At 39.7% G+C, this 66729-nt stretch overlaps 2 protein-coding genes across 3 annotated transcripts; one reads left to right on the forward strand and one right to left on the reverse strand.

Moving 5' to 3' along the window:
* The first annotated feature begins 5489 nt into the window (after positions 1-5489).
* wscd2 (WSC domain containing 2) lies at positions 5490-58667 on the forward strand. Its single transcript, XM_008418658.2, has 9 exons — positions 5490-5904; positions 37663-38627; positions 42843-42957; positions 44769-44953; positions 47952-48073; positions 48186-48360; positions 51985-52149; positions 52236-52436; positions 56787-58667. The coding sequence occupies exons 2-9, from the start codon at positions 38237-38239 to the stop codon at positions 57137-57139; spliced, it is 1707 nt and encodes a 568-aa protein (XP_008416880.1). The 5' UTR covers positions 5490-5904; positions 37663-38236; the 3' UTR covers positions 57140-58667.
* Positions 58668-63082: 4415 nt separating this feature from the next.
* Positions 63083-65742, reverse strand: LOC103470307 (chemokine-like receptor 1). 2 transcript variants are annotated; one of them, XM_008418660.1, is made up of 2 exons: positions 65645-65742; positions 63083-64892 (listed from the first exon to the last, which is right to left on the reverse strand). In XM_008418660.1, the coding sequence occupies exon 2, from the start codon at positions 64885-64887 to the stop codon at positions 63838-63840; it is 1050 nt and encodes a 349-aa protein (XP_008416882.1). In that variant the 5' UTR covers positions 64888-64892; positions 65645-65742; the 3' UTR covers positions 63083-63837. The 2 variants fall into 2 exon arrangements, with proteins under 2 accessions (XP_008416882.1, XP_008416883.1); XM_008418661.2 differs by lacking the exon at positions 65645-65742 and adding an exon at positions 65028-65112.
* Between the last annotated feature and the right edge of the window lie 987 nt (positions 65743-66729).

Here is a 66729-nt window from a genome sequence, read left to right on the forward strand (position 1 = left end):
GATTCCTTTCAGGTTTTACCCAGTAAAGTTTCACTTCATCAGATTTCTGGAGGTGTGTTATTTAGGTCAGAGCTTAGCCACGTCTTGATTCTGTTTTTCTGCACAAGGGAAAACATTCAAGAGGCAGCTGCTTCACATTATTATCAACAAAAAAAAGTCCCCTTCTGCATTTTGGTCTCTCAGATATGCTCTTTCTGAATTATGTTTGGATTCAAGAGTTTTGCTCAAACATAATATTTTTACTGTAAAAAATAAACAACAAAGAAAAAAAAACAATCTCACAAGATATTCAGTTCTTTTGACAGAAATGTTCTCATATGGAGGTCTGAACATGTTTTATTCATCTGTGGAAAGTGGTTGAATTAAATCTAAACAACAACAATTAGCCTTATTTTACAAATTTAGCAGAAATGAACAGAAATAACAAAAATGTGTTTTAGTACTGAGGAATAAATTACATCAACATAACCCTTCAGCATGAGTTTCATCCTCATTGGTTGAAATTAGTTCAGTGAGACGCCTGTTTTTTTCCATTTGCATAATAACGGATCACTCTCAGCTGTGAGTTGTTTGAGAGGTTTATTGCCTGTTTTAAGTCACTTTCTTCCATTTTATTATTGTCAGCCAGTCCTTGGTGAATTTAGTGGTATGCTTTGGATCACTCTTGTGTTGCACGGTCCAGGGTTATCAGTGGTTTGTAGTTTTTCTACAGATTTGGACACATTTTCTTCAAGCACTCTGATATATGGTATGATTCTTTTGTTCCCATTCGCTACACGTTAACCTGATGTGACACACCTGTATAAATTTTTAGATCATTTATAGTGGGAATAAGTGTATGGGGTTTCCTCATTTGTTCTCCAAAAAAATGTTTTTCAATTACATTTTACAAAAATCATTATTGTTGTTAGTTAATTTTCCTTGCATTTTTCAGTACTAATAAAAGTTATACCTCTCCATATCTGTTAGACAAATACCCAAAATGTGAGGGTTACATTAAATGTGATTACATATTATTCATGTCTAGCTACAGTCTTAACAGTTCACTGATTCCAGGATGCTGGAGATCGCACTGACGCTCAGTTTTAGTCACTCGAAACCCCCTTTGAAGCCAACACAGTGGTCGGTCTGACTTTGTCACTTGGTTTCCCTTATTGAAGCGTTTATGAATAATCCTGAAACCGAAAGCCTTTTCAGAGACGACGAGGTTGACTTTTGAAATCAGTATGAGGTCTCTGTTTGCCAACCCGACTGCTCTTCTGTGTCTCGAGTTAGAAAGCTTTGTGAGAAATGTTTTTAGATCCTTATTACAGATGAAAATGACCGATTTTCAAAACTGTAGCTGCGTTATGTTTCTCACGATGCTCTTTGTTTTGGCACAGGGAGCGAGACGGGTCTCATGGGAGAAACTTTCACAAGAATAATTTCACATTGAGAGTCTAAGCCCACATAAATATTTGAAAAAGCAATTACTTCCTTGAGATGTGTGCTGTTGTTTTGCATTAATAAATATTTGACTTCATCACGAAGGAATCAAAGACATTAATATCACTGCATACTTGTTTACTTCTTGCTCTCTGGGCTCAGATCTAGTTGAAGGATGTAGAAATAAGAAAATATGGTCAGAATGTGTTCTTTTTTTTTTTCATGCTCCCCCCCATTTCAGTTCACCGCCAACGTATCCCCACGAGAGAGAAGAGATTTTACACAACGAGCCCATTATCCTCCATTTAGTTCTGTGCTCTGCGTTTGAGGGCGAGATAAACCAGCGTGCTCCATGAAAGCCAAACTCACAGAGCATGCTTGGTGCATGCTCTGCATGATTTGCGACCTCTTGTATGTTCGTCTGTCATTTAATAGCGCATGAAAAAAAAATAGAAGAGGGATCGTGAATCCTTTTGTAACATCCGGTTGAGTTGTTTACCAAATCGATGCAGCAGAAATCCATTTTACCCTGCTCGAATTTCGGAGTGGGTTCCTCGGAGTGTTTTTGGCCACTGTCCCGTTCTCTCTCTCTCTCTCTGCCTGATTCAGCATGAGTAATATCACTGCTGCTTGCTGGTGATTTTAAAAGTAGAAGTGTGCAGCTGAGTCACCATGCAGAGGAGATAATTGTATATGACAGCGCTGCTGGCGACAGCAGCCCGTGAATTGATGCTGCTGAAGTATGAGGAGTCATCGATGTTGAGTCAGCGTGTTATCCCTCAAGGACAAGCCAGCGAAAAACTTTTAATAACTGAGTGGCTCGTCCAAATAACTGGTGGTAATCAAAGAGAAAATCACTGCCCTGGAAAAACAGTATTTATTTTTTTACCACTTGAAGTTTTTGGCATTATTACCACAAACTTTAACAGGTCCTGTTGAGATTTCATGTGATTAGATCGACTCAGTGTGGCACATAAATGTGAAGTGGAACAACAAGGAAGAAATGTGCTCACTTGTTTTTTTTTTTTTTTTTTTTTTTTTTTTTTACAAATAATTTTAAAAGTGTGGTGTGCATAGTTGTTTCAACCGCCTTTATCCTAATGCCCCTAAATAACATCCACTACTGGAGTCCATCCATGTATAATTTAATCTCAATATAAATCCAGCTGTTCTGTGAAGGCCTTGGATCATGGCATAACTTTTAACCCAACAAGCTGCGGCAGCCAAACTAACCTGACAAGCCATGAAGTCGATGTATCAGGGAAACATCTCAGAGCCCAATTTTAACTCTGGAGTTCAGCAGAAAATCTGCTGATAGGTGAACTATCAGTGGAGGCACTCCACACATCCTGCCTTTTCAGGAAGAAAAGTCACGAAAGCCACTGTTGACAAAAAGACATAAATGGTCCTGTTTACAGTTCATTGCAGGCTGAGTAGGGGTCCCATAGCAAACAACCCCGATCATCAGCTTGAGCACATTATCCCTGCAGTGAAAAATATTGGCAGCATCATACTGTGGGGATAGTTCTCATCAGCAGTGACAGGAAAATTGATCAGAGGTTGGCAAGAATGATGGATAGAGAAAAGCCTCAGTATAAAACATACTGCAAAAGACTTCAGTCTAACGTGTAGGTACCACTGCCATAAGGACAACAACCCCTTAAAGCAAGATCTACAATGAAATTACTTAACATCAAAGCAGATCCATGCAGAATGGCCCAGTCAAAGTACAGGGCTAAATCCAGGTGAGTATCGATAGCAAGACTTTGAACAAACGTATGTTTAGGCAGCAGAGCTGGTAAGGAACAATGCAATAAAACTGACTCCACACGGTTTATACACTAAACACTGCTGTTAAACAGAGCAGATGATCATGCTGGTTTAAGCAGAAATCCTGTGTACAACAGAGCCACACATGGCTAAACATCTGGAGGTGGGTTTGAGAGGAGCGATGCATAAAGGATTAAAATCAGAGAGCGAAGCAGGAAAAATTGAAAACCAACTGAGCGAATCTCGTCGTGACAGAAAGGGTGAGCTTGAATATGATTAGTTTGTACTTCTGCCTCGTATCGTGGAGGTTTTTGACATTTACATCATTTCATTTCTGCATGTAGCCTCAGATTGGTGAACTGCCAATGCCTTTTCAAATAACTTCTTTTTCTTCTTTATATTTCAGATTTTATTTTAATGCTTAAATATACATGCACATGTTATATTTTCTTTTATTCTTCAAATTATCCAACTCAGTTAAACAATTATTTCATTTGAGCATGCTATTTTTAATGCTGTACAGTATAATTTTTCTTATGTTGTTAATTTGCCTTTATATCTTATGTTGTAACTTTAGTGTTTTGCTCTTTTTGCTTTTATATATTTTTTATCTTTGTATGGATCTGCATGCTTCCGTTTGCCGGTAGGAGATGCAAAGAAGAGAGCAAAACTATTACAATGTTAGCACTTCAAAGCTTTATTTTGATTGGGAAATCCCTGCTGGATAATATATGAATTGACAGACCAGGATTATAGAATTAGGTCCAAGAAGAAAAGAGACGAGCAGCGCTAAAGACGGCAAAGGAGGTAGGAAGTTAGCAATAGATATAAATGACATAAGAAAAACATAGGGAGACTTCAACGTTAAGAGAAGAACATGTAGTGAAAAATGTGTCTGAAAGGATCAAATCTTTAGACACACATGGTTCTGTGTTCAGTTGCTTGTGAAACATTAGACTCATTTATTAAACATCCATCCATTTCCCTCCATTTTCTTTTACACCCTTGTCCCTCAGTGGGGTCGGGAGGGTTGCTGGTGCCCATCTCCAGCTAATGTTCCGGGCGAGAGGCGGGGTACACCCTGGACAGGTCGCCAGTCTGTCGCAGGGCAACACAGAAACACACAAACAACCATGCACACACACACTCACACCTAGGGGCAATTTAGACAGACCAATTAACCTGACAGTCATGTTTTTGGACTGTGGGATGAAACCGGAGTACCCGGACAAAACTCACGCATGCACAGGGAGAACATGCAAACTCCAAGCAGAAAGACCGGGGCCGGGAATCGAACCCAGAACCTTCTTGCTGTAAGGCAACAGCTCTACCAACTGCGCCACTGTGCAGCCCATATTAAACATTAATGCATGAAAATAAGAAATTCATGAAGAAACACAAATTAAAATATTGCTTATCAACAAACAATCAATAATTGCTCAATTAGACTAAAATAGCAAGAAGTCCTGTGAGAATTTGAATTCTCACAGGACTAAAGAATGAAATGGATCCATACAAAACCTAAACTCTCTATAATATAATAAAAAAAAGATATTCTGTTAATTACAGCTAGCTTCTGAATTTGGAAACATTTATTTCTTAAATGCATGTTGTTTATGTGTCTATTTTATGTTATGTTGAATCTCTATCTGTTACCAAATCTTTACTATTCTTTAGTTAGAGAAAAACACATTGGAATTCTATTCTATTCTATTCTATTCTATTCTATTCTATTCTATATTATGATCGGTAAGTGTTAGCCTTTTTTGTTTGAACTTGCCTCATTAAGTTTTGTTAACAGCTTCACCGCATGTGAAGGTCAAAACTACCACACCCTCACACAATTTTTTTTAACTCACTGCTCAGTTACTGAATGAGCGTTAATCACATCCACAGCCTGATTTTAAGCATTTGTGTTTGTTTATTGTCTTTAAAAGTGCATTAGAGTTGATAGACAAGACAAGTGATTGAACATTTCTAATTTAAAATTTATGTGGTATAGTCAATTATTGAGAGCAATCTTTAAATCACACTTCCAATCACACTGCTTATCCAAAAATAAAATAATCTCACTCAGCCCCCAAACGTAATTCTGCAGGGCCTTATAAACCTTCGGGCCGGCCCTGACCTGGCTTTACCTGCTTGGCCCAGAAAGAAGAGGTATCTGCTGTGTCGCTTTAAGTACAGCAGGCAGTGCTGTTGGCCCATGTGGGAGCGCAGGGCGCACGGTGCGGCGCTGCCTCCCTGCAGCATGAAGCTGTCTGCTCATCGGACAGCCTACAAAAAAGAAAAAGAAAAAAAAAAAAAAAAAAAAAAAGACAGGTCGACCCACCGCTTAAATCGCATTCAAGCTTCGACTTAAACAGATTACAGCAGTGGTTGTAAGAGGACGGAGTCGGAGCCAGCGCTGGGAGCCATTAACACTTCTCCTTGCCTCTCCGAGCGACACACAGAAGCGTGCAGCGGGTTATTCGCGGTACACAGCAGACTGACTGAAGCTCATTGCAGAAGCAGCGCAGAGCTAACGGGATCCACACCAACTAACCTCTGCAGTCTGCGGACGGAAGCACGGCAGACACTGGAGTTGTTTATTGTGGAGGTGAAGCATCATGACTGAGCCTGACAGATGACCATCCTCAGCTGAGGTCCTTCCTTCCTGCGTGAACATCCACACCATCTGCTGAGGCTTCACCCAGTCTCGAGGCTGAGGTAAGAAGAGCAGCACTCGTGTTATCTCTTAATTTGATTAAAACCCGAGTCACAGATATCTGCTGCAGCAGCGGATCACACAGTATTGAAGTGAAAACTGTGCGGTGGCAGCACTGGTTGGATCTGTGCTGCAGGAGTCCTGCTGGTTCCTGATTGAACTAGAACACTTCTGGAATAAACAAGTGGCGGAAAACGTCAAAACCCACATATTAGTTTGCAGCACTAATGCTGCCCTAGTGTAATGGGAAAGAAATCAACTGCTTGTTTTGTTCCGACTAATTAGATTCCAGATCATGTTTGCAAGTAGTCACACATTAGCTGACTGATATCAATAAAAGAGATTTCTGTTAGTTTGTGATAGCTATTTCTACGTCTTTGCTTTGTCTTGTTTGCTGGCCTGTGAAGAGGCTTAAGTCAAACCAAATGCATGCTTGGTGGCCCACAGACTGTACCCCTTTGTCACCCGGGGCCCCCAAGTGTGAAGATACTGGAATTTCATTAGAGACCTCCTGCTAATTTTTAACCACAGCTGCAATTCACATTGACTTGAGTTCAAGCTGCGCTGAGCCTGTTTTCAGAACCTTTCAGCTGCTGACCCAAAAAGCCAACAGCTGCAAACACTTGCAACTCCAGTTATTTACAACTGAAGAGTACAGATGTAGCTAATTAAACAAAACAGAAAAAGAAAAAAAAAAAAAAAAGGGTGCAACTGCTCCATCCAGGTCCTCGCTGAGCCTCTGCTCCAAAAGTAGAAGTGTAAATTCCTCCATGTCTTGTTCATGATTGATGGTGGGTGGACAGAGGTGGTCACTAAATTTTCCCAATGGGCCACATGGGTAGATTGTTGGGAAAGGGCTACGTCAGGTAGCTCCATTACTCCAAAACCGTATTTGAAAATAAACCTTCTTTTTTTTTTTTTTTTTGCTGCATGATAAAATGTAACATGTCATGCTGACCCCTGAAATCGTATGCTATATTTTACAAAATGAAATGCGAAAAAAAAAAAGAACATGTAGAAAATGCGTATGTATTTTTGTCCAGTCGGCAACAGTTGGATATACTGGAACTGGTTGCTAGTAGACACACAGGACAGACCATCGCGGCCTCTTATGCTTACATTTAAGGGTGATGTGGAGTGGATGATTAACCCAACATGAATGTCTTTGGACTGTGAGAGGAAGCTGGTTTTCCCCAGGGTGAACCCCAAAAAACAAGGAGAAAATGTACAAACTATATACACAAAAATAAGCTGGGATTTGCACCCGATTCTTCTTGCTGAAAAGCAGCAGCACTAACAAATGCACCACCTCTACATCATTAATTAATTCACACACAAACAGGTTCACCTCAGAAAACTAGAATACTGCATAAAAGTGCAATATTTCTTGCCAGTCATCTCACAAAGGGATACAGTCATTTCATACAGATTTACATTTTTTAGATTTTCTTTTTTTGTGTATGTGCAAATTTAATGATTATGGCTTGTAGGTAAAGAAAGCCCAAACTTCAGTGTCTCAAAAAATTATAATATCACATAAAACTCAGATTTATCTAAGTTTGGTGAGTATGTATAAAATGAGTTTTACTCTCTGAGGTGACTGGCAAGAAAAATCACACTTTTACACAGTATTCTGTTTTTTTTTCCCTTTTTTTTTTTAAAGATGTTACTGTATGTTGACAATAATAATATTTTTGTTGCACTGCAAACTGTAAGTGCAAACTGTACAGACAGGACATGCCATATCTGCCTCTTATTTTAAAATGACCTGAAGTAGACACACACAGGAAGGTGTGTCTACTATATTAGCTATATGTGTAGCTAATATAGCTACACAAAAGTAGAATAGACAGCTGTCACCTTCTGTTTTTTTTGGAACGAAATCAGCGTCGTGGGGATTGTTTGCAGAACTGAGACTTTATGCGTGTTTATTTTCAGATTTTCACCTCAAGACTCACTGCATGCTGTTTCATGCAGCGAGTCTTTCATTTGTTGTGGAGCCAACCTCAGCAGAATGCAACAAGCATTTGAGCATTTGTCAGAAAAAACTTCGCAAAGAACAAAATCATTCCATGACGATTCAGTTGTAACCATTCCGAGAAAGCATCTCCGCTGTCCCAACCTCGTTTTTCGGTGACCTTGTTGTATTTTACATCACTGAACTGAGCCACCTCTCACTGGAAAGCGCTGAAGAGGAGGAAGAAGAGGAGCCTTGCGGTTCTTTAGATTGATCACAGTGTGGTTAAATCAATTCATGAATGACACTAATTGCTCACGCTGCTGCTATTTCAGCACTTGTCGTGACAGTAAATAAAAAACACGGAGCCTGACAGACCTCTTGTTGTGGCAGAGGGAACGCGGCCACGGCCGGTTCACAGATCCCGAATCCAGAACGAGCTGAACTGATCAACGCCATGAACTTTGCTAAACCCATTCTTAATCCCTTAAAGACGTAATGAGCATTTATGCCATGTTTTAGTATGAATATGGTTTCAGCTATTCAAGAGAAGCGCGTGAAGGCTCTGTCATAAAAAATACATCACATGGATTTTCTTATTACCAACAGCTGCTGTAATGTCCTGAAAGCTTTCTCTTCCCTGCGGCAGCAAAGAACAGACATCGGGGGAAAAAGCCAACAGCTGAAACTCATGTTTGTTCACTCGTTTCAATGCATGCTGCTGTTCCCACTGCTGTTGTTGATGCAGAGAATAATCAGAGTCAAGGTAGCTGCTTTTTTAACCCCAGAACCCCTCTGGCATTAAAAAGGAATCTTAAATGCTCTACAAAGAGTAGATTCTTCGAGGGAAAAAGCTTTTTTTTGCACCTTGTAATGTATTTTTGAGATTAGCTTTTGCTGCAGAGGAGAACCTGAGAGTGGCTCTGATATGGAACCCGTTGTGTATTGGCGTAGTGCAGAGCGGGAAGGCTTTGAAATCCTCCGCCGCTTAGTTCTGCATCCCTCTCGGCCGTTCTCTCAGGGACGTGCGGTGAATCATGTCCAGTGACCCGCCGATCTGTTGACGATCACCCAGGGGGAACTGACAGAAATTACAGTGTGCATAACTTTTGCTGGTCATTACAGTAAAAATGATGGCCATGCAGGAGAAACTGTGTGGGTTGGATGGGTGGACTGATTCTTGATATACCACTGCGAAGAAAGAATGTCAAGATCCTTATTAGAGCTCTTACTAAAATAGCTTAGCATTAAAAACCCTGATGCCTTTGCCAAAGTCGTCTTGAAAGTTTCTGGCTCTTTACAGAACACCGGCCTTGTTTGTTGCTGTTTGCTTTCCAGGTCTGGATGAGGAAGAAAAAGGTTCATTTGAGTTTGGAAAACTCAAATGAAGTTATGATTTTTCACACATCTTGGTCGTTTATTTTGACATATTTTTATTGAGCAGTTTATTGAAGTGCTGGGCTAACATTAGCATATTTCCACTCTAGATACTACAGACAGGCAGGAATCTGCAGCAACCAGTATAGTCTCTATCAATGTGAATGTCACTGTGAAAAACTCAGTGATTGCTAGAGAATGTTTGGATTGGTCCGATCAACAAAACCGTATCCACGGAATAAATGCAGTTTTCCAGCTTTGCATGCAGTTTGAGTTTTACTAATTCAGCTTATACACCGTTTGTCTTAATAGTTTCCTCTGAACAGCATGTCTGTTTGAAGGCTAGGATTACCTCTTTGTCTTTGGCTGATCCACAGAAAAGACTGGGAAACTCCATCTTCCACATGAGCAAACAAAAATTAGGGTAATTAAGTAAGAGGAATGAGGACTTGTCTCCAGAGTCTGGCTGTAGAAACGCTATCCCTAAATTAATGTGTTTTACTTTTTAAATTATAAATAGATGCATAAGACAGAAAAGCATTAAACTGTTGCACAGATTTGAGTAGTTTGTCACCCTCTTTGCTGCATTCATGCACCTCCCAGACAGATTTTCATCTTATAATAGGATTATTCCCCAACACCAGACTTTTTCCGTAAGACCTTTTCGGATAATGCCTGCCTAAACAGGTGGCAAGGAAATACCAGAGGACACAAACCAGATAAGAACTGGAAACCCCGAAACCTAATCCCTTACTTTAATCTGGGGCTTGCTGATAGAAATAATTTTAGTATTTTGTTGTTACTTTGGTAAAAATAGGAAATACCTGCAGTGATTAAAAAATGTTGACTTGTTGCATAGTTTTTATCTTATTTTCACCAAGAAGGCATTCATTTATTTGTTATAGGATTTAATTTGAAGGCTTATTAAATTTTTACAGCAAAATCTGTAATTCTGGCTTTTCTCTGAGACAGATCCTGCTGAGAATATCTTTAACAATCCTATTGTTGGACTTATAAACTATTAGTTTCCATTTTGTGTTTCTTTTTGGCAGTCACAGAAACCTTTTGCTAGAGTTAAAGGGATTCATCGTAATTATTTAAAGTAATGTTTATTTGACAGGATTCGAGTCTTTAATATGTTACCAGCAGTAAATAACTCTGATGCCTTTGCTTTGTAAAAATCTAGATTAGCTGCTCTCAAAGCTTGTCTGAGAGGGACCAAGACCAAACCGGACATATCCTTTCTGAAAACATCTCCAGTCTACACAGATTTACAGATGGCTACTTTGATTGTTCTGTTTTCAGTGCATCCTTGGTGAAGCACCTTGACCTACCTCCATTTCCTGGTTAAATAATTGTTGTTTTCTGTTTAAAATAAGTTGCACCAATGTAAGCTTATTTTACACAAAATTAGCTGTGTAATATAAGCTTGTTTCTTATTTTACACAACTATAGGATTGACTTCTCAACCATAGGATTAGAGCAGCCAGTCCTATAATTGCCTCCTCTAGGATTAGTTGTAGGACTTCAGATTTTTTGTATTTGTACCTACTGAGCTGAATATGTTTTTTAAAACAAACAAATTATTCAGATTTTTATAGAAGTATTTTTAAAGCATTAAGAAAGCCACACAATTTCTGAAATTGAGCTCATTTCTATATGAAAGAAATAATATAGATCTCTTTCCATCAACACTACCCTCCTGTGGGTAAATTTGTGTCATTTTTGACTTGTGTTTGTTGACCACACAAAATTATTCAGTGTCACAGATGGCCCCTGGGCCGCATCTTGGACACCTCTGCTGCATACTATGTGTTAAGTAGATTTTTCCGTCTGATTTAAAAAGCCTTATTTTTGATGCTAAAGTGATAAATGTTACAATATATTTTCACAAAAACAATATCTCTCCTATAGAAGGAGTTTTAGAACATTTATTGTTTGTGAACCAATCAGATCAGAGCCGACTCTCCTTCATCTGACCTGAACTATTTACCCTCTAAAGCTTCAAAGTGACTCTCTGCTCTCTAAATGTCGTGCTTAAATCTCTCTGGAGAGTGTATGAAAGCTTTGGGAAATGAAAAATCAGAAGGGGGGGTGGACGAGTGAATACAAAAGACTCATTTTCTGGGGTCTGTAGTCGACCTTGAGACAGTGCCAGTCAGCAGGATTAACACATCGCCTCTGTAATTGCTCACCTGGAGTAGCAGACCTCCTTGTTCTCTGTTCAACCTGATCCCTGCATCACAAAAAGGTCTTTGTGGATGTTAAACTGATGGGCTCTGTTTTCCTTACCTGCTGTATCAACAGAGCTCCAATCTGCACACAGAAAAGCCTTGAACAGGAAAAATTTGGATGCATAGCTCTGCCTCTTTGTAAGACAAAAAGGTCTGTGTAGCTGTGTAGCTGTGAGCGTTATGTTTTTCACCTTAAAGTTGCACTAGGTAACTTTTATAAAAAAATATACTGTATATATATATTTTACATTTTTGTTAAAGCTGTCACTATGTCCTGACAAGATTATGAGACAGAGAAATTGTGAAAAAATGAAGCTCATGGAGTGAATGGGTCCTGCTCCCGTTTGCGAAAATGCACCAGTTCCAGTCAGAAACAACCAGAGTCTGGAGGAAGGTCTCAACACTGTCAGTCAAACTCATGATTGTGGGTTTGCTGCAGCTTTGCTAATGGCAGAGAAACAACATAGCGTAACGTTAGAGGAAAACTGTTTCCTTCAGGTACCTACTGCAGCTTTAACCAGAAACTTCACTTGTAACCACATTAAAGTTATTTATTGCAAAATGAAGGCGACAAACTCATGAAGACCTAATTAATTTCTACTTGAATATAAGAATGGCGAAGGCTTAATTTAATGAGAGTCAAACATATAAGGATTCCTTTTATAGCCTTGTTAGTGAAGCAGCGTCAATATTAGAGCGGCATCAGCAATCGGCACTGGGATGCTGTGTCAGCTGCACCTCAAACAGTGTTCGTCAATCTGTGAAAGCACATCAATGCAGCCTGCGCTGTGCAGAATCAGACAGGGCTTAGCTTTAAAGAGGATGCCAGGAGATTCTGATAAGCAGCATACCAACAATACTGCTGCACAGAAGCAGGAGCACCCCCCCGCCCACCCCACTCCTGTGATAAATAACGGGAGTCCCCTCTGGTTCTGTCAGCCTGCAAAGTCAGCGTCAACAGTGGCGTCTGATCTCCTCTCAGTGTGTTGGGCCCTAATTGGGTTTTTACACTTGCTAGAGAAATTTGTCAGGTTGCTGTGAAGTGAAGCACCATGCCCAAATCAAGTTGTGCATCATTACGTCTCCATCTACTGCTGGAATTATGGGATGCTAAAGGTTTTTGAGGGGATAAACTACTTTTACCTACCTCCTGCCGGGAATATGCTGTTAAAAGGTAGTAGTTGCACTTCCTAATGATCGTTTTTTTTTGTTTTTTTTTTGGCTCGGTAATTACATCCATTGGGATTTCACGTGAAAGATGTGTAGCGGTAAACCAGGCAGGGGTTATTCACTAGCACCTAAAAAAGGGGATTATGATTCCTACGTTCACAGTCTTACATGTGGTTCAATTAATTTTCCAGCAGCAGCCAGGATGAGCGCCTAAGTCTATCCCCTTATCAGCTACTTTCCTGGCAGAAAGCAGAGCGCTAACCCGAGCTCCTCCTTGCCGCTTATGTTCTCCATCTGTCGGTAGAATGACTCAGGTCGGCCCTGATGTTAGGAACTATCATGTGCTGTAGATGTAACACGCCTGGTCAACCACAAACCAGTCATCATGATCTGTCAACCCGTATCATCGCCTCTTGATGTCTCTGCGTCTTTGCCGATTTCACATCCAGGTTGCCGAGGGGCAGAATGACTCGGCGTCTCACTGACTTAGACTTCAGACCTCTCCTCAGTCGACCAGCGACATAAACACGGTCCTGTTGTTCAGTCAGACTCAGTTTCAGTGTTTAATATTGTCTTATCTAAGAGCTTCCAGCATCCTTCAGTATCCATGTGGTTGTTTGATAAAATTTTACAATTAATGAAAACAGAAACAGTGTGCATTGTTTGTTTTTTTCCCTTTTTTCATAATATGGTTTATATACACAGCTGTATAAAATTATAATGTACCGCTCTACAATTACCAGAAGTACCCAATTATCTTTAAAGAAAACTACTGTAATCAGTCTCACAGCCTTATTTTGTCTCTGTTAATACAGTCGTACTTATAAATCCTCCAGTTCATTGATCAGATGGATGTAAAAGAATGTTTTATGAGACTTCTCTTTTTGCAGCTTTTAGAGACGTTTTCTCACACAAATTTCTGCTCAGTCCTGTTAAGGTTTGACCATAGCTACTCAGTAATGCCGGGATCTGGACTTTGACTGGGTCATTGCAACAGTTTGCTTGAATTGTCACCTGTACAGCTGGTCACTGTAGATCAGGGGTGTCAAACTCCGGTCCTGGAGGGCCACTGCCCTGTAACTTTTAGATGGGACTCTGCTGCACCACACCTGAATAGAATAATTAGGTCATTAGCAAGGCTTTGGAGAACTTATCTACACAAGGAGGAGGTAATTAAGCCATTTCATTCCAGCGTTTTTGTACCTGTGGCACATCTAAAACCTGCAGGACAGCGGCTCTTGAGGACTGGAGTTTGACACGTGCTGTAGATGTTCAGCTATATAATTCATTTAAACTAGCATCATGTGAATGATTCTTTCTTTGTTAAAGTGAGTGAGGTTTTCTTCATACGCAATTTTAATTTCAGCAAAGAATGCAAGGGGAAAGGAAACTGTCTCAAAAAGTTTATGTTATGCTTGTCAATGTCCTTGAGTCTTGGGTGATTAAAAAAATCTTTTACTCTGTGGCAAAGCCCCTGATGCATTTAAACATCTGGTTTCAAAGGTTTTCATGCAATCCCTTATTAAGTCTTGAGTTTGAAATGTGTCATCCCCACGCTGCGGTTTCCAGGTAATTCCATAGACATTTAATAGCAGACTCATTGCAACCATAATTGTGAAATGAAACCTTGTGCAGTTTTAATGCTCCCCATGCCAAACACAGGAAAGTAACCCCAAAACAAAACCCATGTTTTCCTCCATGGAGCTTATTATAGTGTAAAATGCAACAGACAATCCAACCAGAAAGCCTTCGGCTTCAGTGGCTTTAGATCAGTGTTTCTCAACCTTTTTTGGCCCAGCGCCCCCCTAGCCTTTATCCAGGTCCCTCACCGTCCCCCACCAAAGAATTTGCAGGCTACTTTGCACTAACCATCATTTTATCATTAATATTACTATCACTATTGTAGATGTTTTGATTTTTATGCTTGTTTCTGTATTTATCATCAAAAATAATTTCCCAGAGAACAAAAAAGCCATGGGAATAGAAATAATTATTTTCACAGGTGTCTACAAAAAATGCAATGAACATTCAAGTTAAAATTGGTAGGACTAACAGCAGCCAGTCAGAGTGGAAAAATATTCTTATTTTTTGCCATTTTCTAGTTGTTAAATATTCCACAAAATGAGCAGATAAAAGATGTTCAACATGTCTGTTTAAACTTTGAACTATTTGATCTATAATGACAGTGCTCTGCAACATTAAAACATGGATAGAACTGTAACTACATTAATCATAGCTCTTCTTCTCTTCAGTGTTTGTCAGTTTCTGGTGGTGCAGCTCTGTGCTGCCTTCAGGAGAATGGGACATCAGAGTATCATCCATAAAACTTCACCCACATGGCATTTATTGTGCAAACCAGAGCTTTCAGTGGAAAAACAAAAGTTCCAGATCCTTTCAATGCCATACAAATATGAGACAGAAACATGGATTATATCTTTATATAGACCTGTCTATTGATTTATAGATTAATAGTTTTACTGGACAGAAATTACAAAGAACAAATCTGGTTCTTAATCAAATCCYAATGAGTCAAATTGAAAGTGTCATGGAGTCATCAGCCTCATGACATTAACACTGACATGAAAAATAATATTGAAGAAATAAATATATCAAATCTAATTAAAAACATAAATAAGTGATGTTATTTACTGTTATGGTCTGTAAGATATATTTATTCTCAGTACTAGATGTGGTCTCAACAAACCCATGACATTTCAACAATATTATTTTGCCTTTTATCTGGAAATAGTGTCAGTTTATTCTTGCCATACAGTCCTCTGTATTAATTATTGCTCGAAAGGTCTTGCCATACAAGTTTATTCCTCTGTATTTACTTTAGTTTCTTAGTTTATTCTTGCATTTTGTTCTTCATTCATTTCCATTTAGTTTCCTTTGATTAGTATTATCCTCTCTTGGTTTATCGTCATGTCCACTTTAGTTTCTTTCCTGTTGCTAGATTTATTTTGTCGTTTACCATCGCTCACCATCTTCACTCATCACCTGCTGCGCCGCCTAATCGTCATGTTTTTCACATCATGTGTTGATTTTTCCACTGTTCAGCGTCGGATTCTCTGTTTTTATGCCATAATTCACATCTAGTTCGTCGCTCTGTTTTAAGTCCCTCTTTTCCTGTTTCAGAGTTTTGCGCAATGTGCGCGTTTTTTTAATTTATTTTTATTTTTTAAGCCCCTAAGGTGCAGGGCGATCGGGAATCGTATCGATGGGGAAAAGGCAGACTGACATAAACCTTTTAAAACAATGGAAACAATTTCTGCATTCTGATTATTGAAATTTAAAAGTGCTGTGGTACCGTTGTTCTATCACCCCCGTTTCATACCGGACCACTTACAGCACCGGTGTTAAAGCTATAAAATGTATCACCCATGGAGGGATTTCTTTATTTAAATGGGTTCATTTTTCAGAGGGATACACAGTGAGGGTATTGTGATTTTAGCTACCAGTAGCAGGAGAACGGAGCTGCACCAAGAAGCTAACAGAAGCTAACAAACACYGAATAGAAGAAGAAGAGCTGCCATCGATACAGTTGCAGCCAAGCATGTTTTAATGTTACACAATACAGTTTTACCAAGTTGCTCAAAGTCTAAACTGGCATTGTTGTGCATTTAAGGTGTAAAGTTTACCTTCGACCAAACGCCCCCCAAAGGCATCCCAGCGCACCCCTTTTGTAAAAATGTCCGCCAGCGCCCCTTGCCGTCCTCTGAACGCCCCCTGGGGGGCGGTACCGCCCACGTTGAGAACTGCTACTTCAGATGGTTTTCTCAGCTCTTTTTCTACAACTTTGCACTTTTTCCACCTCTTTTTAAAAATCTGGGATTGCAGTCATTTTTTTTGTCCTTGTTTTGAGAGATTGGATACTGTTCCATGAACCTTATATCTTTTGATAATAATGTCAGTGTGGTCACAAAAGCATAAAACTGCTTGGCAAGGATTTGCAAGCCTTTTCCTTTAAAATGCATATTTTGCAGTGACACCAAATATAATTTTTGACCTCTTTAAATATGCTGAAAAGCTCCAAGGGACCAAGCAAGGATCAATAATTCAGGCCCTCCCACAGGTCTCTGGACTTGTAACCTTGAATAACTACTCATTAGCAAGCAGTTTTTACGTATTGATCTTTTTCTCAATCTTCTCTCACACTTCAAGCGTTTTTCATTTAGCATTTTCAAGAATTTTATGCAAAGTTAATTTTTTTTCTTTAGGCTGTCCTGCTTGCTTGAAAACAACCCAACTAAGCAGAACACCCACTGCACCAAAGTGTGCTTGCAGGGCCGCTGAGTGAAAGCTTCTCCGTTTGTTTTACTAAGATGCTGTTTGCACCGCCCTCCTCCACTTTACACCTACTCACCAACTCAGCTCTGTGGCAGCCTGCGTTGCAGCTCACAGGATTTAACAGCAGCACCAGTTACAGCCCCCATATTGTCTCTGTCCTTATATAATTTCACACCAAGAGGCGAAGAAAGCATCGCAGACCAGTCTTGACGGGAGGGAATGAATCCCTCCATGGGATTTCTCTGCTTCACATTAAATGCAAAAAAAAAAAAAACACCCAAATTTGTTCATTTCTTTCCATCTTAACCACAACAGCCTCTCTGTGGCTGTCTCGGCGCACTTTTACCTTAGACTGAAAAGAATAGCTCCATTACTGCTGCTGCGATATTACCCATTGACTTTTCAATTTTCTGTCATCGTAGGCTTTTTGAAGCCACAGGCATTTTTTTGGAGAAGAGAAAGGCAAAGTGAATGTGTTAAAAGCAATGCAGATTCTTTGAAAATGGGGTAAAAAAAAAAAAAAAGGAATTCTCCAGAAAAAATATTCATGAGGTCATCAAGTATGTTCTACTTTTTAAAGCACTTTCATGTTGACTCCACATTTAATCACAACTGGCTAAAAACCAGCTTTTTACCATCTCAGGTTTTCTCAACACCTTTGGGTCATTTGACCACTGAGGAGCTTTATTAAGCCACATGCTTTTTATTCTCATTGCTTTAGCCAAACCTTTAACATGATCAAATCACGTTGCCATAGCAACTCTGCCTCGGGAAGGTGCTGATTGCCCCTTTGTAGCTGCTTGCAGCCACATTAAAGGTCCATTTATCAACCTAAACCTAAGCAAGCATTTGAATGAATATTTATTTTTGTTACATAAAAAAGTTGCTCCCTCTGCAGTTGGAACACAACAACAGCAGTAACTGTAATTGCGTGCAGCACCGCAGGGTTAATCATCGCTGCGCTACTGCTGAGCACTTCTCTCAAAAAAAAAAAAAAAAAAAGTGTTGGGAGGTTTTAGAGAGGTGATCTTTTTTTGTTTACTCTCAACCTCACGGTACTTGAATTAATCTTAAACTCACAGGTCTCCCAGTTTACAAACACCTTCATGTTTTAGGCACAGCTCCTCCTCCTACAGTGACATCGGAGCTGTGAGGTATTTTCATTTGCACCGTTCACAGCTTCTAAAATTTCAACACTCACTGATTGCCCTAGTGAATCGAGGCTGATTGGCCAGACCCCACCAGGTTTTTCTGTGGAAAGACATTTTATATGGTATAAGTGCTTTTTAAGTTTCAGAAGGCAGAAATGTCAAACCTACACTTGGCAAGCTGAAGATATGACCATGAGATAGATGCAGCAGTGTGTCACAGTGCGCATGTCTTGTCGAGAAAGTTAAGATAATCTTATGTTTTATCTTGCCGATGTTTCTTCTTCTTTTGCTCTCACACACCCAGATGGAAGCAGGAGCAGCCCTCCTCCTTCTTCCTTAGCGTTGGAGGTGTTGTTCCATGTTGCATCAGAGCAACAGTGAAGCACTACTCTGTGTGCTTGTCATATTTTATTCATCTCAGGAGAGGCTGCAGCTCTGAGGCGCTCTCATTCCTGCAAGCCGAAAGCAGGCAGCTGTCAGAGAGCCCGAATCCCTAGATACATTGCCCATTTCTGCTCCTGCAGACAGACATCGCACACAGGCATGCTTAGCTACATAACACAGGGCTTTTCCTATGCACACATTCAGTTCATGTAACCTTTGCAGTAGAGGTTACCCGTTTCTCAATTTCCTCAGATATTTTTAGAGCGATTCAGTTTTCTAGCTTGGGAGCAGCTCAAGATTCTTAGTTTTTGTTCAACTAAAATTAAAGATACGTTTTTGATTTTGTGTGAATGCATGTTTTACCGTCATCGTTTTTCACTGTATTTCAGGTGCGGGGGTGAAAGAAACTGCATTCATATCGAGTGCATTGCAATCTTGTGTGTGTAGCACTTTTTAATGTACGAAAAGACTAGATGGAATAAATCAGAAGACTAAATTCGTCTACTGGAGCTGTTGCCGGTAATCAATAAAAACAATGCAAAAGAATAACTGCTTTCAATACCATGTATTTTAAATAGAAAATTAAAGTGAACACCACAGGACAAACATACATAGAACCCAAAATAATAAATACAAAATAAATATACACAGTACTGCAGTAGATCTTCCATATATTTGTGCTCAACCGTCTTAAATTTCCCCACTGGTCAGCACAGTGTCTGACCGACACACATTTGAAAAGTCCATAGATGAATTGTCCAGATATTTGAGATGACAATGTCCAAGCGCAAGTCGTTTCAGATGAAGAGATGAATAGTGGATTGTGTGTCTGAATGGAGAGATGGAGGGGGAAATGATACAGACCATCAGCCTCCTACCAGACCAGTATGAAGTGAATCTCAGGTTCTCCTGGCCCCAGCCAGTTCTCAGAAACTCGCCATCCTTTAACCCTAAAAGGGTCACCTGGCCAATTCCATTTATAGTTCAGTGCAATACAAATTCATGGCTCCAAGCTCACTGGATGTTCAGATCTACATGCTTTTTATATAGCAAGTTTTAAAAAGTGCATAAACAAAGAGAGGAACTGATTGTTTGGAAGCACAAACCTGTAGCTCCTTTGTTTCCAACTCTCCCCCTCACACCTGACTGGGAAAGCTGGAGCAGGCCTGAATAACTACTTCAGGTGTGTTAATTGGCTGAATGCACTGTGTGACTGACTGCCACTCTAACCAATGGTGCAACAAAGGCGGGATTAAGGGCAGTTGTTTACCCTGGGTTACAGGCACAGTGCTTTTTATATTTTGCCATGTTGCAGTCACGTGTCTTTGGGATTGTTTTGTTACCGACCAGCACAAAGTTTTTGCCAATCTAAAAAGTGTGGGATGCTTTTGATGTCAACAGTCTGTTGAAACAGAGACTGTGGAGCAGTCTGCTTTGCAAATATATATATATATATAGAGAAATAAATACCAGCTCAATACAGCTGTGCTGTACTCTTTATACACTCAGATGGGACGAAGTTCAGCTGTGAATATTAATTTTCTATTCTTGTCAGAGATTTTCCAACGGAGAATCTAATTGTGCTAAGCTAAGCTAACACATGAATATGTTTTCCTGTAGAACATTGCATTTTAGCGTTAATTGTAAGTTTAAGGTCGTTATCCTGCTGGTTGGTGAAACTTCACTCCAGTCCAGCCTCTAATGGTTTTCCTTCCAGCGTCATGTATTTATCTCCATCCATCATTTAATATTCTCTGATTAGCTTCCCTGTCACTGCTGAAGAAAAGCACCCCACAGCATGAAGCTGCCCCCACCAGTTTCTCACCATGGAGCTGGGCTGTTCAGTGTTTGAATTAAAGCCACAGATACCATGGGTCCCTTGGCTACTTCTCTGATTATTAATGTTTTCTTTGCCAAGATTATCAACTGGAGCGGATGACTGTTTCTTTGTAATTTCACAGTCGTCGTTTTCTTTCCAAGGTTGGATGATGGATTGAATGATGCTCTGTGAGATTTTCAAAACTTGGAATATCGCTTTAAACCTAAATCTCCAAGCTCTCTCCCCTGCTGCGTTTCTTGGTCTATATGCTGTTTGTTCAACAGTGTGATGTGAGGCATTCACTGAACAACTAAACAGAAGTATACTAACTGGGGGATCTCTGAATGCAGCTGATTGTATTTAAGGGAATAAGAGTAAATGGAACAGGATAGAAAGTCATACCTCACTTGACTCTTCAAACTTTTGTCATAAATAAACTATTTGATTTCCTTTTCATCACACCAAACAGTTAGTTACTACTTAGTGTTTGAAAAAAATATACTGAAGCCTACAGAAATGTTCAAGAAGTATGAATACTTATACAAGTTATATTTCTTTTCATGATGAAGCTAACTGATCAGAAGTGGCACAGTGAATTGAACAAAGAAAGGAGAAAAGCTTCTGGAGTTTCGACACCAGGGTCCAATTGGCTGCGCCTGCAGGTGGTCGGCACTTCTAATGAGACTGTTCGGGTGATGTAAAGTAAAAGAGATTAGGTGGAGGCCAGGTTTAAGACACTCTGACAGAGACAGACTTAATGAGGATGAGATTTGAAGAACCACCTGCAGTACCTGGCTGACTCAAACAAGAGCAGAAAATAAAAATAAAGTAAGCTCAGAACGAAGCAAAGTGACAAACTGGAAATGATGAAAAAAGTAGCTTTGTGTAAAAACATTCATTTAATGGGTTTTGTTACAGACTGTAACACAAACCATGAGCTACAGTCTGTAGTATAACAACATCCTGAAATAAATTCAGAAACGTGACATGAGGAGGGGCATCTGGATCAGGATTTTTATTTTCCACGACACATAATATGACTGGACACATAATATGACTGAAGTGTATCCAGAGTACATTGTTGGTCCATAAATATGCCTCGGCAAAACACAGGTACGCAGGCTTTGATGAACAAAAATAGTATTTTATTACACACAAACCCATGTTGGAGACGATCTGGGGGAAATCAAAGCCTAAAGAGTATCCTAGAGTTTCAGTTTTTCAAAGAGCTACAGTCACACTGTTTCTTTTTATGCTTACAGATAACCTGATTCTGATATTTAGCATTATGCTTATCCATCACTAATGTACGTTTGACCTCCAAGCAGTGGTCTTTACTGCCACGTACCTCCATATGTGACGGCCTGCAGCTCTGAAGCGTCAGGGGAATTTCTGCAGTCACACCTTTCCTCCTAAAACTGCATGTTCTAACCTTTATTGATGCAAGCTATTAATTCTTAACCTTTTTAAAGTTATTAGATTTTCTGTTAGCCATCTTTATTTATGGTCAGCGAACAACCAGCTTAGTCATTGTTGTGATATTTTAAGACTCGGCATCAACAACTTGTTTCCACCAAGAATATTCGAGTGAAAACATGACATGTGAGCAACAAGGCCTCTAACAATGTCTCTCCTTAATTGGAAAGGATATTTTGACAGGCGGCCTGTGGTGCTCCTCGACCTTTACACACAGATTTGCGTCATGCAGACGAGGTTCATAGTTCGCCACGCATTTTGCAATTCACGCCTACAGAGCATCCCGTAATAAGACACGTCATGTTTCTGAGATGGATGCATCCAGATCATTATCACAAACATGCTGCAGAGCTCAATTAAAAAAAAAAAAGACATCTAGAGAAGGGTCGTCTGGATGCACTACCTCGTAGAAGCATGGTGATCAGAGTTATTAAGATGATACTTAGTGAGCAAAGTCTTTCTGCTGGTTTCATTTAGTCTACCACATATTTTAGTTTGACAGAAACGGCCCAAGCAGCACGAGTGTGAAATAGTTGAGATTCTGCTGTGGGTTATATGTGTAGGTGGTTGAAGCAAAACAGAGCGCATACTCTGAGGGAAAAAAACAATTTTTTCTTTTTATGCAGTGGTTAATGGATCAGATGTGAGTGACTGAAACCATATGTTGTCTCTGCACTATATTTAGCAATATTTAAGTGACGGCCAAAGGAAACTAAAAACATTGTTTTCTGCTTTTGATTTCCATTGGCAGAGAAAATTGATTAACACAGAAATCTGGATTAATATTTTTTAAGCTCTGTTTATCAATAAAAATTCACAAATAAAACAGTTACTGATGCAGAAAATTGAAATGATTAGTTTGACTTTGACATGTACTGTAATGCTTTTCATTTAAGACTTGCTTTATTTTTTTGCCACTCTTCTTTAAAGACCAGATTTACAGAGTGCTTGACTAATGGCTGTCAACTCGTCCTCCCAGCTCAGCTGTGAATGAATCTCTTGTGTTGAATATAAATGCATGCCACAGCAGATTACAATGAGGCAGTGTTTTCAATATAGCAAGTAGTTTGTCTCTACGTTTTATCTGGAAAGCTGCATTTTTCTTTCTTGTCCCTGTAAAAAAACAAAACCTGTTATGGTGAGATAATAGAGGGGAAAAAGAAGACAAGGGCGATGGATCCTGCTTGGATCCTGAGGCCGGTGTGGTACTTACGAAGAAGCTCTGTTTCCACATCGGCCAGCTGCTTTCTGCTCAGTCCAGACTGGTTTGATAGGTATCTTGTCTCCTTTGGCTGTCCGAGTATCAATTGATCAATTGACGAGCTGAGCTGTGTGCACCACCAAGCAGAGAGGAGCTTTGCAATCTGCTTCAGTTCGGCTGAGTGCAATACCGATCTTGCGTGACGATGTTTGTTACTGTGACATTTGATAATGGGAAAAAGTTCAAGGATACTCATAGGTTGTGACAAGTGTTCCTGTAGTTGTACAATCTGAATTTACCCGCAAAAAATTAAGAACATCGTCACTTACACATAAAAATACCAAGTACTCAGAGCCCTCAGCCTGTAATTTCCAGGATTCATCTCATAGACCACACTGCATAGTCTTGGAAATTATATCAATATTTATCACTTCAAATGATGCTTTGTATGCTTTAGGAGGAATACGTGAATATTATTGCCTTTTCTTTCTTTTTTTTTTTTAGCACATCTTGTGTACAGTGGCTTGTATTTCTTAGAGAATAAACTCTAATCATCCCTGTCATTTTTCTCTTGCTGAGGGAGGTTTGAGTGGAGGACTTGTGAACAACAGAGCTGGAGGATTCTTGCTGAAGGACACTTTAGCAAAGTGGCGGCTTGTTGACACTGGAACTTGAATCCATCCCGAACAGTGAAAGGGTCTGTGATGTCTGCTCACCGAACTTAAAAGCACTCGACCGGCTTTCTGTTCTTCCTCTGCCCAATGAATCAGATGAACCTCGACGATTCACAAGGATACGGTCGTTGTCCTTATGTGACGAGAGGCGCTACCAACACGACAACATGTGAAACGGGTGCTTTGGTACCTCTGTTTTCATTTCCAGTATCACCGTTCTTTGTCGTGGACAAAGAGTTGTTTGGTTTTGATTTCACAATTTATTAATTTATCTTCAGAGTGGTCATTTTTTCAATGATCAGAAATCATTGTTGGATATTCTTATCATTCTTATTTAAAACATGTTTTGCTTGTTTACCGTCATAAACATGTCCTAGTTTTTGCTAACAACTAGCAAAATAATCACCTAAGGAGACATTGTGGAATGTTAGATTTCTGGTCACATAACTTTGTGAGAAGGCTTTTACTTGTTTTAGGTTTGGCTTACTGTGACAGAAATTTTTTCACCCAGTAAACATGTTTATGTGGGTCCAAACTGGACTCTTTTTAGGCTGGACTGGTGCTAAATGGGCCTGGACCCAAAATCGGGCTCCTTGTATGGGGCCAACATTGGTTGATCAAATTGAACCTGGTTGGGAACCCCTTGTCCTTTCTGGGTCCCATGTGACTGAACAAATCATTACAAAATTGGAAATCCATCTGGGATTCATGTGGTCCTAATTATTTTCCAGAGTTTTCCTGGATCAAAACTGTAGATATTTAACTAGTTCACACCCCTGGCAAATTTAGCTACAAATTTAACTTTTAATTTGACAGTCATGTTTCTTCCCTCTAGAAGCAACGCTAAGCCATTCAGAGTCCTGATTTTAGTCTGACATCAGGAGCAACAGATAGGGAGGATGGCAAGGAGGCCTTCCACTCAAAGATTTATAAATTCAAAGACTGACTGACATTTCTTTTATTGGTAGAAAGTAGACGCCGTGGGTTGAATGGGAGTCAATGCAACGTGTTTGGTGCGATATAGGCACAAAACATGTTTTATTAGGTACTGAGGTATCATGGTACACAAGTTAAACAATCACGATCACCACGTCGGTTTTGGTTGATAACCTGAAACATAGCTGAACATTTTAATCGCTGAAACTGCAGTTGTTGGAAACTTTGGTTCATTTTTGTGCGGCTAATTGGCCTGTGTCTAATTGCAATTTTATTTTTAGTTGACAGATGCACGCAGGGATGAAGGACTTAAGCAAGACTACCGATTAATTATATACTAAAATTCAGCTGTAGTGTTTAATTTAAAGTGCTTATTATGCAGAATAACACTGGGAGTATAATGAGCTGATATTAGCTGCTTAATGAATCGAGTTGAACCTGCAGGTTTGGACCTGCAGCTATCAGACATGCTTCTCTTAGCTTGTCTTCTATACTTTAAAAGCAGTGTTGCTTTTATAAGAGAGTTGTGGCTCTTCAGTTTCAACACATGCTTGTCTCTCTTGTGAGCACGTTTGAGAGAGACTAAAGTGTGCAGCAGCAGGTGGAGGAGGGATGTGTGGAATGACTCCACGTCCGTCCATGTCGCCTTTTTATAAAGAAAAAAACAAGAAGAGAAACGGTTTGGAAACCTTAAGCCTGGGCTTCATATATCTTCATATAGAACAGACTTTTCCAGGTGATGCCTCTATCTACACACAATCTGATCCAGAAACTGCTACCAGTGTCAAAGTTTTGGCTTATTGTCAAGATTAATTCTTATCATCTAAGGTAAGAATGAGCTGCTCTGTAGTGGTGCTCAGCAATTCCTCCTGGCCTCAGTGAAAGCAGATGCACCGCCTTCGCTGGCCTCCCATCCTTATGCTGTCTATATGTTGCTTTCATGTGCAGAGGTGTTTTGCAACCCCCCGCTCTGTGTCCTATTGGACACAGAGTGTGGAGTTGCAGTGCGGGGTTCTGACACTGTCTAATAGGACACAGTGTGAGATTTTTTTTTTTTCCCCCTCATCTATCCTAATGTTGTTCTCATCTAACCAAAGCATGGCGTCCTCCAGGGCTGCAGCCTCAGGCACCCGTCTACCCATGTCCTATGCGCTTGTTTTGTTCGTTGGACGGGCTGTGCTGACACGTGAATTCCCTCTTTTCATTTATTCATTCAGCAGGATGAATCACTATCATGCATCACAATCTAAAATCCTCAAGCAGTTTTATTACACCTTACGTAAACTTTTAATACTTCCTGGTCACTAATCTTAACAGGTGTGTCTAGATTAGTAGAGAACATAACACTTTAATTGCATTACCTCTTGAAACATGATTGGAAACAAAACGAGGTTCTGTCATTTGGTCTTGTGTTGATGTTAATGATTGAATAACCAATGAAACAGAGTTGCATAAATATTTAATATTAAGTGGAGTTGCGTGAATATTTATATATGTTTTGCATTTGGAGTTTATTAAAAGCTTAACACCCACTCAGAGCTACTGAGAGGATTTTCTAAAAGAAATACATATGTTTGCTCTGCAGCGTGGAAAAAGTTTTGCTCCAACTCTTAATTTTAAATCATACTTTTTAAGATGTCAGAAGTCAACAGTGTCATGGTGATTTTACATTAACTATTTGAAAATTGTGAACCTTTCCAGACAGCCTCGATTCTCTCCCCCCAACTCTAGTTGCCTTTTCTTTCCCACAAATTAAACATTCGCTGAAAGCTTCTGCAATCCTCTCGCAGGTCTATTCAAGCAGAAAGGACAGAGATTCACCACAGAACGGAGCTGTGAGATTTCACTTTTAATTAAAGCAGAGAGATCATCTTTGCTTGGTCGAGGTGTGAGAAGAGAATCTCTTTTCCTCTTTGAAGAGGGGAAAACAGACACGCTGAAAGGCTCTGAATGAGGAGCTTTGTTAAGCTCGGATAGAAAAAGACATCATTTGATCTCCCGCTGACAGCGCCTCACTGCTGCAGAATAATTACTTCTTTTATGAAGCCATTAGAGAAGACCGATTCAAGTGATTGTTCTTGAAATATCCATCCATGTGGCCCGCTGGGGTCGTGGGTGTGGCAGCCACTCACGGACATCAGAAACCGACACTGTGGGAATCCGGGTTGTTTCACTTGGTTCGGAGCTTTTTGGCACATCATTAGCGTCTGGATGTCCGTTTCTCTGGGCATCACAACCCTGGCTATCAAAGCTTCAGCGTTTTTCTTCTCAGAAATTGTCAGATCTTTTTTCTCACTTACAGATAAACTACATGATCTGTCCAAATTGGTCCCCTTTGATTGACTGTTTTCTTCGGAACATGTCGGGAAAGTTCACGATCGCTCGTTTTACAACACCGGCACGTTTGCACAACTGTGCTATTGTCAACGCTATTGTGCTATTGACGAGGATTATATTATTTTTAGACACTTTAATTTGTCGCCTCTCATTGAAAGAAAAGGTCATGAGTTTAATGGAGAATCCAGAATTATCAGGATTACAATAAGCTTTGTTCCTGCTATGCCGAGACCAAAAACTCTCTGCCATTAAGTCGCACAAACTTCCTAATGCCCTATGGAATGATAATGGGAAGAGGATTTTCAGCAGATGATCCACATCACTCTCTTCAGAAAAGGCCTGTTTTGTACTATGCAATGGAGGAGAAAAAAATCCCAACAAACAAATGCAGATGCATAACGATTTAACAGATGGGCATAATCCGTGGAAACCTCTTTTCAAATGAGATCTAAAACCTTTTCTGATAAAAAGTTGGTTTACTGCAGCCGCTGTGCAGAAACCGATGGCTTGAACGTTTTGTGCAAAAGCCCCACTTAAATTGTGAAAGGGCTGCATTTATCTAGCACTTTTCTAGTGTTGTGCTGCAAGCTTCAAGCTTTTCCAAAGTATACACATTTCTGAGCCTATTTGGTGCTTTATCTCTCTCACACATGCACTTTGAACAGACTGCAGCCTGCGTGGGGTTTATTGGTTTGTACGAAGATACTCCAGCATGGGAACTGTGGAAATCAGAGATCAAACCACCAACCCCTCAACTAGTAAATTACTGCTTGTTCTGCAGAGTCACACCTCTTACTTCTTAATTACTCTGTCAAGTTTCCCTGCTGTTACTGAAGCTCCCTTAACACCAGACAGTAAGACCACACCATGGCGTGTCTTCTGCAGTGATTTAAGAGCACAGTATCCTCCCTAACTGTTTTAAACATTTTTGTCCTGACATGGTGTTGGTTCGTTTTCATTGTGCTGCATGCAATGCACCGCTGCACGTTGATCATCTGATTTTGAAGGAAGTGCCACCCTCTCCTCATGTCAAGGCTACAACCTGTTTAGGCTGTGCACCATATTGGCAGCGCTCTGACTAATTCAGTGCAACGCTCTTGGGAGAGAAGCTGCTATGTTCTCTGCGCTGCATTGGCTGTAATGAAAGCGATCTCGCTGTGCAGCTAAAAAAAAACCCAAATCACAAAACATAAAGCAATAAATGCAATGCTATGATATTTCCTCTTGCATCTACAGACAGGTATACAATAGGCTTACAGTGGAATAGGGCTGTCAGCAGAGATGAAACACACACATCTCCAGATTGCACATAGGTTGCACTTGGCAGGTAAAATTCAAAGTATATTAATTATGCTGTCATCAAAGAGAAGCATTGTGTTCATTTTACATTAACTTTCACGTTAGAGTTCTCAGGTTTGCAGCATTATGACTGCATTTTAACTTCATTGAAGGTCATGGAGAGTTATTCCAGTGTGAAGGTTGTGTAAGGGTGTCCTAAATTATACATCATAAACCAAAAGAAATAAAGTAGCATTCTTTTAAATTGATTTGTGTCTGTTGTTGGGATATGGCTATATTTACAATAAATTGGGATAAAATTAAAGCTTAGGTAAAAATAAGGGTTTTCTTTTTCATTATTCTAGATGTTTTACCTGCAGCACCTGTGGAAAACAATCCCACTGAATCAGTGTTAATGTGCTTGCTCATGTGTGATTTGGTTGTAAGAATATTTTAGTCTGTTTTTTCTTTGCTCATCCAGCAGATCATTCTATAATGTTTCTCTCTTCAATTTGTTACTGATTGTAATTACATGAACCTTCTGGTCATGTGGTTGCGAACCACTGGAGATAATTTAAGCTTGACGAGATGTATATTTCTTGTTTCTTTAATGTCTATTCCATGATGTCGCTTCTTTAGATAATCTTTTTCCACTGCTGTAGAAAAAGCAATCATTGCACATTGGAGTAAAATGCATTTCTGCTCATTTAGATTTAAAGTTCACCACAGATGATTTAAAATCTGTCATATGGATGAATACATATCTGGTTCTGATTGACCTAAAAAACTTTGTGAACTCATCTGACATTGGGTCGAACAAAAACAAGAATTCATGAAGACTTTGGGGTTAATGTCTAACATTAACCTTTCAGCAAGTCACTAATGAGAGGTTAATGAACATGGAGACATGGTGCACGACATCTCAAGTTGAATTACTGCGCACTTCCTCTGCAGTAATGTCGGGACGAAGTTTTCAATAGGATCCATATGTGAAACAAGCAAAGTGCCGTGCAAAAGTATTCACACCCTTTCCACATTTAGTTAATAAAATGCTAATTTTAGTGCGTTTTATGGGAGTTTGATGTGCTTGACATACAAAGTTGTACGTTTTTGTGAAGTGGAAAGAATATCATTCATTATTTTCAGGATTTTATATAAATTTGAAAAATGTGGACATTGGATTCAGCCTCCCTGTTTCGGCTCCTTGTGAAACCACCGTTCTCTGCAGCTGCAGCTCAGTTGTGTCTCTGTCATCTTCAAATGTTCACAGACTTTTGCCCAGCAGGTTAAGATGCAAAAAAATATTGAGAGTTCTGCATCTGCTCACAAGTTTTAAACGTGTCCAAACATGTTATTTTGTTCCCATCTGACCAGAGCACCGTCTGCCATGTTTCATGGATCCTCCAGGTGACTTTTTGGCAAACTGGACATGAGACTTTCTCTTATCTACCCGAGTTGTGGATCCCTGCAGCTGCTCCAGAGTTAAAACAAACCTCCTCTTTTATTAATGTCTGCTTGTCCAGCTAGTTTAGATTGACTGGCTTCATTTTGTTTTCTTTGTAATTGTGCCATACTCCTTTGACTTTTGGATGACGGAGTGAACTGTGCGCGATGCTGAGAGGTCTCCGTAGCTTTATCCCTGACATGTCTCCTGTGTTCTTTGGTCTTTGTGTAGATTTTTGTTCACTAATGCTCTCTATGCATATATAATATTTTGTAACTTGTGAGGGATTTGGTTGCACAGCTTTAGGGGAAACAGAGCAAAGGGAGCAGTGCATACCACTTTTCAGATTTAGATTTTAAATGTGGAAAGCTATGTATCCGCTTCACTTTACAGCTTTGCCCTAAATTGTTCTTGTAACATGTTAAAAGTAAAAAGGCCACATACTTGACCAAGATGATAAACAAAAAGTCAGTCTTTCATCTGTTTCAGCAGCAGAAAACAAACTAATCAATGTCATGTGATGAGCCCAATGCACTTAGTGGTACACTATACTTAGTAACTTTGTAACAAAGAAAGTGGAAGAGGTGTGAGGAGAGACACGGATGCTGTCTGCAGCTGAAGCAGTGATTATCTTGCTGGTTTTGCACAAATACTTAAGGTTAAATAGTTAAATAGGAGGCAAAACTGCAGCACACACCTTGGAAGCTTCTGCCAAACACTAAAGAAAGAGGAATGTTTGGCAGAGTGACCGTGTTTTACTGGAAGCAACCACTCCAGCCTTTCAGGGTCATGCACTTCTGAGAGTTGCCCTCTGCACTGATCCACCCACTTAAATCTGTTCTGCACAGCTGCAAAACTTTGGCATCTACCCGATGGCTTGTTCAAGCTGTCTCATTTCAACATGTTATCTTCAGCGTTCCGTGTAACGTAAAGAGAAAGAATCAGCATCTTCTTTTTACATTGTATTCTTATGCCGACATATGGTAAACAAAGCTTCTCTGGAAGAATCTCTCAGCATCCTGTTGGCTGCTTTCCCGTGCTTTCTCTTTGCTTTATGATACGGCTCCATCATGATTAGGCAGCTGATTTGGGGAAAAAATATTGCTGTAAATGAAGGCTGGAATTTATTTCATTTTCACAAACATGACTTGTACGCGCTGACTGGCCAAGCATGTGGGGAGAGCAGAAAGTCTGGCCTCAGGGCGAGGGTCGGGTCGGGCCTGCTGCTGCTAATGCTGTTGACTCTACTGCTGCTGACATGCAGGAGGCGTCACACCATGCAGATCTGTTCTAGGGTGCAGCTTTTCTTTGTGCAAACAGGGAGATACAGAAGAAGATACGAGACAAAACTTAAACCGTTTCCTTCCCCAGTAATCCTGGAACAGGAGCTCTGAATGACCTTGTCTTCCTGCCTCTGGTGATAGTGTTTCCTTGACAGCGGCATCTCAACGCTTATTGTTGGTGACGGTCAAAGTATCTCCCTAACAGCTGACAGAAAGCAACCTTGCCGTTGTTTTTGTCACACCCTTGATTTCTGTTGTTTTTCTAACAGCTGTGGAAATGCAGCAAGAAAAGTAATTTTCAGCTTTCAGAGGATATCGCAGTTAATTTACTTTGTCTGGTGTGATGCTGCTGAAGGGGGCCTGGCTGTTAGAATGCCTCTCCTATCGTTTAGCAAAAGGAATATTTTGTGCAAAGAGAGAGATAAGGGAATAGAAATTGATTATGTCTACAGAAAGTAGCAGGAATTAATCTTTGATATAGTTTAGTTGTGCATTCAACTCCTGAAATGCTAAACTTGTCAGTTCAGAGCTTGTTGGTTTGTGATAATAGTCATTTATGGAATTGATATCAGACCCTTGCAGACACTTTTTTTTTAATATGGCTTTTATTTCTCTGTTCTGGCTTCCACTTGTCTCTGAAAACACTGCAAGGCAGCTGCATGTCTGTTCTGGTTACTCCTCTTCAATTGATGCTTGGGGCAGATGTAAAGAATATTTATAGATCTGACCTGCAGAGACATTTGTCTGCAGCACAAGGAGAGCTCGCCGTGTCTGCTCCTCAAAAATTAAATTTCACACTTTCTGTTGTAAACCTGCTCTTGTTGGCTTTTTGCTGGTTCATTTAGCATGACTGTGAATTCATGGAGAGTTAAATGAAATGAGCTCATCTCGACTCCTGCAGAAACAAAACTTTGTGACGACTTCTGTCTTAATTCTGTCACATTTAATTTTTTGTTTGACCTTTGAACTTTAGCTTTCAGAATAAAGTGCTTATAGAAGAAAAAAAAATTGAATTTTTACCTCCCTTTTTTCATTCAAACGTGCCACTGAAATACTGGGGTAAAATCCTGTTTGAGTAAAACAGAGGGAGTGAATGGAAGCAGTTGAAAGTCTAATTTTTCTCTCAAATAATAATTTATTCTTTACTTGTTAGCGATTCACTTAATGTCTCTTAATGCTGTGCATGTGGAAAGGAAGTTAAGATACTTATTCTGCCTGTCATTTCTCAGAGCCACAGAAAAAAAATCATCACTGCTGTAATTAATTATCATGAGTAGACATGCTGGAGGAGCATCTGAAAGGAGCAATTATGGAGTCAATTATTGACTGCAGGTGATTTTTTTTTACTGACTTTTTTTAAGGACAAATAAAATAATGATAATAAAAATAATACAAACACTTGTAGTCTCAACGGTCTGCCTGCTAACTCAGTACTGTGGCATGATTGTGTTGTTTTCCTCCATTTGTTTTGGCTGATTTCTTAATCTGCAGCCAAGATTTCAATAGTTTTATAAAGCTGGAGGAGAAAAATATTTGAAATGATGGTTGAGGAGACATCACTCTTTTATTGCATCAAAGGTCAATTGGTGAAGTACTTACTACGCCACTTCTACTTCAGATACTTTTGATATTTATACAACTCTGGAAAAAATTAAGATCCCACTGCACTGAACCTCATTGAGAACCTCCTGGTTATTCCTCCAAATATTGATTTCTGAACTCTTCCCGAGTTAAAACATTAGTATTGTTGTTTCTAAATGAACATGTTCTTGTTTTCTTTGAATTATTTGAGGTCTAAAAGCACTTAATCTTTTTTTTATTTTAACCATTTGTCATTTTCTGCAAATAAATACTTGTCACGATTTTGTTTGTGTGTTTATTTTTAGAGTTTTTTGTGTTCAGTTTGCTTCCTGTGTCTCCTCTGCGTCTTCCCCCGTTGATTGTCTCCCAGGTGTGTCTCGTTCCCTTGATTACCTCTGTGTGTATTTAAGTCCACCTGTTGTCTTTGTCTCTTGTCGGATCATTGTCGTATGTCTTACTAGCTCTCCAGTCGCACTGTTTAAGTCCTGGTCTGCTTAGCGCCCATATTCAGTCTCCTGGTTAGTTGCTGCCGGTTATCCTGCCGTGCTGCCCGACTGGACTGTTTAGAGCTACAACCTTTATTAAATTCTTCAACATCTTCATCTGGGTCTCCTGCGTTTAATCTCACCACCATCACCCCCACCACATGACAGAACGATCCGACCAGAAACGGTGAGGAACGCTAAAACATCTACACCATGGACCCAGCAGCTCGGTTGTGTGGAGATGTGGACCATTTAAAGAGGACCGTGAAGAACTATGTTGACACCGTAGCTAAACCCAGCTCCCTTTACAAACGGTTCACCACGGCCTCTGCCTGTGCTTCAGCACTGCGGAAATGGATCCCGCACCTACCTGATCCTGGCTTGGAGTTGTTGGAGGAGGCCGAGTGGGACTGTGACGCAGCCCAGGCGGAGATGATGGGCGATCCTGTTCCACCGAGGCCATCCCGTCTGGCTGTTTCCCCTCCGGTCCCCGTCGCTTCCCTACCTACTGCCACAGTCTGCCGCCGTTGCGGTGTCTCCGCCTCCAGAGCCTGCTCACTCCGAGTCTCTGCCCCCTGAGCTTGCAGCCTGCAGCCGGCCCTCCGCCCGGCAGTCCAGAGCCTGCAGCCGGTCCCATGGAGTCCTGGCGCCGCCTCCTTCGCCGCCCACCAGACCTCCCACGAGAGGTCCACTTCCTGTGCCGTGGTCAGCCCCCGGACTGTTTTTTTGTGTTTTGAGTTTCCTCTTTGGACCAAGTTTTGTTTTCTAGCCTCTTGCCCCCCTTCCTTCGCCCCTCCACCCACCCTATTGGGTTGTTTTTTGTTGTTTGGGACTGTTTTCCTGTGGACTCTGCCCTTTAACAAATTTGGGAGAAAAAAAAAGATTAATTCAAGTAATGCTCCTCTGGGTTTCTCTCTACACATCCACTATATTTTTAATGACTTGCAGTCTGTGCATGGTTTCATGTCTGTCATTAACTGAACTGAGCTCAGTTTCACTTTCCTAACTAAGGAGAGATGTGAATTATTTACACCTGTAATTAACCTGCAGGGCGCCCTGATGATTTCATGAGTGGCACAGTTGTTGGGTATCACCTGCACATTTTCTCCATCTGTTCACGCTCATAAAGCCATCTGTTGTTTTCAGAGCATCACGTCACAGCTCTTTACCTGCGGCAGACATACCAGTCACTTGCACGTATTCCCCGAAAACCAAACTCTTCTTGGAGGATTCGGACGCTGCACATATTCTTAATATAGATCTTTTCCCCAGAGAGATCTGGGTGTATCACACATGTCCTAAAAAGAGCCTTAATGTATTTGTTTCAACATTATAGCTAAACATGTGCTTTGCAAACAGAATCCATTCTGAAACAAAGACATGATGCTCTGCGACTGTATGTTTTCTTTTTTATGAACAGTAACTCAATACTTAAATGAAACCGGATGATCAGAATGGTTACAGTATCAGATGGGAGCAACGTTTCTACTTGTTTTACGGCTGCTGGACTTTGGAAATTATGGAATAATTGAAGTGTGCAAATTAATGTGTGACCAAGCTTTCTGATGGGTATTAGAAACTCAACACCACTTCCAGCCAACATGGAAAGAAGATATTTGGGAAATCTTTCCATTTTTATTTTTGTATAGATTAAAACATGCTTCACAACTTTGAACTAGTTTCATTTGCTAAAGCAAAGTGAACATCTTTAGCTTATCATTTGTACACCATTTATGCTTCTTATGTCAGATACTGATGTAAATTTTCTCATTTATAGCACCCGCCAGCAGGTTTGATAGCATCCAAGATAAAGATCTGGAAATGGCTTTAAAATAAATTCATATTTTAATGCAGTTGTATGTTTTCACACTAAAATATTTCTTCATGAATGAGTTTTAATATGGCCATTTCTTCCTTGTCATTCTCTATGTGATACGCCATTAACTAAAGACAAACCCGCATCCTTGTCCACAGTGTTGTAGTAGCTACTCGAGATCGGTCTTGGTCTCGAGACCATTATTTGGTCCGAGGTCTGAGGCGCTGAGGACTCGGCATTTTATTTCAAGACCAGTGGAGACCGCAACTGTGAAAATATCACTGAACATGCAGCATACTATCCAGTTTATTTGTTAACATCTTTGTTTTCAGTGGATGCAAAAGGTACCGATTAAAATCCAAGCAATTACGTGACTTGCCTATTGAGTGTTTGTTGCTCCCATCCTAATATCAATAATCACCTTAAGCTTGTTAGCAAGTAGCTTATAGACTTAAGTTGTTGTCTATGTTCAGCTACATAGATTCATTTTGCCCCCCAAAAAGTCGACCCCCCCCCCCCTCAAAAACACATCGTTCAACCACACAGCTATTTGTAGGAGGGGGCAGAAAATGTTTGGAAACCTCTGGGGGGGGCGCAGGACAAAAAGTTTGGGAACCACTGGCATACATGCATCTACTTGCTTGTTGCTCCTTGTTCAGTGTTCATAGTTGAGCATCAGGGCATTGCCTCAAATGCTATGTTTAATGGTGCAGACGGTGGTTTCTGACATGAGCAACATGGGTAAACACCCAGGGTGTTATCTTTTTAGGGATGGCACGAGACCACCGCGGATCGTAGCACAGAGATGGAAGCAAAGCAGAAAAAAGAGTTTAAATTTAACATTTGTTAAATTCATTAAGTATTTAATATCCATGTGTTTTTATGGGAATATGGATCTTTCAGATCAAGTTGAGAAGTAATTTTGATCATATTTCACATTTTATCATATCATGTAGAGCGCGGCGCTGGACTTGGTCTTGACTTGGTCTCGACTTCCCCCGGTCTTGGTCTTGACTTGGTCTCGGACCCTAATAGTATTTGGTCTTGTCTCGGTCTCGATACACTCTGGTCTTGACCACAACACTGCTTGTCCAGCCTTGCTTTCTTAACTCCAGCTCATTTAACCATTTTATTCTTCTTCCAGTGCAGAAAACGTTTATTTTCTTGTCACTTTCTGACCAAACATCTGTCTGACTTGAATGTTTTCTTGTCTTTCCATTTTTAAAGAGTGACGAAAAGAAACTGGCCTCCAGATTGTGTCATATTTATATTGCAGCAAAACAGAAATACGAGTCGGACACGTTGATCACTTTCGAAATACATTGTCATCCTTTAAAATATGCTCAAGTTACATTTCTATAGCTGTAACTGTTTTTAGTTGGTTTTTCCCCCAACTAAAAATATGTGCTCATATTAAAAGGTTCATTTGTGAAGGAATTTTTAAAGTTTTATAGAAATTAAATAATTAGACAAAACAACAAATTACAACCAAATACAGTTAACGTTTTTTCTGTTCACGCTGCTTGTATTGATCCCTATGGTCCCTTTTTGAAGTTTTTTTTGTCTCCAATTCTTATGTCAAAACCTTTAGTGTTTCTGTCAGGATTTTTGAAAAAGATGTGAACCTGAAGTGAACAGACAGTCAGTCATAGAAAGTGAAGTTTTTGACACTTCAGACAGAATGAGGGTTGTCTTGTGCTGATGCTGCAGGTCACTGAAGTCCTTGAAGTCTGGACAGTCAGAGTAACAATACACCAAGAGGAGGGGGGGATGTTTGCAGAGCCACTGAGGTTTCAGGTAACAAAAACTGTGCAGGTTTGTCCCAGGGCGGACAGAAAGCCTTGAGGCTGCGACGTGTCCTCTCCAGTGTTCTGGAAAACTCTGTGACCTTGTGAAGTGTTGCATTACCCCTCCCAATTGTAGCCTTCGCAGCCCGTCCCAGAACAGAGACTCCTTTGAGGGAGGATTTTCAAAGTCAACAAAAAAAGAGGGAAAAGGACAAGAGACGAGGCTGTTATCAGTAAATCTGAACAGAAATATGAAAAGTAAACAACCATCTATAAGAGCTTGTATTTTAGTTGCTTATGGGCTTTCATAGCCACCCAGATACTTAACCCTCGTATTCTTTGTTGGCTCTCGTGCCTTCATTTCCAATCTTACTGATTTATGTTTTAAACTATTTTTTTTTTCTGACAGTCCTCAGATTTCACGTTAGTAAAAATGCTGCACAGGCTTCTGTTTGTTGTTTCTTGCAGCTTCACCTTGTTTACCAAAGGATGGAGCAATACTCTGAACCTCAAACAGGGAAATGTCTATAATGTTAATTGCATGCTATTCACACATGCTTTCTCATTATTTTCTTCATGCTACTGGGTGTAAATGAAAAATAAGAAAACATTTTCTGGTAACTACAAGGAAGCACTATTTATTTATTCATTTATTTATTTATAGCAGTGGTATAATAATTTTTTATGATTAACCATGCATCATGTTTCCATGCACAGCATGTTTCTCTATCAAAACTAAGAATTTCAACTGTTTTCTAAATACTTTGATGCACTTTAATGAGTGACTCATGCTTTACTGCACAATTAGAAAATACTCTTTCACTTACTAACTTTTTGATGGATTCAAAACCTTTATCAAACATCCTGTTGCACATTCTTCTTTTTTTCTTACATGTTATAGAATAATAAAAATAATCCCACTCAATTAGGTCAGACTTTAAAGCTAGTCATGAAAATCCTGACAAGTCCATCTTTGTTTTTAAGGAACATTTTATTAATGTAAAGCTGCTGAATTTTAATGTTTGTTATTGTTTTCCTTCAAAACTCTCATCTCATGTCTCTCTATTCTCGTTTCTCCAGGTGTGTATGTGCATCTTTACCGCAGACTGTGAGTCATACCCTCTTCTGTCCGAAGCGTCTTGGTAAATAGCCGGCCTCACAAAGCCGAAGGATCTCGGCTCGGCTGGTAAATAAAGCCCTCTTCCCTCCACGCAGCGTGGGAGAAAGTGCCGCTGCAGTGCTGGTGTGGCATCTCAGTGAGGCTGATAGCTGGAGTGAAAGCAGCGTTGAGAGATCATTTTTCAGTGCGAGCCACTCACCTTTCATTGCCATGGCCCTGTAAGCCGGCTGTGAGGGCCGGGCTGCCGGTGGGAACGGACTCGGACTCTCACGTGGACGCATTCTGCAGAGAGGCCCGGTGCACCCATGCAGAGCATCTCCCTCATGAGGCTGGAGGCTCGTACATGAGCGAGGAGTCATGTGATTGCTTGGATGACCTTCCTATGAGATTAAGACACTTTGACAGACTTTTTTTCCTCCCCTTAATGCCCAGTGGGTCTGTGCGATGGGAGCGGAGTGAGGGCTGGTATTGATTCCTCTGCTTTATGAGTTTTCTTCACTGTGAGAGTGTATCTGAGAGGCAGAGGGAGCCAGCATGGCCAAGCCTCTCCTGAGGATACAGCGATACTTCTGCAGGAAACCTGTCCGCTTCTTCTCCCTCATCCTGCTGTACCTGACTGCAGGGAGCCTCGTCTTCCTGCACTCCGGCTTCGTCGGGGACAGCGGTCCCGGCGCCCGAGGGGGCCGTGACTCTGTCGTGGCTTCGGAGGCGGGCGGCCGGGCTTCGTCATCGGACACTCGGGGGCTTGGCATCATGAGCAGGGTGTTCAAGGAGACGCGCAGATCCGGTCGGAGGTTTGGACCTCGTTGGATGAGGAAGAGCGGACAGGGGGACTACAAGATGGCGGGAAGAGGGGGAGACTACACCAGCAGCTGGAATCGAGCTCTGAAAGGACGCAATGCCAAAGACGTAGACGATGGAAGAGGTGAGGAAAAAACTCTGCCTGTTACTTTGTCTCATTACTGTTTCAGTTATATAATCCCAGAGTACAACAAATTCCCTTATACGGAGAGTGCAACGTTTAAAACAGGTGCAAAAACATCTGCAGTGTTCCAGAGTTAGACTTTAGTGTGCAAAGAAAACAAGAACAATACCCGGTGGGAGAGTTATGAGGATGTGGAGCAAAACCTACTCATAATAATGGGTGAATTGGCAAGCGCACATGCAGATCGTGTCCCACTTCATCCTATTGCAAAACCGATGCTCAAAAATCTTTGCAGCATCCATGCAGCTTGGAACTGAAAGCCTTATTTGGTCTTCTGAAAGACCTGTGAAGAGTGAGGTGAGATAACAGTTAAGTCCTCTGTCTTATTTCTTTTTTTTTTCTGTGTAAATCCTGCAAGGATCCCAGTTTCTGTCCTTAGCTGGAGCTTTGCTTTGGCACATATTCAGCCAAACGAGACTACGGCAGCATCTAAACGGGGACATGCATGTAAGAATTGCAATTTGATATGGGATTAATGCAGGCTGCTATGCAGCCTGTTTACATGTAAACCCTGGGTTCACATGAGACGTGATGTGTGACAACAGAGGTTTCTGCTTTGAGGACAGGTTGCCTCTTCAGATCTGACACCTTTAAGCTTGTATGGCAAAATGTTTGAAGTAAAAATAGCTCTTCAGATGGTATCCTCAGTTTTGTCTTCTTAGCATTCTTACCCAAAAACAAAAATCTGGGTAAGGGTTCACATTGACAACAGTTGTGCACTAAGTCCAGTCTGGGTTTTTGAAATTTATGCTGTTTTTATTTCTTCTCTAAATAATTTGAAAAGCATATGCTTTATTACCATGTATATTTCAAAGGAACTATGTGAATAATTATTGTTTGGCGGCTGCAGTTTCCAGACATTTCTATAATTTAAAGACATTTTAATGAGATATCAGAGAATCTGCCAGAGTTTTGTGGCTTTGCAAAGCAGTGGGTAATGCCTTGCTGCCCCTCCGTTGCTGCTGCACACTGCCAGTCAGGTGGCTGAAAGAAGGTTATGATATTTCACCCTTGCTAAAAGGAAGACAAATCAAGCAGCTTTACAAATATTTAAAATGCAATAACCAAATAACCAGCAAACATTAAGTTGTTACACTCGCTTTGGGATTCTGTAGATGTTCTTATTATGTACTTTTGCTTAAGTGTATGTATTAAAATTCAAAAGAACAATAAAAAATTGTATAGATAACATTCTTATAACCATAATAAGGGCAATGATAGATTATGGTAGGATCAGCAGTTAGATTATGATTTACATGTTTGATTTGCTTTTTAATCTAAATATTATGACAGAAAAACTTTTTTTTCCTTTACATTTTTACCTAACATTTCGGTACTGTAAAAATGTTGTTCAATGTCTAATTGGAGAATTGTGAATAAATGATTAAAATCTCCACAAATAATTTAAAATTCCTCAGGTCATGCCAAATTCATTATCAGTAAATGTTGAGAGTGCACAGGAAGGGAAAATTTTGATTTTAAGAAGAGCACATTTTTATTACTTAATTATTTGAAATGGCTTTAGTTTAAGCTGTCGTTATCATGAATCAAACCAAAATTTAAATACTTTTGGATAGAAAAGATAGTTTTATGACGGATTGTTAAATGAAGGACAAAGGCTACCTTGAAATAATTTTTTATAAACAAAGAGAATAAACAAAGTGGGGACTTTGTTTATTCTCTCAATAAAACTAAAAAAGACATTATTAAAAATTTGGTTTATTTACAGCTGGACTGGTAGGCAGATGACTTTTCTGATATTTGGCATTTATTTGAGCAAAACATCTAGTTTTACTTCTGTAGATCAAGTAAAAGTAAAACATATATTTGATCTATTAATGCATCTCTGAATTCCTAACCGAGATAAAAAGCAACGCACCTCTCAGTAATTCTTCCATTTTCCATAGGATTCAGAAATTCTACTTTGTCAAAGAACCTGCAGCCATTTAAAAAAAAATTGTTAACCAGCGTGAAACTTTTTGAAAGTTAACACAGCCTTACAGAAAAAAATACTAAATATCATAGTCTACCACCTGCCTAAGCTGAGGGGTAGCTGAACGAAACACAGGCATTGCTCTGCTCTGCAGCCCATGCTGGAGGATTCCAAAGGATTCCCAGGCCAGAAGAAATATGTAATCCCTCCAAAAGGTTTTGGGTCTGACAGAGGGTCTCTTTGCAGATATGCTCAGGAATAAACACCCAGAATGCACCCTTATTAAATACCCAAACTGCCTCAACTGACTTTGATGCAAAAATCAGCATCTCTACTTTTAGCTGCCTAAACTTGTCTTGTCTCTTGAGTCATGTTTCTTTAGTGAAGAAAGGCATTCGACTTGTATCTTTTGGTCATTATTGATATTTCTTGACTGTAGGTGAGGCTAATAACTTAGCTTCATTACATTGTATTTTTTCTCTTGTTCTAAAAAGAAAAAAAAACACTTTAAGTCATTAAAACCATGAAACAAAACATGGTTTCTGAGCCAACTCTGATTGACTCAGAAAAAGAAATGAAGAAAATGGCCTTGTCAAAGTCCAGACTTAAATCTTACTAAGATTTTGTGGCATGACTTAGGTCAAAATTCATTCACTTAAATACTAATCCCGATGTCCAACGAGCTTATAATTTGATTTGGTTGGTTTTTGTCCCTTGATAAATGAAACTGACTTGAAAAACTAATTTTGTATTTACTTGGGTCTTCCTCGTCTGACACTGACATCAGTTTAATTGCCTCAAACAATGTAACAAAAACAAAGCAAAAACAGAAGAAATCTCTTCGGAAGACGACCTTTTCGCAGCACTGGAAGTGTCTTCCTTCTGCTTTAGCGCTGGAAGAGAGAACCTGCGAAGTCGGGCTGCTGATTTTGAACTCCTGGGAAAGCCTTGAACATCTGGGAGTGTGAGGGAGGTCAAGCCAGAAAAGAAAGCAAATACTTTATTCATCTAGAAACCCTCTGAGTCACAGTAACCTGCCCCGCTGTGTCACGCAGAGCAGAATCTAAAAGAAGAATATTTTTCTAGCTGCAACAGATCCGAGCGATATCTCTCCCAGCTCAAGGACGAGAAAACCAACATGTTTATGGTGTATGCGGAAGCTTAGGGTTATCTGATGAAATGAAGCTCTCAGTCTCGCTCGCCCCTCCCTCGCTTCCTTGTTTCTCTAATGCTAACCGTTTGGGACAGCAGCTGAATGTGATGATGGAGTAATTAATAGCTTCAAAGCGTTTGTTGTTCCTCATGCATCCAGCAGCTCTCATCACACTTTGCAGCCTGGAAACACTCGTACGTTACACCAGAAGTTACGTTCCTCTCTGTACTCCGAAACCCCGTCCCTCTCTCAGGGTGTGAGGAAATAATGTGATTCACCATGCAGGCTTCAGTAGATTTTTGTGCTGCGTGCTGCAAAAGAGCAGAATGCTGCATATGTCCCATGTGAAAGTTAGAGGCGAATCCTAGAGAATAGATATGCTTAAAACACAAACATGACTCAGCAGGGCGCAATCAGGTGCGTCTGAAGTATCATCCCTTTGTGCTCGTGTTGTTCTGAGTCCAAACATGCAAAGCATTTAATCAGCACTTCGTCACAGATTATTTTTCGGCTCAACAATAGTAGCGTAGGAGGATTACAGCCTGCAGCAGCTCACCACAGGCTGCTTAAATGCCATAACAATTAAACTAATGCAGGGCTTTCCCCCTCATCTGGACATTATCAGGCTCAGGGAGGTACGGCGCAGATGGTCTCCGCTTCCTTGGTGCAGCTTGTGCTGACCGGTTAAATTGGAGAAGATTGTTTTTTATTAAAGGCAAGAAGCTGCGTAAGGGTCAGCGTTTCGCTCTGCAGAGCCCAGCCCCCATTCACACGTCTGAGGAATGCAGCCAGATGACTGCCGCTGCGGCTACAGGCCACTAGAAGGAGACGTGTGTCATAAATAAATGAAGTGACTGCCCCAGTTTGTGTGTCTTTATACTGTGAAACCTTGGAAAGAAACCACACTGTTGGTCGGATATTTCTTACTTATGATGCTTTTGTAAAACATTTTCATGTCCTTTCCCCGTATCTAAAGTGCATCTGCTCTGGAATGATGTATGAATGCTAAATCTGACTGTACGTTTGTCGTTTTCTTACTGGCATTTATTTATATTTGATTCTTTTCCAGCAAAGTACATTGGCTGCTACGTTGATGACACTCAGAAAAGAGCCCTGAGAGGAGTGTCTTTTTTTGACTACAAAAAAATGACTGTATTTCGTTGCCAGGACAACTGTGCTGAAAGGTACGACTCAGGCAAACAACACAACCCTCATCTTTTACTGGTATTTATCTTTTTTCAATGCTGAAATTGCAACAAGATAAGAGACGTTAAGCAGAGTACTTTATTAATTATACTGCATCAGAGGTGGTAAGATAACAAAAGATCTAATGCTGAGATAATGACATCATTGACAGTGATATTAGTGAATGAGGATCTGACATCATAGATCTAAAAAGTCTTGATAGTGCAATGCTAATACAGTATTGAAGACATTAAATGCAGTTTTCCCATCTAAAGTTTCACTGTGATCCACATCAATTTTTTTTTTTTACAAATAAAGCAACCTTTAAGAAAGTTACTGAAATTATCTGAAATGTTACGTCAACCTGAAAGTGAGATTGTTTTGCCAGATGGTTTTCTATTAAACATCCCACAGAACATTTCCCATCGTAGTTCGTTAAAAATGAAACAAATACCTGAATACCAAGTTAGAATATCATGAAAACGTTAATGAAATTCCAAAAGTGCGGTTGACGAATGAGATAGTTTCAAATTTGCAGTAAATTCATCCATTTTCTTTACACCCTTGTCCCTTATTGGGGTTAGGAGGGTTGCTGGTGCCTGTCTCCAGCTAACGTTCCGAGAGAGGCGGGGTCACCCTGGACAGGTCGCCAGTCTGTCTCAGGGCATTTGCAGTAAATGTTCAGCTAAACTAAGTTATAGGGTTTTATAGCTTCAAGCATTCAAAGAGTTAAAATACAAAACTGTTTAATATATGTACACAAAAATTAAGTTTTACCTTTTGACTAACTGATGTGTTAACTTAAGATGCAGAAATAATATAGCTACTTTTATAAAGATAGAGAAATTGACTTTTATTTCTTAAAAGCATTTAAACTAATTTAATAATCAGCAGCATGCACTTTGATGCCGTTTTATGGATCGATTAAAGACGCTTGATGAATAAATGAGGATAATCTTGTAAATCATTAATTTCTGGTTTCTGCCGCTTTTTTGACTTTTCATTTCTGAGACCTCAAAACAAAACCAAAAAATCTGTATTGGCCAGGAAAGCCCGCTCGGCCCAGTTCTCAAAGATTTATCTTCTCCTTTTTGGTTTAGAAAAAATCTGTGCTTGCTTTTCTATCTCGCCACTCGTTTCTTCCCCATCCCTGCTGCCGCACCATCTTCCTCTCACCTCTTTTTCTCCTCCCCTGTGGAATCCCGGGGACGGCTCTATCAAATGCATTAAATTACACCCATCACTGCCTCGCAGAGCTGAGAGCAGGAGCGAAGAAAGATGCTTGTTTTCGACTCCCCTCTCTCTCAGTTTGCGTCTCTTGCCGCCTGTCTGTCTCCCAGGGCAGCAGGTTAATAAAAACAGACAAACAAATGAGGTGCGGCACACAGCAGCACACAGAGGTTTGAGTATGACTGACAGCTCAGGGGATTCATCCCGTGTCTGAGCTATGTTAAACGTCTAATTGCATCTGAGAGGTCTTTTGGGAGTCAAATCCTTCATAAAGGAAGGAGACAGGTGACCTTGTGTGATTCGGTTTCTGTGTAAGCCACGCACCTATAATTGGCTTTGTCCTAGAGGCCTGCAGAGGATGCAGCACAGCTAATTCTTCCGCCAGCAGAAGGAGGTCTTTTACTATAATACATTTCCATTTTTTTGCCTCAGCATCACCGGTGCACCATGTGTTTGTTTTTATCGATTACAGCTCACTCTGTGGTTCAGAGGGATAAAATATATCGGCTCAGGAAGGATTAAGAAACATGACGAAGGCTCGAAGCAAACACTTGAACCTCTCTGTTTTCCTTTCTTCCAGAGGGTACATGTATGCAGGTCTGGAGTTTGGAGCAGAGTGCTTCTGCGGGCACAAGATCCAGGCGCCCAACGCTTCAGAGAGCGAATGCAACATGGAGTGTAAGGGAGAGAAGAGCAACACGTGTGGAGGAGCCAACAGACTCTCCATCTACAGGCTGGAGCTGAGCCAGGAGTCGGCGCGCCGCTGTGAGTCTCTGCCTCACACAGGAAAGCCAAGTGATGGCCTGTGTTGTAGGTCACAATGGTTATTTTTCCTTTTTTATATCTAAAATTGCCTCTCACGCAGTAACAGCTGGAGATAGGCTCCAGCCCCCATGGCCCTGCCAGGATATGTGGGTAGAGATGGATGCTTGAAATTGTCATAGAATTTGTGAGGGTTAAAAAAAATGTGACGAAACAAAATAAACGTAAAGCAGCAGAGAACGCAGTCAAAAGCTGATTATAAAGTTAGCAATGACAAAATCTCTAACTTCAATTTGAGTTCATGAAGTGAGGATCAGTCTTGCAACATTATAATATAATAACGAATCAACATTGTTTTCTTAGCTCAACTTCATGTGAGACACTTCTTCGCATTTATGTGCAACCTGTAAAGTTTTTACTTTAAATATTTAAACTCTGCCACCTGCGTGCCGGGGATAATAAAAATAAGGAGATACATTTTTCAGAGCCAATGTACAGACGTGCTCATTGCTGTGCAACGCAAAGAAAATAAAAACACGGAGTGAGTTAAGTCCTCCACCTGCCGCCTTTCCTCACTGTGGATGCAGCTCATGCTGAGTCAAGAAGATTTTCTGGTTTGTCTCTTTACTTTTGCCTGAGGGACTGTTTACATTCTGTTATAGGTTTTGATGATGAACACAATGACCTGCTGCAGGGAGATTTCCTTTGAAGGGGCAGTATTATGTCAAATTTACTTCTTTGAGCTAACATCAAACATATCTAGAGTGTTGCTTTGATTTTTTTCCATGCACGTTTGAGAAATCGTTTAATCTTCCACGGCAGCAGAAAACGAGCGGTGTGACCAAGCGTTGCCTTTTCAACGAAGCTCCTCCCCGTAGCTGCAGCCTGCAGGTGGACCTTCTCCCTCACATGGCAGCCAGGGACGCCTGGTGCTCACTGGCATTGAGAAAGATGATTTGGAGAGCACATTTAGTATGATTGTTGGACGTTAGACTTTTTGTGTTAGAGGGCGCGTCGTAAGTGAAAACCGCTGTGGAGAAAAGCATTTTCTTACTTGATAAGCTTTATTCTCATTCGCAACACCTGAGGCACGGTTTGGCTGGAAACTCTTTGCTTGAGGTTTCCATTAGAGTTATGACATAAACTGTATTGTCTAGGCATCTCTCAGCGCTGTTGTTTCTTCCCCTAAATCTAAGATTGTAGTTGTTTTATAATCCTGGGGCAGAAAGAGTTTCCAACGGCGAGACAGTTTTTTTGTCACTAAGGAAAAATGTATTTTCTCCACCTGTTTACTTCTTTGGGTTTGTTTTGTGTAGTAAAGGTGCAGATTATGTCCTGAGGAAAGGAAGGAGAACCACTTTCTTTCAACACATTTAAGCAAAAATTATGTGTTTTTTTTGTCAAGAACTAATTTTCTGTGATTGCAGCAGAAAATTTCCAGGCGGTGCCACTAGAGACCCTATATCATTGTTATCAGCATATGTGATTAAATTACTATTTTGGTATTGGCAACTCAAATGTCTGTTCATGTTTCTTTTTCTAAATTAGGGTTTTTAGGTTTTCTGGGTTTAAAATATTGTGTTATTTTTATTCTTTTTTGGAAATGCATAAACAAACCTGAATTATCTGTCATAAATGCAGAAGATGCCATACGGATGCGTATGGCATCCACGTCTACTTTGGAGGTGGAAATATTTGTTTTATTTTTGGACAGTTGGGAGCTGGCCACTGTTGTTTCCCTCTTTCCCGGGAGAACTGCTCTAGCTATGAAGCCAGCCGTGCTCTGCATGCTAAACGCTTGCTGCCTGCCGCTGAAACGCTGCAATGTGGCAGGAAAACTACTGACTGTTTGGAGAGGAAAATGCTTTATTTTTACGTGCTATTGAAGTTTAAATTAGGTCGTAAAACGTCATTTGAATCGAGCCGCCTAAAACTTGGATTTGTTTGATTCTTAATTGGTTAAGATTTTTTCTTTGAAGTCTAAAAATGTCCGCTGCCTCAAGCTGAGGTTGACGTTGCACATCCTCTTTTCTCTTTACTTTTTCTTTTTCCTCATCTGTCAAATAACCATCTGGTTTCACATTTATCAAATCAAAACAGTTTATCTTAAATCTAACACATCTCATGTTGTTGTCTTCTCCTTGATTATTTTCATTTCTGCTTTTCGGCTCCCGTGTTTGTCTTCCACCGAAATGCTGCGCAAGCTTTTCATTCACCTCTCGCCTGCATCTGCATCATGTGAGGCTTGTTCCAGGCATAAATGAGGAAACAAAATAAATGTCCTCTTGTGGCTATTTGGGTTTTTAGCCGCATGCAAGCTATGGCTTTCATATTTTTTCAACATTTTCAGCATGCATTGTTTATGTATAAAGCGCTGAAATTTAAAGCAACAATTAAAGAGGAAATAAAATTAAAGAAATGTTGAAAAGAGTTTATCAGACAAAGTGATGTGATAGTATTTGCTGCTCTTGCTTTAACAGCAAACATAACCAGAACTGCAATTACAACTACGGCAAAAAGAATGAAGATTAATCATTTAAAAAGAACAATTTAGTTATAAAGCCGAAGCGTTCATCTTGAACTCAGCTTTTCATTCCAGAAATGACAGAAAAAGAAATTCCTGGAATTATTTCGAGCCTGAAACTCTTAAGTGGCACGCCGTCGTCTTACTCAAAGAGCAAAACATGATCTCAAAAGGACGTAAAAGACTCTTCGCTGTTTTGATGGTACACGGTGCATCCATCAGCTCCCAGGGAGGGTCTGTGGTTAAAGGTCACCATCACACAGCAGGGTTGTACGCACCGTCAGTGTTTTTGTCTACTGCCAGGCCAGGGCCTCGGTGGATTGGCGGAGAGTCCCGGTGGGATCTCATCATCAAGGGTCAATGGCTGGGAGCGATTTTAGGGAGGCTGTGCTCAGTAACCAGAAAGCTGGACTCGCCGCTGTGTGTTTTGTCCTGTGGTGGTGAGTAACACCCCGGTTTGTTTTTTGTCTCCTTTAGATGGCAGTGCCATTTTCAAGGGCTGTTTTCACCGGCCAGACAATGTCACAGCAGCTCTTCCCTTCAGCGCTGTCATCCAAAACATGTCTGTGGACAAGTGTGTGGACATGTGCACAGAGAGGGTGAGTGGGTGCCGCTTATGTGTGTGTGTGTGTGTGTATGTGTGTGTGTGTGTGTGCTTGTGCACTGTGTGGGTCTGTCCTCGCTGTCATAATGCTGTTTGTTGTACCTCAGGAGAAATCGCTGGCAGCTCTGGCTGGAGAGCGATGTTACTGCGGCTTCCCGACTCCTCTCTTCTCCCTTCATGAGCTGGAGGACGAGGACATGTGTCTCTACCGGTGCCCCGGAGAGGAGTTTGAGAGCTGTGGAAATGACAACTTCTTTGTGGTGTACCAGACACAGGTTCAAGGTAGAGTTTGGTGTCTCTTGACTGCAGTCACTAGCAGTTTGTAGTGCAAAGATGAGAACAGAGGATTGTCGGCGAAGAAGAGGTGTTCGCCACATCCTGTGCGGACTTTCAACTCTTGGTATTTTTGTCAAGCTAACAGTTTCACTGCTTTTAATGCACGAGGTTAGAATAATGCAGTGCATGCAGCATTACACAGCATCTTATTTTAATTGAATAGAACATTTTCTGACTTAGATTATGATTCAAATTTCAAAAAGATTATGATATGGTACATTTTATGCTACAAGGAGATTTAGGCATAGTTTTCATTTCTTTTTGCAAATAAGTGTGTCATGCATTTGTATTCACTCCTCCTTTATTTTGACACCCCTAAAAAATTCCTAAAAGATCTTACGGTGCACTGGTGTCTATCATCCAACAACAGAGTACAGCCCGACGACAAATGTACCAAGACAAGACTCTCCACTTAAAAGGAAAAGCTAAGCAAAGACATTTTTAATCACAGCATCATTCTGCAACATGCTGCAGATGCAGAAACCTGTGGCTCATGTGAGAAAAAAAGATTAGCCTTTCTGGAAAATGGGAAAAAAGAGTTGTTTTTAAAAGAAGGCTATAGTCACAGCGAGCATGTGGAAGAAGGTGTTTGATCAAAAGAGACCAAAATTAAAGATGCAAAATGATCTGTGGTGAAAAACTAGCTCTGCACTTTTTCATGAATATTCCTTCCCCCACTGCAAAACACGGTGGCAGCGTCATGCTGTGGGTGTGCTTTGCCTTTGAAGGCATAGAGAAACCAGTCGGTGTTGACATGAATGTAGATGATCCTAAATACTGCATAGTGTAATCTTTGAAAAAACCTGTTAGAGGCAGCAAAAGACTTGAGACTGAAGTGGAGGTATTCCTTCCTGTAAGACAACAGTCTTAAACATAAAGCCAGAGGTGCAATTAAAAGGTTTAGATCAAACATATAAATGCATGTATTCAAGGTTCAAACTTAAATCCAAAGAAGAATTTTTGTCTTTAAATGTGCAAACCGTGTAGACACAACTGAAAGACATGCAGCTGTAACTGCAGCAAACTCTACAAAGTACTGATTCTTCTTTTATTTGCAAACATTTTGAAAACTACATATAATTTTTCTTCCACTTTGCAATAAGGCTCTGTTTGTCCATTGCAAAGAAAATCTCACTTATTACTTTCGAATGCTTTTGCAAAACACCACATATATTTGTGTAAAATAAAGCAATTTTTCTAACACAGTTCAGCATTATTTCTGCTCAGGGTTAATTAAGAGGCCTCCCTTGAGCTGGCGTTCTGGAATATTTTTTTTTCTATCTGCCTGTTGTCACATGTATCACCATCCACACACACACACAGACTACGACACTGATAAATGGCGCTACATGGCAGAAACTGTGTTCTCATGTGGCTTTTTCTTCTGAAACATTCAGTTTTGACTTTGAGCATACTTCACGAAGAGACAAAAGAAAATATGACGATGAAAATAGAAATTTTTTGTAGTTGCTAGAAAACAAAGCGAAAAAGCTAAAAGTTAACTGGCTGACATTATATCTTAGAATTCAGTTTTGTTTGGTAAGTCAATTTGAATCAAGGCCTTCACAGCAAAGACCTCAAAACTGATCAATTTTAAATAATAATGCAGGAACAGACAGGAAAAAATGGAAACGATTATTTATGAAATCCAGTGTTGTAGAATTTTCCCTGCTTACGGCATCAAACTTCTGACCTCTGACTTTTTGCAGTGCTGGAGGGTGAATATCCACTGACTCATTGCTTTGTTACTATATGTTGGCGTGTTACCAAGCTTACATCTTCTTCCTCAACGCTTCTATCTGTAAATCCACTTATTTAAAAAAACTTTTTGTGGCAAGCAAGATCAAGAATTACGTAAAACAAAAGAAACATTAAAATGCTAAATAAAGACAAATAAACTGGCGAGAAAGAAAACAAAGGAAAATAAGATATGACCTTAATGGAAAAGCTGCATCAGTCCTAAAAGCATCTCTACCTCTCTAGTTTTCTTCTAGACCTGAATGCATTGAGTTTATTTAATCTCTGACCTTATATTTTTGGTACCAAAACAAAAATCTTCTATGAGATATGTCCTCCCTGACATTGTGGCCTATGAGTGCCACAGAAAAATAAAGTTGAATTTATGTTTGTATAGGATAATAATCTGTTAACACGCTGTAATCTGTAATCTATAATCTATAACCAACAATTCAGCCCTGAAGAACCTCACACAATCTTTATTTGATCAGATTAAGAAATGCCAAATGACACTAAATTAACCATAGATTAACCAATTAACCACAGTACCAGATTATGCCACCTGTTTCCGTATCAGCCAGTATTTTGAGGGTGCACTGTATCAAACACAGCCCTGAAACTTAATAACATAAATAAAGGGAAAAGCATGAAAAGTATTGTTCAACCAAGTGTCATTTAAAACTTTTACTAATGCAGACTCAGTGCAATGGCCTAACTAACAACCTGACCAGAATGGATTTGTTGATAAACTGCCTTTACAAAGATCTTTGCTGAAAATGTTAGTATGTGTTAGAGCTTGTAATTATCTAATATTGAGGCTTCAGATTAGGCTTCCTTAATCCTCCTGCAGTCTTAAGAGACAGGTTAATTTAGACTCCACAAGGTTTTTACTCTGTGCGCGGTCCGGCCTTGACCCCGTGAGCGCTTTTACAAGTACTTTTTTTTTGTTTGTTCCGGGAACTGACAGTCTGACGGGACAACTCCCCCGCTTCCCTGCTGTCCGTGACATTTTCTGCTCTCCTCCTGAGAGTCAGGCTAAGACCACCGGAGGGTTAAAATAGGGCCTAAGACAAATGATCAAATTAAAAGAGAAGAATTTCAGTGCATTCACCATTCAGGAAGAAATGTATTCTTAATATGAACTGTGATTTAAAACAATCATAACATCAGAAACGAAACCCAATATTTATATAATTAAAATTAATTATGAAATAATCTGTGTCCTGCATAATTGTTCTAATTTTCCTGAGTGGACCAGATTTGTGTGCTTCTGTAAAATATAATTCTTCCTGTTTTTTTGTAAAAAGTGATAGAAGGATGGAGAAGCATTTTGTAAACAAGTTCCTTATATTTCTTTCCCCAGCAGTGTTTGTCTGTGTTGTTGAGGCAGTGTTTTCTTAGGACACCAGACAGCTGTGGCTTAGATAAGCAGAAATGCTGTTCAGTAAGCAAAGCAGAATAAATTAAATGTGAAGACGGAAGGACAAAAAAGCTGAAGTTAGACGTGAAGTCTTAAGAAGTTGAACTCCTACTTCATCCCCTGCTCCAAATCCAACATTTATCGTAACTCAAGTGTGATTACACTGAAACATCACTTGGCACTATTAGAGAGAATAACACCCCCACGCAAATGAAAAATATCACCACTTTGACCTTCTCTAAAATGGTGTCATTATTTCCACAACCATGACTGGTTGTGGTTTTATTGTGTTAATGAGCAATAATTGACGGTTAGAAACTATTTTAGCTCGTGTCTCTCAATAAATCTAGATAATGCATCAGTGTTTTTGTACAACAAATGATTAATTTGTCTTGTTTACTCTGTGCTCTCAGATAATCGCTGCATGGACCGACACTTCCTTTCTGCTCGCACTAAGCAGCTGGTGGCGCTCGCCAGTTTCCCAGGCGCCGGCAACACCTGGGCTCGCCACCTCATAGAGCTCGCCACCGGCTTCTACACGGGCAGCTATTACTTTGACGGTTCCCTTTATAACAAAGGTACAACTCAGCATGTGATATTATAATGTAAAGCTCTACTTTTGGGTGTTTCATGCATTTTGTTGTTGGTTTTCATCGTTTCACAGGCTTTAAAGGGGAACGTGACCACTGGCGGAGCGGGAGGACGATCTGCATCAAGACACACGAGAGCGGCAAGAAGGAGATCGAAACCTTTGATTCGAGCATCCTCATGATCCGAAACCCCTACAAAGCCTTGATGGCAGAATTTAACCGCAAATATGGTGGGCATGTTGGGTTTGCCTCGCAGGCCCACTGGAAGGGAAAAGGTAAACTACGGAAAACTGAGGTTCATATTAATAATTTAGAGAGTCTATGAATAGATATGAGAGAAACTGCGGGTGTGAGCTTTGTGGGGTTTTTTTTTCATAAAGATGGTAGAATAACAACGAGGTTAAGTTATGACTCATGGTGACGCAGGGTGGTGAAGAAATTAGGGAAATGTGGGTCAAACCCAAGACAAAGGTTTTTTTTTTATCTAAGATTGTTGCTAAAACATGCACATGATTTTTACCTTTTAGAGAAATGAAACAACCAACCAGAAAGCCACAGCTTTTGTCAGTGTTTTGTCATCAATTCACCACCATTCATGTTTTGTAGACTCTTGGAGTTGTTTTACATTTGAATGCCCACTACATGTGATGCTTGAAAAAAACAGCACAAAGCTAAAAAAAAAAAAAGTTTTAGATACCCTTAAAGGTGAGACATGTGGCAGTAACATTTACTGAGATCTTGCTGTATCAGCTCGTCTGTGTTCCCATTATGTCAATAACATAACTGGAACTGAAATAAGTTTCTTAGTCTGATCAAATATCAATTTACAGGAAACTCCTGACTAGTGATCCTGAGAAAATGTTTCTGTGTGAACTTGTTTTACCGATTTGAACTGGTCAAATTTGTTGCTCAGTGTCCACTGAACTTTTCTGGGGAGTTATTTGAGTTCACTTGTCAGCAAAATCCTTATGCCCAGTCACCAAAAATTACCTGATTCATCCCCCCCAAAAAACTGCTGATTTTTGACAAAGTAGACATGTAATTCTGTAACTTTTCACAATTTATCTGCTCCATGCAATTAAAAAAAATCTTCTGCTATTTGAATCTCTTGTGTTGAAGCAAGACACATTGAATTCATGCAGTTTGGTTTAGCTTATTTCACATCCCTGGTTTAGCTTATTCCGCAAGATGGCACTAAAGGCTGCCTCAGTTCAATAAAATACAATAGCTGCATTGAAGCTGTCACTTTCAGTGTCCACACAAATGAAAGAATCCCCACTATAATGAACTAATCAAGAATGGCCCAGTCAAAGCCTACACCAAATCCATTTGAAAATCAGTGGCCATTTTTTTTTTGTGGGAGGAAAGAAAAAGGCAAAAATAAAATAAATAATGTATCATTGGGCTTCTGCTTCATTTGTGTTGATCTGTTGCATCCAGTCACATTTAAAACATTGAAGTTTGTGGCTATAACTTTACAAATGGAGTTTGAATATTTTTTGGTAGACTGGAAAGTTGTATTTACATATCACAAGCAGAAGGAACCCCACAGAAAACCCTGTCTGCCTGGTGTGGGAACATTTTGTCTTATTTCATGAGTCTCTGTGCATTTTGCAACAGCATAATAGCGAATCAGTACAGTCAAGTCAACGCCCTGAGCCCCCGTCTCATTCATCATGACAATTTTACAGATTAAATTCATCCCAATTTGCTTTGATATCCCTCATATTTCCCACATCATGGGTGATGATCGTCTCTCCAGATCCACCCTCCCCGCTGCGTCTCAGTAACCATGACAGCTGGTTTTGTCTCACTTATGTGCCGTCTCTTCAGCTTTTTGTGAGGTTCAATTGATTTTCCAGAGGCTGGAGAGTTGCCTACCCAGCAGTTGTCTCTCTTTGTCAGCGCATCAGCACATTTGGCCTGCCATTCCCAATGAGTGTTTCCTCCTTTTGTTGTTGGGCAAATCATGCAGTGACATCAGTACACAGAAAGTTTTTTTCTTTTTGACAGCTGCCAGTTCAAATAGAGAGAATGACTCCAGTCAGAGTGTCGGCATGAGACTGTGTACAGAGCCGTGTATGATTTGATACGCTCGTCTGAGGCCCACAGTGAGGCGGGTTCAGATGAAGTTACTGACATTGATTCACTTCATCTTGGCCTCATAAAGTCAGATACTTATGAACATGGAGCAGTTTAGTTCGAAAGCCATGTCTTACGAATCACACCGACTTATTTCCCTTGTTTGGCGTTTAATTCTGTTAAGTAGTCTAATTTTGACAACCTGCTTTTTACACCAAAGGCATTGGTATCCTTTCACCTTTTTTCACCGTTGTTCACTGAAAACATACCTTGTATACAAGGCTTTATACTTTTTGTATCATGCATGTCTGTTCCCTCTACCCTGCTGCCCCCAAATAAAACAGAATGCAGCATTTGTTCTGCATTTCAAACACTGAAGTGGAAAGTCGGGAGGCAGCATCATGCTTTGATTCTGCTGGTGTTACAGCTGCTGTCGCAGGCAACGTTGGTTCCACAAATATTGATCCAGGAGCACTGCCACAATTTCTACATATACTTTTCCTTCCACTGGACAACTCTGCGTACTTCATATAAAATCTCAGTAAAACACGTTGATGTTTTTAGAGGTAATGTGACAAACTGTAAAGGTTTTCACAGGGTTGGATGTTTTTGCAAGGCTCTATAAACAGGATATTCACAGGAAAAGTTACATTTATTTTGGTTTCCTTGTATTTTCAGCTCTGGTTTCTCTTGAAAAAGGAAAACGCAATAAAAAAAGAAAACAGAACCAGTATGGTCCTGTGGTTCCCAAGTTCCTCATATTCACACTTTAAATGGCTTTACTCAATACATTGAGTTGTCAGACGTATGCAATGCTCTGATGGAGGCTCAGAGTTTGTCCAGTTTCTAGTTTTTTGACCAAACTTTCTCATTGCAATCAGTTGGAATAAGAATATTTTGTCTTCTTATTCCAGGAAAAACTCGTGTGGTGGTGGTCCAGGAGTGGTTTAACAAAGGAATTGACTTAATTTCTTTCCAACATTATAGTAAAAGAAGCATAGGAAGGTCGTGGTTTGAGGATGATGAAGAAGCGCTCTTTGAGACAGAGGTTAGGGAGAGGAGACGTTCAGCTCACAACGAAGAAAATAATGACCTCATAAATTATCCTGATGTGTCTGGATGCAGTAGCTCTCTTTAGTTTCTCTTTTCACAGTGTTTTCATCCTTTTATCTTACAAGTAGGCACAACTTAAAGGATTCATCTCTCCATGAAAGGAAAGTTTATGAAAGCCTGCAAAGTGTAGCTCAACATAAACCAGAAACAATTTGTAGAGAAAAAAAATTTAGAAAAAGAGTGCTTGTTATTTCTGAATAAAAATTATTTTCGTTATTCTGACTTCATTCTCGACCCAGAACAACTCCATCTCACCCTCTCGTCTTCTTCATGTTTAAACATTTTTATTTCTGCAGTAGTTGTTCCCCTTTTTTGGAGCTGAGCTTCCTCTTCAGCCATCTGACCGGAAATTCATGAGACTCAAAGATCTCAAGGGCTCATCAAGGGCTAGAAATGAGGACACATAATTTAAAATAAAAAAAATCTAATTTTGTTTATTATTGTAAATCTAAGTAGAGAAAGACTAACAAAAATGAAATAAACTGAAAAAAAGTTTTTCTGATTACCCAAACGTTTGCCTGGGTTACATCTTATTTCTTAGTTTCATCTCCAAAATTTTTTTTACATTTTAAATTGAAGTCATTTTCTAGGTTTTAAATTAATGTCTGGTCATCCTTTATACACTTTTGACAAAAATAATTAACCCTCCTATTGCAATATTAAAGTTGCCCCAGTCATTGGTTTTTGGGACATCTCTGCAGACTCAGCAGGCTTTAAACTTTAATGTCAGCCTCTCAGCAGCAGCAGCAGCGATTCTCTCTGAAGCGGCACACGGCTCCTGCAGGCGAGGTTTTTCAGTGAAGTTCAGCTGCAGTTTGACTGATGACTGAAATGTCTACTTGACACTTCAGGAACTACTTTGCACACCCTGCCCAAAAATTGCACCAGACCTGAGAGTTTAAATGACACCATTATCTTGCTCTAATCTCCTCATTTCCCCTTTTACTCACACACTCTTCCGCTCATCCAGGTTAAGTAAAGGGTACAATCTGATAAAGCAACTGTGGAAAACCAAAAACTGTGAAGTAGTGCAAAGGGAAGAATATTTTTAAATTATCACTGCCCGGCTATAGTTACAGCTGCACCTCAATAAATCGCAAGACGTGAAATTTGCTTTCATCTAAAAGAACTTTGAATCATTGAGCAACAATCCAGACAGTCTACCTGTTTTTTCTTCTCGTAAACTAAACCTATTTGGTGGGTTGCACTTCTCTGTTATCATTCATAATACTTCTACAAAGATGTAATTATTGGTATAAAATTTTTCTGAGAAACTGAAGTTTGGGTTTTAGCTTTAAGCTACAGTTATCAAATCATAAATCGTATTTATACTACACTGAAAGGTATGTCACGGCGACATTTCAGATTAAAGTTCTATACTTTTACGTTTCATTGACGTTCACAGCCTGTTTATCCGCTTTGTCTTGCAGAGTGGCCTGAGTTTGTGAAGAACTACGCCCCTTGGTGGGCTTCTCACACCTTGGACTGGCTGACGTACGGGAAGAACGTCCACGTGGTTCACTTTGAGGAGCTGAAGAGGGACCTTTTCTCCCACCTCAAGGGGATGGTCCAGTTCCTGGACTTGAAAGTCTCAGAGGACCGGCTGCTCTGCGTCGAGGGCCAGAAGGATGGAAACTTCAAGCGATCGGGACTGCGGAAGCTCGAGTACGACCCGTACACTCCGGACATGCGAGCGAACATTGACGAGCTGATCAGGACCGTAGACGCTGCTCTGAAGAAAAGGAACATGTCCGGAGTTCCTGCAGAATATATGCCAAGATGATAAATGTGAATCGTTTTTAGTTTCTTTTCCCTCCTGTTAAGTGGACATCAGACTCTGAAACACGTTTTTTTTTTTTTGTTTTGTTTTCCTCGGATTGAAGGCTTAAATAGATTTTTTTTTTCCCAGACGTTTTTCTGGATTAGGTAGTGATGACACATCTGCTTCTGTATTTATTGTTTCTGATCCCCTGTTTTTGATTTCCAGTTGAATTGTTTTGCAAGAGTTATTAATTCAGACCTACTTCTTTTATTTTCTGGGGAATATTTGTGTTTTCCTGTATGAAAGCCACTTTATTCCCTGCTCTATGCACATGTGCTCTGTAGGCATGTGCACATGCCTTACAGTGTTTCCCAACCCTGGTCCTCAAGGCACACTGTCCTACATGTTTTAGAGGTTTCCCTGCTTTAATGTGCCTGACTCAACTGATTAACAGGCGTTTGCTGAACTGCAATCAGTCATCGATTGAAATCAGCTGGTCTGAAGCAAGGAAATACCTAAAACATGCAGGGTAGTGTGCCTGGAGGACCAGGGTTGGGAAACACTAACTTAATACTAAAAAGGTACAAAAGCTGTGACCTCAGTGCAGCTTCTCTTCCCAGCTGTTTCCCTGGTGCTGATGTGTTTCCAGCAACATTTGGCACAAGTCATAGAAAACAGTATTGCAAAGAGTATTAAAAAGCCTCATTTGTACAAAACGAGTATTAAAGGAAAGTCAACATTTTCAGTTGCTCTTTCACTAAAAACTCAGACACCTAGTCTGAGATATTGTTTAGAGAATGATGACAATAGTTCATCTCAGTTTCATCTTGAACTTAAGAACATTTTATTTGCTTTCAAAGTAGATCTGGAGTTTCTTTTCATTGATTAATGTCCTTCATATTTATTTATTTCTGGTGTACGCTGCACAAGCTGAAAACATTGATTTTTGTTGGGGGATGGGGTTTCTGAACACTGGATGCAAAAAAATGAAATCCAAATAGCACTGGACTGTGCAACACCTGCCCCAAAGATCACCTAAGTTATCACAGTCACTCTGTAGGCTGGAGATCATCTTTACATGCAAATGTAGGGGTTTTGTTTTTTTTAGTTTTTTTTAAGGAAAGCTCTTAAAGCGGATTTCCACTTTATTAAATTTTTTAAAAAGCAGTTCTAGAAAATTAGTCATTAGACATCAGTAGAGGTACTCTGGATTATTTGCCATATGTATACAAATAAATATTAACAAGAATCAAATGAAGAACACTAGCTACTGACTAATAGTCAAAAGACTTCACCTGACTTCCATTTTCAGTATATGACTATATTTTTATAGTACAGGATGATGACACTTCAGAAATATTTGTATGACTATGAACAAGTGGGAGAAGATGTTTCTCTTTTCATGCTTTAAATTGTTTTTGGGTTTGGCTTTCATTGACAAGCTGGCACTTTCAGAGCAGGTGTCATGTCCGAATGTATTTTCTATGAACTGAATGTAAGGCAAGAACACAGAATAAAGGAGTAAATTAAATAAACAGTGAAGATGTGCTGGAGTTTGATTTTTTTTTCTCCCAGAGTTTCTAAAGAAAGTATTTTTGTACTTATCGGCAAAATGTGAAGGGTTTGTTACATCTTAGTGCTTCCAAATCACCTAAAAGAAGAAAAAATAAATCTTATATTTGACTGCATTTATTCAGGAAGGAAAACCTCACAATTACAAACACAAAATTAACACAACCACAAGCTTTTTTGAGGTTTTTTGTAGGATTTTGGTACAAAAAGCTGTTTATGTAGATGCACATGTCAAACTCTCTGCAATAAAATAAAGAGAAATGAGTTCGCATAAAAATGACAACTGGAGGTTCAGATTATTCTAGAAAGATGTTGAGACTGGAACAATAAATTATCTCAGAAACCACTATTCTTTCCTGCTCCATTACTATAAGCTGCCTCTGGGCTGCTTTTCTAAAAAAAATGGTCTCCTAACCTTCCTAATCATAAACTACATCAAAGTTTTTTGTTGCAACATGAGAAGATTGAAAGATGTTGCTAAGCGTCGCCACTTTGTCATATTCTAACAAAGCGCAACTTCACGCTAACACTTAATAGACTGCAGAAAGATTTAATCTTATTTCACAAACTGAGCATGAACTGAGACAAATTAGCAGCTAAAATTCTCATGTTAATTAAACTAATAACGGTAAAATGCATTTTTATGTTAATATAAACACCCTGAAGCCATATGAACTTTCATGCATGCAGTCGCTTTATTTTAATCACAGGGAAACAAGCACTGGGTTGTCTGAAGAGTGGATTCATCACAATTTTAGATTAATTTTGGATAAGCATGACCCTGAATAAAAAAAAATAAAATAACGTCATTAAAAACTCTGCTGTATTTATCAGACTGATTTGACTCAAAGTAACCAAATGTGAGACGAGAGAAGCAGAGTAAAACTCACAAACTGTGAGTTTTAGTGAAGAGGAACTGAAGAGACATCTGTTCCTGTTGTTCAGGAAGAACATTTGCAGGTGGTCATATTGTAATATTAGCGGTCACACTGTGTCAGAGTAATATCCTCTACTTAACTCCTTTTAAAAGTATCTGTTTGTGTTCAAACAACACAAACAGATATTTCTGGGGCATTAAATTTGTGCAAATGCATGACTAGAACTTGGTTTATTTAATGTAATGTAGTGCAGTGTGCTGTGGTTTAACTCATACCACAGTGCCGCTTATTCCCACGGCAGTGAGGTTTGTTGGCTTGTTGGCATTCACAAAGACACGTCCCATTTCCTTCATCACCTTTTCCCGTCATCTTGCGTTTGCCTCCCGTTGTTGGGTGCTGTTCTTGTCGTCACAGTTGAGATGTGATAAACCGAACAATCCAATCAGCACACAGAGAAAAGTCGTTTCTTTGCCAAACGGCTGGAGTCTATCTCACCAAATTCTGACATTCACTGTAATGTGCTGCACAAATGGAAATCAGAGAGCCTTTCATGGATGACAATTGTTTCTGCTATTTGCAAATAGCAAACATTTGCTGGATGTGATGCTTGACAGCATGCTTGAAAGCAAATACACAAGTATTTAGCTGAATTTGAGAGGTCAAGCAAAGTTGTCTGTGCAGTTAGAGTTCAGGAGATCTTTGCTCCAGGTGTCAACAACTCTGAGCTTTGGTCAGGAGTGACCTGAAGAAGCTCTCCCATCAGTGTACCATCTGACGTTGTTTAAAACATTCCCACTGGATCCTGCTGGATATTTGACCTGAACAACAAAACAAGATATCAGTGCCCGGCCAAATACTGTGGAAGGCTAAACAGCACTTCACCTGCACTTGATTTGTGACTTGCAAACTGATTAGCACTAACTCCTTATTACATGAGATAAAGATTGTTAATGGGACTCAAGTCTAGCAACACAAATAAAAGTTAAGTTTGGATTTGTGTTAGTGTTTAGACCACGAATTTGAGCTGAATCTCAAATATTTGGGACTTGGATGTTACTCAGTTACAAGCCTACGATTTGTATTTCCTGCTCTGTGCAGTCCATAAAGTCAAAAAAAGAGAAACAAGAAGTAGAAGAGTGTAGGAAAACAATGTAAAAATGTGAGTCAATAATGTAAACTGTAAAGAAATAAATTATCCTTTGACACTTAATTTGAAAGTTGTACCAGATGAAGAATAGATATAGTTTCATTCATAAAAGAGTTTCTGCAACAGAACAGGAAACAAGTCATAATCTGATCATGTGCCAGTTACATATCAATAAAGGCAACATAAAAATATAAAACTTCTCAGTTTGTTTTAAACAGCCTGAGAAACAAGGGATGGTGATAAATTACAGATTTATTTGTTTGGAGTTGATTTAACCAAATCCAGAACAAAGGTCCACCAGGTATTTTGTGAACTGAGGGTCTCAAAGCAAGTGTGAGACAAAAGTAACATGATAAAGTTCAACTGCAAGAGGAACTAAAGAGCTGCTTCTTCCTGTTGTTCGTAAAGAACGTTCACATGTTTTTACAGCATCTCTATTAAAAAAAAAATTTGTTGAAACGTGCAGCCATATTCAGTAAAAAGGAATATGCATTTCAATTAGAAACCTTGGTCAGATTAAAAGTACTATTTGGCTTTTTAGCAGGTACCAAGCGTACAGTTCATTAAGCCAACATTTCTGTATTAAAATTTTTTATTATATTGATCTGATGTTATATTTTAATCTTAAATGTTGTTTTTAGTAGTTTTAGGTGGACAATCATTGTTAGCAGCACTGGCGAAGCGAGTTCTTCCAAAGTGTTGGGGATGAGAGTCAGCTGTGGGGAGACTTTGGCTTTCAATGCAAGAGGAGGGCATAGATCTATTTTGACTAGATCTATCTCTATCAGTCTCCTGTAAAATAATGAAATACTTGTCACATAGTAGCTCAAGAAATATAGAATGTTGTCTAAAATGCACGATGTAGGCATGCGCATTAGTATGCTTAGCTGCAACATTCACGTTTTATCATCTTGAGCAATACTATAAATCCTACTGTTTTGTAATTTCTGTCACTTGGTTTAGGACAATTCATGCAGTATTTAAAATGAATACTCTGATTTGATTGAAAAAGATCTATCTATGAGTGGCTTGTGGTGTGGTTAAATTACATGCACTTTGTTAAAGCAAATACAAGGCCAAACTTGTATTCAGAATGCAAGGAGCAAGAGAGCTGGAGTAGAGCTCACACTAGGACACATAACGAGTGTGTGTAAAATTTAAATGCACACGCCACAAATTATTTGTTTACATAGATATGTGTGCTCACATCAGTTTTACTGGCCTGCTCAAATATGAAATGTTTTCAGCAAGATTGTGGGAAAAGTGAGGGCGTTTAACCAGTTTCTGATATGGGTGACATGGGCAACCACCCAGGGCGACATGTTGTGGGAGGTGGCATGAGGGACCCCCCTCCCCCACCCATTCACACTCTTACAAGTGGAGGAGGACAAAAGCTACACATTGTGTTCATTGCTGCTGCACTTTTTCTGTATGTTCACAGATCCATCATGTTTTTACCACAGAACCAATTCAGGGACCGGTAACAAAACATCATCAAACCAACAAACCACAACTCCCCACCCCCCGTCTGCAACTTCACGCCAGGGGGACGAAAAGGTGGTTCACCCAGGCCGCCAAAAAGGTCTTTTCAACCATTTTATGAGAAAAAGCGTGGATGTTTTAACACCCACTTGCCGCATGTGTTTGACGCCCATGAGAACTTGAAATGTGATTCTGTGAGTAATTAATCCATACAATATGAAATTATTTAACTTTTCAATAACACGTATTCTAGTTTAATAATAATTATTGTACTTATGTATTTAGAGAGAACTGTTAAGATAGTCTTTTAAAAAAAACTAATACGTTCAAATGCGTGCATAATATTCTTGTTTTTCTATTTATTAAAGAAGCAATAGGGCTTAAATAATGGATTCCTCCAAATACACATTTCAGCCGATTCATCTTAGGTTTTCCTCATTCAAGAGGAAAATTCTTGTTCTGTTAGTAATTTCTTTGTGTTTTTGAGAATATACTAGCCTTGAAAAATGCTTAGACTTCTCAAATATAGATAAAATAATGACTAAAACAGATTNGTATTCTAGTTTAATAATAATTATTGTACTTATGTATTTAGAGAGAACTGTTAAGATAGTCTTTTAAAAAAAACTAATACGTTCAAATGCGTGCATAATATTCTTGTTTTTCTATTTATTAAAGAAGCAATAGGGCTTAAATAATGGATTCCTCCAAATACACATTTCAGCCGATTCATCTTAGGTTTTCCTCATTCAAGAGGAAAATTCTTGTTCTGTTAGTAATTTCTTTGTGTTTTTGAGAATATACTAGCCTTGAAAAATGCTTAGACTTCTCAAATATAGATAAAATAATGACTAAAACAGATTAACAGATTGTAGAGAAACAAAATGAGCAGATTCAGTTTTTTTATTGAACAAATGACAATAAAGATTTTATACATCAAATTACATATGTACACATTTTCTTACATGACTTGTTTTAATAATCTTTACTAACACATTGTCAAAAAACTGTTCAGCAAGAGATGACAACAACTTCACTCACTTCTGGTAAAAGCAGTTCAGAGTATCCAGGGGACAAAGATATTTTCATATCCTCCATCTTGTTCCGTTGTACACCAAAGAGTGGAATCAGAGTTGTTTTCTGTAGTTTGTGACTCTATCCACGTGATACCTCTTTTTTCAAGGTAGCCCTACCTGGTCCAATCCTGGTCCTATTCTGGTCCAATCTTATCACCTATGTTACTGTTGGTCAACTTTGTTGCTGTTATAACAAGTTTGTCACATGGTACTCTGAACAATCAATTCAACCCAATCTGGATTCAGCAGAGTTCAAAGCCAGTAAATGTTTCTGCTAATTGCAAATAGCAAACCTTTGGTGGATGTAATGCTTGAGCATAAATATACAAGGTTTTGCCTTTGGATGAGTGCATTGTTCGTTTTTCTATATAAAATACAATTGATTTTTTAAATCTTGWTCTTAACACTTAAAACCATGACATTTATATCACTTACTGATTGTTTTTGTAGTAAACATAAACAAATTTGATTTCAATACACAATTCATGAAATATACTCACTGTCAAAATATATTTCTAGACATTTTATTTACTTATTTTTTGCTTCATATAAACATCCTCGCCTCTAAATGTGAGTGGAAGCTCTGCCGTCCMTGGAGCTGGACCTGGACAGGAATCGACTGGTAGTGCGTCCTTCCTCAGCCATTGCGTTCTCCATCTTTGAAAGCAAAGAGCTCTTTAGCTTCTTCTGGAAGTCKTTTCCCATGAAGAMRTACAGCAATGGATTGAGGAAACTGTTTGCTGATGCTAAAATGACACCCACATGAATTCCAGTGGTTAAAACGTTGTKGTCGTGTTGGTGGTGGTTCAGCTCCATCAGGACAAACACGTGGTAGGGCAGCCAGCACACGAAAAATGTAACAATGAGAGCAGTCATTACTTTGAAGGGTTTGGAGGACTTTGCCATCCTGTTGTTTTGAAGTTTGAAGATGATGATGGAGTAACAGATGATAATGACGGTGAAAGGAACCACGAAACCCGCAATGAAGCGGGTCACAACAGTAATCATGTGAGWAGATTTTGGGCCGTAATTATTGTAGCAGGACTGAGTTCCAWCAGAATTCGTATGGACCTYRCGRTAGATCAATGAGGGAATGGACATTCCGGCGGCGAGAAGCCAAGCAAAAACAACTACGGCTGATGCCTTTTGAACAGAGCGGTAGTTCTGGGCCCAAACTGGAAACATGACGGACACACAGCGGTCMATGCTGATGACRATGWGGAGGAAGATGCTGCTGAACATGTTGATGAACAACGCTGCAGAGGTGAACTTGCACATGAAGGAACCAAAKAACCACTCTTTCAYTGCTATATWGACRATGTTAAACGGCAGAAAAACACAGAATAAAAAGTCGGACATGGCGAGGCTCAGGTACCAAATGGTGTTCACAGTCTTCCTCATCTTAAAGCCAGAGATCCAGATGACCAGCATGTTCCCAAGAAAACCCAGCAGAAAAATTACCACATAGATTGCAGTCAGAAGCACACAAGTGCCTTCCTTCAGACAACTTGGTTTGTGTTCWAAAGCTGTTTCTTCGGGTGTCAGGATGTTGCCGATACTCGAGTTGTTTGAGTAGTTGTAATCTGGGAATTCCTCATAACTGAAGTCTTCCATTTTACCTTCCAGAAGAATGAAAATTTTTGAGACATTATTGATTACAAATAAAAAAGGAATAATCAAAAAATAAATAAATAAAAAGAATTATGGTTGATTTTAAAATGAAAACTAAATAACAGAGTCGTAAAAATAAGTACCTTTTGCTTGGTCTCAAATTCTCTGCCGTCTTTTTGTGGTTATTTTGTTCTGAGCTGAGCACCGACTGAGCTGCTTCGTTTCTCTCAGATGCTTTAGAAACAGCATATATGATCAGCTGACAGGGGAGGTTTCTCAACACTTCCATCCCCTACGAAACTTCAGTACTGCATTCTGAGCTCATACTTTTAAAGATCGGAGATATTTTGTGCTTGTTTGTAAGTGATCCGTTTGATCTTTTCACATTTTTTGTTTTGTTTCCAGAGGAATGTTCCATTTTATTATGTCAATGACATTTATTATACATTTATTTAGAGAGTTGTTCTCTAAACATAATACCAGTAACCAAGACATTATTGTTTTATGAGCTTTACAAGCAGCTAATACTCTAGTGGGGTTTCTGTGCAGGAGAAAAGAGAAGTAATGAAGCAATTAGACATGTGTGATTTAGTGAGTATATCTTGTGAATCGACTGTAATGTTTCTGAGAAATCTGTTACTAGCAGTTGCCACATGTAGTGAAGAACAAAGTAAAACTCTAACTTTTGTTGCAGATGTTTTGACTTAGTTCTCAAAAAATAAAAAATTACAGCTGGAGTAAATACACCAGCTGTACTTACTGATTGACTGGGTTGAGTGTGGTCGCTTTGCTCAACAGAGGAAATAAAAACTGTGGTTTCTGCATGTGTCCGGAAAGGTTTGCGCTTTTTTTAAAATTCATGCTGCCATCGCTGTGTCAATGTTTTTATTTTTGGGGCGGGGGGGTTGAGACATTGTTTTTATACGTTTCACTGTAATTCATAAAATGCTGATTGCAAACAATCATGTAGATTTATTCATTATTTGCTTTAATTTTATTTTATTTTAATTAATCATTGACAGTATGGTCTCAAAAGACCTTTTGTTTTGCTTCAAAAGCCTGGCGACAAACAATAATGCAAACTTTAGAGGAAATACATGTTAAACTCTGCTTAACATGTATTTCTACGACTTTGAGTCATTTATCACATTATATTTAGTACAGAGGTGTGAAAAAATGTTTGCCCCCTTCAGTGATTCAAAACGTCAAACCAATTCAAATATTAGTCAAAAACAACACAAGTAAATTCAAAATTTTGTTTTTAAAAGAAGGTGGTGTGCTGGTTTACTAGGTGGTTGCCCTCTAAGCCATTTGGTTGTTGCACCATTTGCTGCAACAGCTTCAGTCAAGCTTTTGCAATACGTTGCAGAGTATTTTCCTGTGGTGACGAGGAATTTTGACCCACTCTTCTTTACAGAATTGTTATATTTCAGCCACACTGTAGGGTTTAAGCATGAAAGGCCTTTATGCCACAGCATCTCAATAGAACTTTGACTACGCCACTCCAAAGTCTTCATTTTGTTTTTCTTAAGCCTCTTAGAGGTGGAATTGCTATACGTTTCTCATAAAAAGGTCAATTGGCACCAAACTTGGCATGGGGGATCCTGGTTGGATGCCTAACGATCCTATGTCGTCATAGTCAGACCTCACCTAAGCTCCACCCCCTCAGAACAGGAAGTGACTTTTTTTTTACTTGGAAAGCTCCAACACTGGCTCCCTTGACTTAATCAAGATGATCTTGTGTCAGATGACTAATAACAAGTTGGTCTCACTTGCTTTAAAGCGCTAAGAGTTTTCAGTGGAGGCCGTGGCCATGGCAGCGCGGCGAAGTCACAGGTCCCGCCG

The sequence above is a fragment of the Poecilia reticulata genome, linkage group LG9 (genome assembly GCF_000633615.1).
Source record: "Poecilia reticulata strain Guanapo linkage group LG9, Guppy_female_1.0+MT, whole genome shotgun sequence".
NCBI lineage: Eukaryota > Metazoa > Chordata > Actinopteri > Cyprinodontiformes > Poeciliidae > Poecilia > Poecilia reticulata.

Bases quoted from the DNA above. Each gene is read 5' to 3' on its own strand.
- wscd2 (XM_008418658.2), top strand. From the start codon at position 38,237: ATGGCCAAGCCTCTCCTGAGGATACAGCGATACTTCTGCAGGAAACCT. The intron at 44,954-47,951 runs GTGAGTCTCTGC...TGTCTCCTTTAG, and splicing joins CCAGGAGTCGGCGCGCCGCT to ATGGCAGTGCCATTTTCAAG. The intron at 48,361-51,984 runs GTAGAGTTTGGT...CTGTGCTCTCAG, and splicing joins GTACCAGACACAGGTTCAAG to ATAATCGCTGCATGGACCGA.